Here is a 67,544-nt window from a genome sequence, read left to right on the forward strand (position 1 = left end):
TACGTAGGGGTGACACCTAAAGCACCTCCTAATCTGAACTGTATGATGACACCTTTAATTCAGTATGTATTTATCAAAGAACTTTTATAAGTTAGGTTTTGCAAGTTGCAGGAGATGATGATAGATGCAGTTTCAGTCTTTAGCATTCTCATAATAAAATACAGCTGTATCTATATAATTTCTGTGTTTTTTTCAACAAAATTGTCAAAAATCATTTTTATTCATTTATTTCCTTGCCCAGTTAACAAATAACTATCAAGTGTCTTTTAGGCAATAAGCATTTTTGTAACGTTACAGAATACAAACATGTAAGAAATACACTCAGAAGCTTTATATTTTATTGCCATTCTTATTATTTATTACTTTATTCAGTGCCTACTATGTGTCTGATGCCCTCTGTGAGCTCATAACTATCATTTCTTATGTACTTACCACGTTAAATATGTGCCAGACAGTTTGAGTCCATGGCAAGGAATTCATGCTTTAAAAAATTGGGCAACATGTCAGGTAATCATGCCAGGTAGAGTGGCAGCAGAATGAGGCTTGGCAGAAGGAACATCTAACAAGATTGCATGTTTGGCAGAAGGAACAGCAAGTGTAAAATCTGAGATGCATGAGTGAACTTTGCAGGGTGTGTGAGCAGTTCAGTTTTGCTTGTGCAAAAAGCATAAAATGGGAGTGGTTGGGAATGAGATGAACACTTAGCTGTGCCAAGATTGTGGAAGACTTTTTAATGTTATAGAAATGAATCTTATCCTTTAGGCCATGGGAAATTTCTCAGGTTCAATGCCTTTGGCTGCAAGTAATAGATAACCTAAGGAACAGTGGCTGAAACAATAGGAACCGAGTTGTTTTGGTGGTTCAGTGATGTCACAGGATCCCATTTGATGTCCCTTTTTCAAGGGTGCTCTTGGCACTGTTGTGCTTATGGCTCCTTTCCTGGTTGGCTAATTAGCACCAATTGCAAACATGATGTTCTCACAAGACAATATCCAAAGGTGGGAAGTGCTGTACTTCTTCATATGTTTCTTGTAACTAGGGAGAAAACTCAGAATGATGCAGTGGACTCCCAGTAACATTTTATCATCTGGGTTACACCACATGCTCATTTTTAAAGCAGTCACTGGGAAACAGATTTAATTACTGTGATTAGCTTAGAATAATTATTTCTCTTTGTGGACCCATGGAGGGGGATTAGGATGATAAATACCCAAATAGAATTGTGTTTCTTCAGCAAGAAAAGTTTGCTGTAAGGATTCATTAAAGAATATTGAGCAGGGGAGTCTGAAGATTGGATTTGAGTTTTAGGGCATTCTGTATATGGTCTAAATCAGGCACGGGCAAGCTTTGTCTGTAAAGGACCTAGTAGTGAATATTTAAGGCCGTGTTATCTCTTTCACATCTGCTCAACGCTGCCATTGTAGTGTGAGAGCAGTCATAGATAATATGTAAACAGATAGGCATGACTGTGCTCCAGTAACACTTTGTTTTACAAACCATATGGCTGACTTGATTTGACCTGTGGGCTATAGTTTGCTGACCCTTCATATAGGGGATAGATGGGAGTTAACCTGGGAGACAAAGGCAGCTTTTGCAATAATCCAAGCCATAGTTTCCTGGTTACCAGTCCTTGGATTAGTATCAATCTATGATGAGGTTTTCACCCATCCTTTGTGAGGTAGTTAGCAAGGTGGATTTATTCATTTTAAAATATTGTATTTTTATTGGTACTGGACCTTTTTCACTTCTTTTGCTTAAAATATATTTTTTTCCAGTAAGAAATAGTAATAATTGTTTGTGATTTTGTTTTTCTTTTCCCCGTGAATGCCATCAGTTAAAAGCATTGCTTAACCTGGATCTATAAACATGAAACAAACTTAAGTAAAATTTAAGAAAAACATTTACTGATGTTTCTCATGGCAGTGGAATATAAAGCAGAGGCAGAAGGGAGGTACAGTTAATATGATTTAGTGATTACTGAATGTAAAAATTAGGGGTGGAGAGAAATCTCAGATGATGCATAGGTTTCCAGTGTGGACACTAACATTTAAACTGGATATGAGGAAGGAGTGAGAATTGTCAGGTGAATAGAGAAGAGCAGCAGATCAACAAGGAAGATGAACATTTTTCTATAAATGTTGAGTTTAATGAATATTCGTATAGAGTATTTTCAGTTGGTAGTTGCATGATAGGTGTTTCTACCTGTAGGTGGAACACTGAGGTTGGCGATGCAGATTTGGAGTGATGTTGTTATAATTAATAATATTTATAGACAAAGTCCTAAATCTAAATGAACTTGTCCACAATGGGGAAGATGTACAATGAGAGGAAGGCCCATGACAAAACTTTGGGAATGGCCACATTTCCCAGAAGGAAAAGAGTTAGTGAAGAAGATTGAGAAGTGGCTACAGAAAAATAGGAGAGAAATCAGAGGAAATGACATTGAAAAAGAAAAAAAGAAAGAAAGAAATGTGAGAATTTCATGCAGGAAGTATCAATTCTTCCACATAGGATTACTAAAAAGTAAGTTTGGTTGAACTTTTAAAAATTCTTTGGTGGTACCCTTTTCAAAAGAACAATTTTGGAGTTGGAAGTTCTACTATTTATGTGATTTATACTTCTGTTGTCCCAATTTGGCAGAATATATCTACTGTGATCCTAGTTAATTTTTTTGTAACTGCAGCAGCTATCTACAGAGTTAGGGAAAATCATCTAGACTGCTGAGTATACATGCTACCATTTTTCTAGAATTATCAAATCTAAGGATCACATGTGAGGACAAACACTGTGTTTTTTATCTGATTCTTGTGGAAATGCTTGTACTCAAGTCCTTGATAAGCTGTTCTGGATGTATTCAGAAACAAACATCTGGCAGAAACACCTGGAAGCCACTGTCAGACATACATACCCTCCCTCTGTCATGGAATCATAAAACAGCCTTCTTTTTTTTTTTTTCTCTCTTTTACAGTCAGTGTCTTGCTCTGTTCCCCATGCTGGAGGATAGTGGCCCAAACATATTTATACTTTACTGCACCCTTGAATTCCAGGGCTAAAACAATCCTCTACCACAGCCTCTCGAGTAGTTGGGACTATAGGCATGTGCCATCATGGCTGGCTGATTTTTCTTACGTTTTATGGAGATATGGGGTCTCACTCTGTTGCCCAGTCTGGTTTTGAACTCCTGGTGTGATCCTCCCACTGTGTGATCCCAAAGTGCTGAGATTATAGGGGAGAGCCACCAGGCCTGGCCAAAGCCATGTTTTGCCAGAGTTTGAAGTTTTGATCAGAAATTGTTTACAGATAAGCAGTTTGGAGAATCTGACTTCTATTAAATACTTTATTGCAGAAAATAACATAACATCATAAAGAATAATATCAGGTCATATTCTGAATATACTGGTTTTCACTATTTTAGAAATTTTGGTGACATCAGTAGAAAAGTCAGTCCCTGAATCTTTTTGTTAGTGCAGTTCTCTTTCTATTTGCCTTCTGGTATCTTTGCTCTTACTGTTTCCTTCTGAATTTCATCCAGAAAGAAAATCCTATTAAGACACATTTCTAACATATATATGTCTGCCAAATGGATATTATTTCATTTTAAGAGAACTAGCTACCTTTCTAAAGTATACCTAGTATACTTTTAGTTTCTGACTAAACTTACTTTCTTGCTAAACTTCTTTGTGTCACAATGACAGTATTTCTGATGATGATTTGCCAAGATTTTAAGTGTCTTCTTGGATGTCAGATATGAATTGTTTTATCTGACATGGTTTTCCTGTGAAGTACTTTTCTGGTATTACATTTCTTTAGAAATTGGTGATCTGTGATTTAACTGCAATATATGATGAATTGGGTTAGCACGCTTTTAAGCATCTATTTATGAGATAACTCCCCTTTTCCTCCCAGTACTTAAAAGTCCTATTGATCCTTAATGATCAAAGCCACCCTTTGGGGAAGCAGTGGATAATTCATCCTATGCTTTGGACTCAAAGTTTTTGACCTTTGACTTGTTCTGCCAAGAATTGCCTTTAATGGATGAGCCATGTTTTTAGTTTTAGAAGAATTTAAGAAATATTTGAAATCAATAAAAGGAACTCTATGATCACTAGTATAGAATTATACTATATTCAATGGCCATGTGTTTTCCGCAATTATTCCAGTTACTTGAATGATAAAAAATGATTTTATGTATTCATTTATTTGTTGAGAGATGTGGTCTGCCTGTGTCACTCAGGCCACTGTCCAGTGGCTATGAACAGGTGCAGTCATGTTGCACTGCAGCCTGGAAGTCCTGGCTTCAAGGGATCCTTCCACCTCAGCCTCCTGAGCAGCCGGGGGTACAGTCATGTGCCACCACACCCAGCCTGATGTACAATTATTATAAAAATGAATTAATCCCTGCTGAATCAGAGAATATTGACTGTTATCTTCTTAATTTTTTTCTAGAAACTTTCATAGTATAGAATATATCATCAATCATTAAGATTCTCTATTTTTTATTCTGGTAAAAGTAGGATTGTTGCTTGTTTCTCATTATTTTCTAGCTTCATTATTTCATCTATCCCTCGTATTCACATGTTCATAGAAATGCAGGAATATCCAAGGCAAATATCAAAAAAGGCAGATTAGGGATAATTACTCCATGAAATAATACCAACTTAAATAATAACCATTTATACAATGCAGTTGTGTCAGTGTTTCCCAAGACCACACCCAGGTTTGGTAATCTGCCAGAAGGACTCACAGGACTAAGAAAATGGTCCTCCTTAGGGCTTTCATTTATTACAGTGAAAGGATGCAAAGCAAAATTAGCAAAAGGCAAAGGTACATGTGGTGAAGTCTGGAGGAAAGCAATCACAAGCTTCTATGACTCCTCTCCTGTAGAGTTACCAGGATGCGCTTCCTAGCCCCAAATTTTGACAACACTTGTGCAGTCTTATCTACCTGTACCAGAGTCTCATTAGAGGCTCAGTGTCCAAGTTTTCTATGGAGGGTAGTCATAATAGGCATTCTGTCCCTCACATGTACCAAAATTCCAGACTCCCAGAAGGAAAGTAGCTCTTCAGAGTGAGTCACATTGTTTATATGAAGAGTTTAGGCACAGTGTGCCACTCTTTTCACTTATGGAATGGTGGGAATGCTCTCAAATCCAAGGTCCCGGATGCCAGCCATAGGCCAGTCTCACAAGCATGCCTTTCCAATGATGGCAGTCTCATGCTTGCTATATGAAATATAGGACAGCAGTTATTGCCCAACTTAACTTTTGGTGGTTTTAAAATTTTATTTAATAGTGGATAATGTAATGATAGAACATAACATGATACTGGTTTCAGTTGCATGATCCATATTAAGTTGCAATGCTGTTTACTTTTATTGACTGTGAGTGAATATTTTACAGATATTTGTACATACATTACTATGCCTATACAGTCAATTACAATCTGTCCTCATCTGATCAAGTTTTCACTGAAATTTTAGGTAAAATAAGCGTATTGATTTCAGATTTAAAGTTAGAATAAGGATTGTCTTTTATATTAATTATATGAATAGTCCAGTTTCAATTCTTCTTGTATTAATTCACTATTTGTAATTATGAAATAAAAAATAATCATTTTATTATTTATTTCCTTGCCTAAGTTGCAATTAAACTTATTTGGTTTATATATTTTTGTGTATTTCAATTTGGGAAGTAATGCACATATTCTGTAACTTTGGTGGTTAAATATGCCTAATTTTCAAGGTGACTGCATTCTGCTATAATATTAATATATGGTAGTAGCAGGTTAACTGAATATCTATTTTTTAAAATAAATGAGTTTATTTTAAGAACACTTCTAGGTTCACAGCAAAACTGAGGACTGTACAGAGATTACCCATATACCCCATGTCTCTCATACATGAACAGCCTCCCCCATTATCAACATCCCTCCCAGAGTTGCACATTTGTTACAATTGATGAACCTCCATTGACACATCATTGTCATCCAAAGTCTATAGATTACCTTAGGGTTCACTCTTGGTGCTGTGCGTTCCATAGGATTAGATGACTGTATAATGACATGTATCTCCATTGTAGTATCATATGCAGAATAGTTTCACTGCTCTAAAAATCCTCTATACTGTGTCTTTTCATCCTGCCTCTTTCCCTGCCCATGAATCTCTGGCAACCGCCAATCATTTTGTTTTCTCCATAATTTTGCTCTTCCCAGAATAGTCACACATTTTGAATAATACAATAGATATCTTTTCAAACACTTAAAAAATTAAAATTCTAAGGTAATTAAAGGTATTCATTTAAGATAATTCTTTGTTCCTGATCCCCCCCCTTTTTTTTTTTGTTCATCAGTGTGGGTTCTGATGACATATGCTTTACATACTGAAGAAAAGCTTGCTTTCTGTAGATATTTGCCACATAATGGGGAGGGTTGAGAAGAATGACATCATGCAGTACTACACAGCACTAACTGGACCATCTTTCCGTATGAGTTGGGTCCAGATAGACTCTCGCAATGGAAGAGGGCAATCTCACAAGGTTGTATTTTATAAAACTTGGATGACAAATATTTCATACTTACCATGCAATTGGAAATGAGACCCAAGAGTGAATACTATAGGTGAATAAATATGTTCCATCCTCATTCTCTTCCTTTGAGGGATGAGTTTGACAAAGGTCTATGTAATTATAACAAGGCTCACAAACTAGATTACCAATCATGAGGAATGCCAAGAGAGTGACACTGTTTTGCTTTACGTGAAGTGAAAAAGCATTTCTTTTCCTCCCACTATGGAGTTGGACAACTGTTGGCCCATTTTTGGAGCTTGAGCAAGTTAATAGTTTTAGCTACAGACATATTTTTTCATGTCAGACAGCACTCCTTGGCAACTTACCATCACCTCCCCAGTATTCTGAAGCTTTCCTCTGAGTATGACATACAGTTCAGAGTGGATAAGCTATTGCCTGAGGGAGTGATCAATCCAGTGGTTCTTTCCATTAGAGATAAAAATGGCAGGTGAATGTGAGACTTGCTTGCAACATAATAGGGCAGAGAAATAGCTAGAAGTAAGTAAACTTACAAGCATCTGCCTCAGAAGATTAGTGAGAGTAAGTACATTGATCTCTCTTGAGCTCTTTTCCACTGCAGCCAACAAGTCTTTCAAGGACCCTTGTCCCTGGTCTGTTTACTGTTTTGCCTTGCTTCAAAGTATAATGCCCCCATCCCTAGTTTTCCTTCAGTGGGATGTTTTATCCTAAACTGAACAGGAGAGGCTGTGTTGTGCCATAGCAAAATATGTACTATAGTCCACCCTTATCTGTGGATATGTTCTAAGACTCCCAATGAATGCTTGGAACTCTGAACAGCACCAAACCCTATATATATAATGATTTCTCCTGTATATATACATATATATGATATATATACACATACAATATACATGTATCATAACGTTTAATTTCTAAATGAGGCACAGTAAAAGATTGACAATAATAACAATAAAATAGAACAATTATTTCTCTACACAGTCATAAAAGTTATGGAAATGTGGCCTCTCAAATGATCTCCTTGTACATAATCACCCTTTATCTTCTAATGATGATGTGAGATGGTACAGTGTCTACATAATGAGGTGAATTACATCGAATAGCATAGCAGTTTTAGGCTACAATTGACCTTCTGACTATATATGAGAAAGACAAATACCTGCTTTGGATGATCCCGATCAGGGAGCCACAATGATGTTGATAGCTGGATATCAGGAGCAGAGCATTCTAATGACTATTGGGTTGATAGCACGTCCAGTTTAGATATGCTGGACAAGCCAATGAGTCAGGTCCTAGACAGGGTGGAGTGGGGTGGTTGAAGATTTCATCATGCTACTTAGAATGGCATGATGAATGGCAGCTGCATTGCACATTTCTAAAATTTTCCACTTAACAATTTGGAACCATGATTGACTATGGGTAACTGATACCACAGAAATCAGAACAGGGAATGTGATATGGTGAAATATATATGTGGTCTTTTATATGGTTTCCTGGCATACAACTCCTAAAATATTTAGACTCTCCAAAGTGCTGTCTTTTTGTGTGTGAAGGATTGACTGATGGCTGGCATCTACCAGGTAGCTGCAGGATGGAGACTGGTCATCACAAAGACCAAGGCATGATTAGAGGATTGGGACTTGCACCCCACCTCCAACCTCCAGGGAGGAGAGTGGGGCTGAAGATAACTTGATCTTCAATGGCCCATGATTTAATTTGTCATATCTCTGTAATGAAGCTTTCATAAATACCCAAGGACTGAGTTTAGAGAGCTTCCAGATAGCTGAATATGTGGAAGTTCTTCTAGGGTGACAGCCCTGGGAGATCACGGAATCACCCTACCCCTTCCCCCATACCTTGTCCTATGCATCTCTTCACCCACAATTTTTGGAACATGTTTTCCTGAGTTCCGTTGAGCCATTCTAGGAAATTAGGGGAATGCAAAGAGGAGATTGCAGATAGCTTGGCTTGAATGTAATCAGTCAGAAGTTCTGGGGGTCCATATTTGTGACCAATATGTGAAAAAGCCAGCCTTGGGGACTGAGCCTCAACCCATGGGATCTGAAGCTATCTCCACAGAGATAGTGTTGGAATTGAATCAGAGGAATCTCAGCCGGTGACTCCTGCAGAATGAATTGCTTGATTATTTGTGGGGAACCCCCTGCACCACCACCACATTTGGTCACAGAAGTCTTTTGTGTTGATAATTGCTGTTGTGGTGTGAGAACATATAGCAACAAGGGTGACTGCTCTACACTCTGTTCTTATAGCTCCCAGTGTGTTAGTCCAGAAATCATGCTGTTTAAGTTTGACACTGTCTTCTTGTAATATTGATTCTATTAGTGAGACCATTTTCTGCCACTCTGGTAGGTTTCAGTTGGGATTATGATTATTGTACACAGCAGTTCACTTGTAGGTATCAAAATTTTGATAAATTCCAGTCTTCCTTACATTTGATAAAAATGAAAGGAGGGGAGGCAAGAGTTACTAATGCATTAATTGCCTACTAGTAGTACACATAATATTAATACTGGTATAGTTCCCAGGTATGACCCCAAAACAATACCTTGTAACAAAGCATCAGTCTTTTTCTTACTTTGGTACAAAGTCTAAAACATGTACAGAAGTGTGCATTATTTATTTATTTTTTGCGAAGGTGGAGTCTTGCTGTGTTGCTCAGGCTGGTCTTATTCCTGGGCTCCTCAAAGGATTCTCTTGCTCCAGCCTCCCGAGTAGCTGAGATTATAGGCACATAACACCATGCTCTACTATGTTTTTAATGTTCTTTATTTGTCTACTGTTGATTTAAAAATACTTTATTTGTTTTCTTTAATAGTGGATGGAATTTCTGAAGACCGTACAATCAGGTAGGATTTTGCAGATTTTTAAAAACTGTATGTTAACTAAGGGAATGCAGAGAAAATAACTTAATATTTGAGTGTTCTATTCTGGGCTACACACCACATTATGTGCTTAACATTTTATATCATCTATAGTCATCATAACTGCTTCACAAAGAATCCATGCTATTACTTTTTACTAATTAAGCAACTGTGGTTCCAAGAAGTTAATTAATTGCCCCATGATCCCATAGTTTGATTATCAGCCTGCCTGGCTCCCAAATCTGTTTTCTTGCCCCTTAGCATAGATCAGTAGAAACCTGTGCAGTATTGGGATCAAGGTACAGGTACAAATAAGATCAATTCAGAAAGTCAGATTTAGTTATATGTTAATTCTCTTCAAGAGTTTTTCTTAGAAGTCTGGTTATTCCAAGAGCTTGTCCTGACATATTTGACAATTACAGTGGTCCTTGTTTTTAACATCGAATGTTTTAGGGCAGATCTCACTTCACTGTGGCCATAGGACCATAGGTTTTACATAAGCAAGACCAGGCAAGTCCTAGAGAGGAATAATTTTACTGTTAGTGAAGGATATCTACATGTAGGGCATGTTATGTTAATTATACTTAGTGTCTATTTAGAAGTTGTTTCTAATTGATTTTTCTAATTGACTTCCCCCTTTGGTTTTCCCATTAGGCTGGTATCCCTGCCTAATCCAATGAACCTTTATTATTTTTTTTCTAGAGTCTTTTTTGTTCTTCCGTGATTTTCTATAATTTTGTCTTAATTTTTTTTTTTGCTTTCTACTTTGCATTTCTTGTTTTTTTATTGGTTTTTTTTTTCATTTCTGCCAGTTAAATATTCCCCATTTTTCCACACAGAGAATCCAAAGCACAGAGAAATTCAGGATTTTAAGGAATCTTAGAGATTAATAAAAATATCCTCTGGTACTTCTATCTGTGTTTAACATCCTGGTCAAGTAGTTGTTCAGATAGCACACCTGAAACTCTTTACTTTGGTAAATAACAAAAGATTGAAACCCAAACATATTTAAGTGATTTATTTGGATATAGTAAATGGTAGAAATGAGATTTGAACTCATCTTTCTTCATTCAAAGCCCAGTACTCTTCCTTCTTTATCATCCTGTGGGTGGGTGTTTTAATAATAGAAAGGGATGGAGGAGTGGGTCTAGTGAACCCAGTGGAAGAGAATAAGAAAGGAATTAGCTGCTGGACCCAGTGGCAGTGGATAAGGGTGGAATTAGCAGTGGAAGGCCAAGTTTGAAGAAAAACAATGCTGGGTTGGAGAGAAATACAGGTTTAAGAAAAGAGATCAGAATATTGGGGCTTCTGACAAGTTTGATAAAGACAAATCATATGAATGAATGAATAAGGATGTTGGGATTTATCTAGCAAGGCACATTAAAATAGAGGCTTCAAGGGAGTTCTGAACAGGTTGCTGCTTTTTTGTTTGTTTAATTGAAGGAACTGGCAAACTTGAAGTTTCTGTCAAAAGATGTTAAAAGAATATGAGCCACTGGGACGAGTCTCTATAGCAGATAGGAATGTGGTATCGTTTACTTCCACTCCAACCTACACAGGGGTGGCTTACAGCCCCTTGAGTACTAGGAGGGTAGAGGTTGCTGAATTACATAGATCTGTGGCCCATGGCATGTGTCCCCTCACCTCTGCCTTGTTCCCCCTTTCACTGATGTCCTTCCCATGTACATGTAGAGTACAGCAGGGGTAAGATTTGCTGGGAAATCAGTCATGGAGCTGGGGTAGCTGGTAACATGCCTATCCTGGGAGAGGATGACTGAGACTCCATTTAGTCTGCTTATCAGGAGGGGGGAAATAGAGGGTTCCTGCTCTTGGTCATTTGAGCCTATTTCTTCAGGAACCTGTGCTTTATTAGACTGAAGATCGAAAGGGTGGAGACTGCCATGGAGCCCTGCAGAAGAGGGATCTGGAATCGGGAGCCCATAGGAAGGAAGATACTTAGATAGTACTTTGGGAAATAGACGTATGACTACCAGGATTCTTTTTTTCCAGTAGTCTCTCTTCTTGAGTATCTGAGTGCCTATTAAGGTTTCTTAAGGGTTTGCTAGTTTATATAGAACTGCATAAGGCTGGACCTATATAGGCAAAATAATTGGAAATTACAATTTTTTATTTTGTACTCTTTCTTGAAAGAATATCCCCAATAACAACATATAAATTTTTCTTTGACTTTTGTACATTTATCTTTCAAACATTTTAAATGTTTCAGGGGAATCCCTGTATGGTTTATAGAGTAAAGGGAAGTAATAGGGCCTTCTTAGGTGCTTTCCTTCCTGTAGAAGCAAGACTGCCAATTTTCTGAGTGATACAGATTAGTCTTTGAAACAGAGATATGTAATGGAGAAGGGACAGCATATTTTTCTACCTTGTTTTCTACCTCTGTCTTCCAGTTCAGGTAAGAGAAGTTATGCCAGTCATTGGGTGAATAGACAATTTGTGAAGACATATTATACTCAGGCTTTGCCAATATATTGGCTGTCAATATTTGTTATGAAACTAACAGTAAGTCTTCATTGACTATTTCATAGATTGTGAGAGGTGAAGACAGAAGTAAAATAACTGGAATATTTCTTAAAACAGAGACTAAATTTTATTAATAATTATATCAAGAAACATCATTTAGTATATACATAACTGACCTTTCACCTTGTTTTATTGTTTCTGGGTGGGTGCATTGGGATATAACCCTGCAGATGTTTTTATTTTAAGGAGATGAACTCACTTTTTTTGTTGTACATTTTTGCTCTAAAGGATTTCCAGCAACATGGGTATTGATGATTTACGACCTACATCATATGGTGAAGACTTCAGTGTCAATACCAAGGTAAAGTGGTTTCATGTGAAATTAATTTTATTACTCTGAATCTAATTTTGTATAGTATTTTCTCTTAAAATTTAGCAGTGGCTTCCCTATCATCATTTTATGTTTCTAATAGAAAATTGGTCACAGAAAACCATTCTATACAAGTTTGATGAACCACCTGTGTTACCTCTGACTTGTTGTCTTCACCTCTTCCCAATGGAGTGTAGGGAGTTTGGTCCCCCAGCTTAAGCTCCAAGCTGGTGGACTGTACTTGTGCGTACGAATCCACTGCTCCCTAATGGCTTGAGATGGAAGGCACTGTGTTTAGCTATGGTGTTGTTTCTGCTGTCATTGATTTTAGTTTGTGTGGAGGAGCCAGTTACTGAGCTAATCTATTGTGCCCATGGTAGGCTCTGGTCCCCCAGGTAGGGTATACAAATGCCTTAAGCTTTGGGAGGGGTCATGTAGCTCCCAGGGTTGCTTGGACCCTGCTCCCCCCTGAGGTGGGGGCAGGAACAAAAGATGGATCACCTGGGCTTTGATTTCACCTGAAACTTTCTTTTCTTTTTGAGATGATCTGGCTTCTGATGTCTCTAGTCAGCCATCTAACCTATATCCACTCCATGTTTTTCCTAGTTATTTCAATAATAATTTTATAACTTCTATATTACTATGAGCTACTAGAAGTTAGGAAACGTATTTGTGTGTGTACTGGAGTATGTAGAATGCAATCTTGCATGTAAGAAGCATTTTAATATTTTTTGGATGTGAATAAATGAATAGATAAATGAATTTTAGTGAAATAAAATGTTAGAATATTAATATTACAAAGGAATCTTAGAAGAAATATAATATTCATAATATAATTAATAATTGAATCTACTAAATTTCTAAAATATATTTTAAATTTATGTTCCCTTTTAATAATTAGAATGTATAACTTCAGGACAGTTATTATGAGAAAATATGTCATAAAAAGGAATAAATTAGAAACATATAAATAGGAAAGGGACTTATTTTCTAGTATTCTCCAACTAGAAGTTTAGATTAGGATTTTAGATTAAAATTCCTTAAGTTTTTGTTATCTTCAACACAAGTTCTGTTAAAAATATCTTTTAAAACTATACATTAATCTTTAAAATTCAGATTACTAGTTTTTTCTCCAAGTACAAAATTGATGGAATATTTCTGTTTCTGATTTTTTATCTCTGTAGTAATAATGTCATAGCTTCCAGGTAGTGGAAGATGACCATGTTTCAATAATTTAATGTATTATTTTATGGTGATAAAATTAAATTCTTTTTTTTCCTCTCCAAGCCAAAGGTTTTATTAAATATTTGGGGTCACTTAAGGGCATCTCAAAGGAATACTTACTTCTTTCCATGCAAATACATCACACATCAAGTTGACATGCAAGGTTTGCTCCTAACTGCAACCTTACCAAGATAGTTAAAGCGGAAAAGTTAAAGTTTTATTTTTCTACTGCATTCTACCTGTCTGTGTGGTTTCTTAAAGAAATGGGGAGAGGCCGGGCGAGGTGGCTCATGCCTGTAATCCTAGCACTCTGGGAAGCTGAGGCGGGTGGATTGCTCGAGGTCAGGAGTTCGAGACCAGCCTGAGCGAGACCCCGTCTCTACTAAAAATAGAAAGAAATTATCTGGCCAACTGAAATATATATATAGAAAAAATTAGCTGGGCATGGTGGCGCATGCCTGTAGTCCCAGCTACATGGGAGGCTGAGGCAGAAAGATCGCTTAAGCCCAGGAGTTTGAGGTTGCTGTGAGCTAGGCTGACGCCACGGCACTCTAGTCCGGGCAACAGAGTGAGACTCTGTCTCAAAAGAAAAAAAAAAAAAAAACAAAGAAATGAGGAGAGATCTTCTAAAGCAAAAGCTACCTGCTCCCCAAATCATGGGTCCTGATTTTGAAAGGTTTGCAGAACGGAGATCTCAAATGCACATGAATGCTGCTCCTGACTGTGCCCGGTGCATCCGAGCCTTTAGTATTTTCTCCACTGCTTGGGGTGGGGGGGGAGGGGAGGAACTGTCATTTTAGGATGAGCTTCTTCTAGAACCAACATGTAGCCACATCAAGGTGGTAGAAAGCTCCCAAACTGCATTGGAGACAGAACATACCAGACTATTTTGATTTCCCCACTGGCTAGGTTTTGGCGACAGCTGCGCTGGTGTGAGGAGGGAGTCCAGCTCCCGGGTACCCAGGCAGTGGCTCTGGGCATCACCGCCTGGCCACCGCTATCCTCTCCTGCCCGCTTCGGGGTCAGGGCGCTGGGGCAGCCTGCGTTTCCAATAAGCGAGCAGAGGGGCTCCACTTTGGCCAAGGAAAGGCCATTGGGGAGGGGAAACCTTGGAGGAGAGGCCTCGGGAAAGCAGGGGCGGGCCGTGGGGCACAGGGAAGGGCTGCTGCCAAGGTACACAGCGCGGGCTGAGAGGACCTCAAGGCTGGGGCCCCGCAGGTGTCCCGGGAACACACAACTATGCGACCGCGGGCAGCTGGGAGCAGGAAAAGGGGTCCACCAACACCCTACCAGGGCAAAACCCCGCAGGAACCAGGGACTGAGGATGCTGCCCCAAGGCGGGGCGGGGCGGGGAGGGGGCTAGATGCCTGGAGGCGCGTCCCCACCCTCCTGGAGAGGCTGAGCGCATCCCGTCTGTTGCCCCGTGCGCCCGGAAAGGGTCCGCAGGGAAGCTTGGGGTTTGGGGGAGAAGGCAGGCGGGCTCCCGCGCTGGGCAAAAGGCAAACTTGGGCAGAGGACTCCTGGGTTCCCAGGGTCCCCCCAGATCTGTCCCAGTCCAGGAGACGCAAGATGCCATGGACTAGAGGAGGAGGCAGACGCCCGCTGGGAGCCAACTTTGTGCACGGCGGCCGGGGTCGGGGATGGGGTCAGGGGAGGCGTTACGTGGGCACCGGAGCGCGGTCAGCGCCAGCAGGAGCCCGAGCGGCGGCGCCCGGCCCGGGGGCGGCACGGTCCTCGGCGCGCGGTGGGCGCGGCGCGGGGCTGGTCCTCTCGCGCTCCCAGCCCGGCCCGCGGCTCCCGGCGCGCCGCTCCTCCCCAGACGCCGGCGCCGGCTCTGGCGGGGCTTCCTCGGCTGCGCCTCTGCGCGCTCTCCTGGGCTCGGCCGTGCGCGGGTGGGGAGCCGGGGCCGCCGGAGCCCCGCGCCCCGCGCCCTCGCCCGCCGCCCCGCGCTTGGCCCGAGTTGCGCGGCCCCCGCCACCGCCACCGCCGCCGCTGCGGCTCCTGCGCCCCAGAGCCGGTCCCATCCCAGTCGCGCCGCCGCCGCCTCAGCCAGCCCCGCTGCCGGCCGCCTCTCCAGCCAGCCAGAGAGTGAAAATTAAATTCTTTACTACAGAAATATATACAAAAATGAATTGTAAATACTAAGAAGTTTTATTATGGATATACTCTGAATTAAAATCTGTTATCTATTTGTATCTATCTATATATGTATATGTATTTCTCCATGTACCTTATCATACAGACTATTTTCTCTTTCTGCCATGGTTTCAGCACATACTTGATTGAGTGGTCATGTCTCTTTTTGTTTGTTTGTTTCTTCTTCCTCCTTCACCTTTTAAAAATGATTTACCCCAGCCTAAAGTTCTCCTTGCAGAATACTTTTCCTCAGTTGTCTATCCTTTCAGTGCCTGTCTGTCTTCATTGTCATCGTATTTAGTTAAAGCTTTTTATTGAGTAGCTCTTTGTGGCTTTCATTCAACAATCATTGCCTCACAGGGTTTATTTTTCCTTTTTCTCTCTTTCTTGGGAGAACCTGAATCTATACAATAATTTATCTTTAGCATTTTGACAAACATAATAGAAGCGATTTATACTATTTGCAAAGCCAACCCATTAAAACAAGTTATTACTAAAAACCAAACTCAAGAACATTTTCTCTGGCAAGAGATAATTCGTCCAAATGTGAATCATACAAACACATTTCACAATATAACTCAAAATTGATTAAGTATCTTAATGATAGTTATTTTAATAATCCTTTAAGCTGACTAGTACATTTTTGTCCTAGGCTGTTTTGGTTAAGAATATAATCTAATGGATGTTATAGTATTTGTAGAAGAATCAAGTATGGGTAAAGGGAGTAACATTTTGAGGACATTTGTATCATCTTTTCATAATCTTCACCCCATGAGAAGATGTAGATTAGTAAATGACAGAATTGAGGGTTGAATCTACATCCAAGTGACTCCAAATCCTTTTTTCTTTGTGTTAGATCATATAGTAATGGTCAATGTTATAATTATTTTACCAGTTTGATACTTTTTATTCTTAAAGCTATTGTTTTTTGTTCTAGGATGTTCCACAACGAAGCTTAACAAACTTAATTACTGCTTCTCAGAGATCCAGGAAAAACTGTAAGCTATTTGAAGATAATCTATTCTTGTGTTATTAACTGATTGTTCATTACAAATATTTTCATGTATTCTTTACTTCCTTTTTACTGTAGTAGAAGCAAAATATTGTACTGTGAGAACAGATGATGGAATCGTGTTTGAGGACAAGATCTGTGATCATCCAAATGAAGATGTGTTTGAATCCTTTCCTACAACATCAGCCAAAGTTCAGGGCTTTTCACATCCTTCCTTTCCATCACCTGATGCTCCTCTGAAACCTTCCTTTCCGTCATTGGAGAACTGTGGCCTTACAGAGGCAAGTTATGATTTTAGAAACTTTTCTCTTCTACATATTTTTTAATATACCTCCTCATCCTCAGAATGCAGACAAAAATACTATAAAGAAATGGACCTCCTCAAGGCCATAATAGAAAACAAATGTAATAACAAAAGGAAGGATGTACAGGATTGGGACTTGTAAAAGTTGAGGGGAGTAAATCATTCATAGGTTAGAAATTGTGGAAGGAAAGAATTATAAAGCAACCCAAAAGAACAGCTCAACAGATAGGGAAATGAGGAGGAGGAAGAAGGGGAAGAATTCACTGACAAAGGGCAAGATGAATACAAAGTTTGAATAAGAGAGTCAAGATGACAGAGTATTATGAAAAGACAACAGAAATGAGTTAAATGAGAGCAGCAACCCTCTATATGTTAGAAATTATTTTCATGCAAATTAAGAAAAGAAAGGCAATGAAAAAGAGGCTCAATTTCTTTTGAATGACTTATAGATGGTTTTATGAAAAAAGAAAAGAGAAGTTAAGGGTGAGTATAATTAAAATTAATATATTGTACATTTAAAAATAGCTGTAAGAGAATAGTTGAAATGATTCTGCCATAAAGAAAAGACAAATATTTAACATGTCACATATCCCAATTACACTAAGATTCTATGAATGTATCAAACCACATGTCCCTTCAAATATGTATTTTTATATATCAATTAAAAACAATTTAAAAGGAAAAAATTAATCATCATTTTAAAAAAAATTATTGAAGTAATCTTATATTTAATCAAGTAAAACCCGTGTTTCCAGATAATGCAAAGTGAAATATATTTTAGGCCTTATCTGATTTTTACTAATTATTAATTTTTGACTCTTTCATTTTTTTCTTTAAGGTTTCTAACTTGTCTTTTGTGTATCCATAACTTACTTAACTAATTTATCTTACTGTTTCATTCAATCTTTACAGCCATTTTAGATCTGTTTGAGAATAGAGTGAGAGAAAGGAATAAGCATTTTATTTGATCCTTTTATTAATCAAAATTAAAATTTCTGGTAATATGAAGGAGGTTCTTACTCTGTATCCATTAAATAAGAACTAACCCTCTTGAAGAAATAAAGGTAACAATTATTTATTTCTGGAGGTATTCTGATTTATCTTGTGCCAATAATTTCTCCATATAATGGACACACCTATGTATACATCACATAAATGCAATCATAATTGATCATTGTTCTCTACAATAACCTACTTATTATCATAGAATTATAAAGAAGGGGCACCTGCCAACAGAGTATACACAGTCATCCCTGGAAGATGATTTTTTACCTTGAAAAATATCTCCAGCATTGGGGACATTTTATATTATTCTCAGGAAGCTTTATCAAGTTCAGTATTGATAGTTGTTATACTTTGCACATAAATGTGTGTTCATCTGTAAAACTCAGAAATCCTGTAGACTTGCTTTTGTAGTCCTCTCTCCACTCCTCATGTGAATATTGGGGCCTGATTGACAATTGTAGATGTGTTTGAAGATTCTTAAATCTTCAATTTGGGTAATCATAGCTTTATTTTCTTTATAATAGATGATATCCCCAATTTTTAACTACCTTCTTATATAATGTAAATACGAAATTAGAGCTATGAGTATGTTGCTTACGTGGGAGTAAGAAAACCATGTGAAATTTAGTGGAGGATTTTATGTTTCTTTCTTACATGATGGTAGTACTTAGAAATACCTCATAATTCTGCATCACATAAGCATTTCTCCTCTACAGTTTAAAATTTTAAGATTAGTTTTAAAAATAATCTTGCAGCATCTTAAATTGGCATTTTAGAATTAAATTTTTTTATTCAATTTAACAGTGCATATTACCATAATATTCAAGAGATAAATACTTTCACATATTAATACTATTGTATCTCATATCATTCAAATATTAAAAGGTATAACTGAAAAATTGAATCATATTTTTTCCTCCTCTTGTTTTCACTTTCGAAATTTCAGAGTTCTGTGTAGGTTTTCATTATTAACTTCTACCCAGTTTCGTATATCTAAGTACATTTTACAAATAGTCATCCTTTTTCTCACACTGCCCTGTCTAAAAACCCTTTAGGTCCTTTTCCAACACTTTGTCTGTCTTTCATAATATGGCCATATACCTTGCAGCATTTCCTGTGCTTCCCAGGTAGAACTCACTGCTCTCTCCTTTGTACTCTTACTGTCAGCAGTGAATTATTCTTTTCTGTCTTTCTTTCATTTATCTGATTTCATATGTCTCATACATTTCATGCATCTCAACCTCCTCTTGAATCTTATCAGCGTCTCCCAGGATAGTGCCTATGATTTGACAGACGCAGTAAATGTTTATTGTCTTACTGACTGAGTGAGCGAGTGAGTGAGTGAATAATAAGTGCAATGTTTTCTGAAGTTGGGATTTTTTTTTAATAGGATGAAGCAACGAAGCCAGTATCCGGACAAAAGGAAAATGGTATTGGTATTATTGAAAATGCTCCAAGAGAGCAAAAAAATATTGTCAATTTCATATGTGTGCACACAAATAACAGAAGTGGTGAGTTAGTGAATACCCTTGACAATGTTTGATCCTTAAATGCCATCATGAAAAAAACATTGAAAGTATGTAGACCCAAGTATATTATTCATTTCTTTTAAATATTTTTCTTTTGCTGTCTTTCTTTATACCATCTAATTTTTCTTCCTAAAACTGGTTCAACCTTGAAATTGTTTTTGCTATTAATTTTATTTTATTGAAATAAAAATGAATGGTGATAGACTTGTATATGAATTTAAAATTTACATTAAAAATGTTCTCATGAATGTATCTGTGAATAACATGCTTTAGACAAGATGTCTGCATTGGGACCTGGACAAAATGAAGATGCAGGATCACCTCAGGATTTGGAGGTACCGCCTATTGTTATTATTTTAAAATATAAGTATCAAATGATGTTAAAACCTAAAAGGAGATGTTTTGACTTTACATTCTCACCTCTGCATATGCCCATAAGAAATTATTTTCTTATATTTTCAGCTCATAATTAAAAAGGTGATTATTATTACATAGTACAACTCTGCTCATTTGTGGGATTCATTTAAGAAACTACCATAGTATAGTGCAAAAAAATAAGGCTTAGAACAGGAATCAGTTTGGGTTCCGGTGTTATGTTTATCTACAATCTAAAGAATTATTCCAGGTCAACCTGTGGTCAAATGAATCATTAGATGTGTGAAAGTCCTAATGATATTCAGAGAGAAACCATCTGGAGTATTGCATTTTCCAACTTGGAACATAAAAAGATAATATCCATAACTTGAAGGTGTTAGTGTAATTGGGTTGTCAGGTATAGATCTGCAAGCAACATTTCAGGAGAAGGAGAAAGGTATGGGAACAGTAAATATGTAGGACTGTAGTAACAGTTTGGTTTAGTGCTGTTTTGGTAAGTAGAATTCCTTTTTAAAAATAGAACACATTGGATATTTTTGTGGCACCCATGTTTGTACTAGTGTAAGTATAAAATAATGACACTGTACATTAAGGTGACAACTGTGGAAAGAGATGGGAAGGGTCTGATGATAGAAGAGCTGCTGCACGGTGGCACCAGCACTGAGTGGAAGACATGTTAGTGTCCTGGTACTGTCACTTACTAGCCATGGAATCTTGAAAGTAATGATTTATTCTATTCAGATATCAGGGACCTTCTTCAAAAACATGGTACTGACATCTATTCCTTAAGAATGTGTAATGAACCAATATGGTAAGAAATGTGAAAACATTTTGTAAACTGGAGAGTGTTTATACCAATGGAGGACCAAATGATTACACTGATATTCACTGACTTAATAAAGCTTGCAAGTACTTTTTGCAAAACAGAAGGCAGTAGTGCTAAGAAAAGAATGGAAGTTATAACAGGCATATGGATTCCTAATTTGGGTTATGTTAAGTTTGAGCAGAGTATTACTAAAGATGTCCTATAGGAATATAGTGATTTGATGCTTGAGACCTTCCTGATGGGATTTTAAATGTTTCACCATTGATTAAATGTCGGTTATTGAGTGCCAACTACATACTGAGCAGTAAGACATTGAAAATACAAGATGAGGGACTATGCTATAGGAGTAGGACCAGAAAAATAAGTAAACAACAAAGACTTATAGATCACTATAAGTTCTGCATATAAATGAAACAAACGGTTTGTTTAGAAAATATTGAGGTAATTTGTAGTGAGGATGGGGATGGAAGTGGGAGTAGAATTCTGTAGTCAGAGAAGATCTTTCTGAGGGTGGTGACATTTTAGCTGCCCACTTTCACATGACTAGAGAAGGAGCCAGCCATGCAAAAGTCTAGGAGAACATTCTGGATGGAGAGCTCAGTGGATCACATCTCTTCATTTTACCCTTAACATCCCGGAATGACCAGGAAGTGGGATAACTACCATCCTACTCATTTTTCTTGTTATTAAGTATAGGAAAAAATGTGGAAATAAGTGTCTGGCACATTTCAGATGCTTCATGAATAAATATTCTTATTCTTCCCTATTTATTAAGGCTTGCTATTCTTTTTTTTTCTTTTTTTTTGAGACAGAGTCTCACTCTGTTGCCCAGGCTAGAGTGAGTGCCGTGGCGTCAACCTAGCTCACAGCAACCTCATACTCCTGGGCTTAAGGGATCCTACTGCCTCAGCCTCCCGAGTAGCTGGGACTACAGGCATACACCACCATGCCCGGCTAATTTTTTCTGTATATATTTTTAGTTGGCCTGATAATTTCTTTCTATTTTTAGTAGAGACCGGGTCTCACTCTTGCTGAGGCTGGTCTCGAGCTCCTGACCTCCTGCGATCCACCCGCCTCGGCCTCCCAGAGTGCTAGGATTACAGGCGTGAGCCACCGCGCCCAGCCTTACTATTCTTTTTTGAAGTTTATTTTTCATTGTGAAAGATTTAGTTTGGGTATCTCTAATGTTTGCTTACTTTACTTTTTACATCTCTAACATTTGCTTGGTTTTATTGAAATATGACATAAAGAAATGTTTTTCTTACTACTTCATCAGTTCATTCAAACATTCATACTATTAGTAAAAATTTTATTAAAATATATTAGGTATCTGCAAGCCCTTGTTTCCAAAATAGCACAGCTTGTTAAATGAGCTATTCATCCTGAACTTGACATATGCTAATGTTTCTTAGCATGCTAAGTATCTTATTTTAACACTAAAAATTTCTACAGTTAAAATTATGTTAAATATTTAATTACCTAATTATTACAGTAAGTGTATTAAATATATTTTTTAAATACTCTCTTATTTTTGGTGGGGATTGCAAAACACAGTTAGGTATTTTGAAGTTACTTCCTTGTTGAAATGTGCATACCCATTAATATTTTGTCTGTGAATATACTCCCTTTCTCATCCATTCTTGGTTTTCAGAGTCAATAGCCATAAATAGATAAAAGGTAAGCTTGATCTAGATTACATATGTGAGGTTCCCTATTGAAATGTTTTTTGATTTTCAATACATGCTTCTCTTATTTTTAAATCTAATTGCTTTTAAAATAGGAAATTCAGATATTTTTAAGAATGTGATTATGAAATCTTGATGGAACTCATTGTTATTTTTTTAATTAAAACTCATTATTGATATTACTTTTTACAGAGTATCTCCATGAATCTTCCACAGAATCATGGTGGTGATTTATGTGGGTCTGAAGTGAACAAACAAAAATATACAGCCAATGGACAAGTAGAAGGTAAGAACCATATTTTATTAAAAGAAAGTCATTTAAAAGACTGTTTATTTAAAAACATGTGCACTGATAATATTCTAAAATCCAAAAAATATCATCCAGCATCAAGAAGCAGGCATATGTAATCAAGGGTGGTCAACTAAAATAATTCTTCAGAAAAAGGAGCAGAGTGTTAGAAAGGTGGGACAAACAGAAAGTGAGCTTCCAATACCAGAGTGTGTCAGAGAAATATAGCAAACATTTCTCACTCTTCTTATCTCCCTCACTGTTGGGAAGGTATGAAGGATTGAGGCACGTGAACCTGTAGAACTACATTTCTGTCCTACAGAGGAATGGAAGCATATATAGTCAGCGATGCATGTGTATAATTCAGTGTGGTATGAAATGGTGTTACTTCATAGGATAGAATTATACAGTTCAAAATAAAAGCATTGGAAAGAAGAAGAGAGTAGGGTCAGTTATGGAGAGATCAGGGAAGATAGAGACTGATAAACAGCACATTTGAAACATTATGACTTGTAATGCAGTTTCAATTTGGGTGACATGATAGGGAGGAACTGGAGGCTAGATTCCAAAAGGGTCAGTTCAGGTAGAGGAAGGTGGAAGCACACTCAGTGTAGACCAGAGCGTCTCAAACTTTCATCAGTCAGCTGGGGACCTTGTTAAAAATGCACACTCTGAGTCAGCAGGTCTGGGATTCCGTATTTCTAATAAGTTCTGACCTGATGCTGGTGCTGGTGGTCCTTGGGTATAGACTTCCTTTTAGAGAAATCTGGAAGAGGAGCCATTGGATAACAGTTTAGACATTACAGGATCGGGGAAAACATTATTTATTTATTTATTTATTTATTTATGTCTGAGCATGTTTGTAGCCAGAGGGGAAGGAGCCAAGTGATGAGGAAGGAGAAATTAGAGATGTAAGATAGTACTGCTAAATAAAGAGGAAAGATGTGGTGGGAATAATACATGAAAAAATGTAGAAGGGGTAGAATAAGGACCACAGATCTCGAGATGACTGTTGTGAAGGAAGAAGGATTGTGAGGGGGAAGGAGGGAAGAAAGAAAGAAGTTAGGAAGGTGATTTTGGAGTTGATGAGGAAACTTGGGAGGATTTCAGATGACTTCAGTATGTTCACACTCAAACAGAAGCTTAGATTATTGCTGCTCTAAAGGTTACTGAAAACAGGAGGGAGTGAACAATAGTAACTTAGTTTTCCTCCCCGTAGCTGTCAGCCATCAAATATACATGTTGTATTAATATTAATCAAATGAGATTAATTTGAATACAGAAGCATCAGCTGCTTTTTTAACATAGTTGAATTTTTGGTAAGATAATTATTTCATAAAAGTCTTTTATTTTTCTTACAATTTTTTTTATAAATCTTTTTTTTTTTATTTCAGCTCTTCATGGGGGTACAAAAGCTCAGGTTATACACATTGTCCGTGTCCCGCCCATCCCCCTGAGTCAGAGTCTCAGGCGTGTCCATTCTCCAGACAGTGCGCCTGGCATTCACCATGTAGTCATACCTCCATCCCCTCCCCCCCATAAAAGTCTTTTAAAGACTACATGGTAACCAAACTAATTTTAGAAAGAAAGCAAATTATAAAGTTCATTCCTTAAATTCTAAAATTGTTATTTCAATATTGAAAACTTATTATGCATTTTTTCTCAGATGTGTTGTTGTGGCTTCTTGCATAAGTATGTCAAGAAAGTTTAAGATGACTAATCCAGAGGATACAAGAAATGTAGGCATACCAATAGCCCATATAACTAATATAAAAAATTAATATTTTCATTAACTAGCATTCTACCAATGAATCCAAGCTGATCAGAATACTTTTTCTGATGAGAGATGAATTATACTCTCAACTCAACTGCATTGCAACTGCGTACTTCCTAAATCTTAGGATAAATTGAAGGACATGATAAATAATTATAGTATAATGGTACAGCTAATTCTGATGGCTTGTGTTAAGATATGCTGTAGCATTCTACCTTCAGCTTTGATGGCTATCCTCTCAGGGTCATGATTTTCTCCACTGATTAATGATCCCTTTTCCTCTCATTGATCAGCATGTTCACACAGATCTATGCCCACTTTTCTATTTAGTTGATAAAAATAGCTAATAGTTAATAGAATTTGTGAATGAATCTTTGAGATGTTGTATGCCGGGGACCAGGTGACATCTGGTGTCTCCCGAAGTGGTTTGTTGAAGGTTTTTTGTTTTTAATTAGAAGTATTTCTTCAAGAAGTATTCTATCACAGATTTATCTTCCTTTAAACTCTCAATTTATACAATAAAAATGTATTTTCTATCTATTTCTATAAAGACTGCCTCTTACCTCACTCTTCGAATTAGTCCATTTTAACTCAATGTGTGGATTTGTTAGCAGAAGAAGACCTAGAAGTGATATCGGAGGATGAGCAAGAAAGGCAGGAAGAAAGTGAAAATAATCAGCCACAGGTATGTAAAGATTGAAATCTAAGTTTCTGACTTAACATCATTTTTTAAATTTCAGCTTATTATGGGGGTACAAAAGTTTAGGTTATGTATATTGCCCATGCCCCAACATCATTTTTTTAATAATGCAACTGGACTAAGCTTTTAGAATAAATAGTTCATGATTTACTATTTTATAATTTTAAAGCATTTAAAATAGTTATAAAACTTAAAATATTCTTAGAATATCTAGTAACTTATAGCTAATATTTACCTTGGAATTGAGGCAAATGTATTTGAGAATTTTGTTTGCTCTTCCATTTTTATAACCTCCTTACATGATAAAGAGGGTGACATCAAATATTGAATTATAAGCAATAGAAATTATGAGCAATTTAACAGTGATGGCCAATGAGTTGGATTCATGTCAAAGGAGTAACCATTGCTAGTGGCTCAAAATTTTCAGTTTTATATTGTCAATCATTAATGCCGTGGTTAAAGATTTATTTGTCTTATGGTCTCTGATTGACTTCATAGCCTATGTCCAGGGGGAGAATGGGGTCATAAAGTCATCTCTACTGTCTGTTAAGAGAATCATACCTCTAAGAAGGGGACCTCTGGTGTTAGGGCACAAAGAACTTTCTAATTTGTTTTAATGTGGGGAATCATGAAATATTATTACATTTTAAAAGTCACTGTCATTAGCGGATGTTAGACTGTTAGTGGCCTCAGGAAAAGAATTTCCGGATGGATCACATAATACAAGCAAGAAGCTTTTTCTTGAATGAAGCAACGGTGCACTCTCTCAAGAGTAAGAGTGGGGAGGCTTGAAAAGAGCATCCGCTTCAGGAGGAAGTGAATTTTGGTGTTTTCAAGTCTTACTAATTGAGGGGAGGAATATTCGTAACTAACAGACTGACTTGTACTAAGAATTTTGGTAGTAATTCCTAAAATTGGGTTCACTCACATTTTAATACTTTATATGGTTGTCTTTAAGCTGTCCTGGTGATTTTAGGGGTGGAGCAATTTTAAAACCACAATGTAGATGACATTACATTGGCCAAAGTTCATGTAAAATGACAGAGAGAATAATGACAAGCTAGCTGAAGCTGGTTCTTGCCTGTGGTGAACAGCCCCTCTAGTTAGCTCCTGCCTAAGGGTTATTTACTTTAACACCTGCACCCACTCTGCAAGCCCCCCCCCATCTGATCTCAGCCCTGTCTCTGAAACTTCTCCTCTAAGGAAGACTATATTAGAACTAGTCTTAAACAGATCGTCCATCTGGATTCATGACATTGTCATATTATGGCATACGATTTGAATTAAAATGTAAGAAATTGCTTTTCTTTCTAATGGGTGTGTTGATTTTGGCTCCTAGTAATTTAGTGTCACACTCCCCAGTTAGCAATCTTTAGAAAAAGCACTGAAGTGCTACTCTTTCTATTTTCTCTTCATCAATTACCTGATCCATTCTAATTTTCTAATTATAAAAAGCTCATATGTAAAATGGAGTTATCTAAAGATACAATTGTATGTAGAAATAGATTATGTCTGTTATCTAAATGATAGGAGTTCAGAGTAATGTTCTCATAATCACTATTCCTTAATGAACCTAGGTTTCTGTATCATCCCTCTTCCAAGTGGCATATGGACTGGGAAGCTCATTTACCCATATACCACATAATCTTCTGAACAAGAATAAATGTAAAATAAGTTAATAAAAGTATGTAATAAAGTCTAGGGTTTTTTCACCCTTTGGTGACTTAAAGAGGAGTTGCATTTATTTGAACAATAAAATGAAAATGGAATGGGAAGGAAGCAGTGACTGAAAAGACATTAATATGTGTCTAACCTTGAGAATTGCAACAAATACGCCCAGCCAAACGCATCTGTTTAAAGTGCTTTTATGTGTGCAAGGTTTATCTGTTTGACTTAAACTGTTGGAATTTATAATTCCGTCGTGACCACTTTAAATATTGTTGACCAGAAATACACATACTTCCACATAGTTTTTAAAATCAGCAGTCACAAATGTTTGTTGAATCAAACCTTTACATTATACTGCTAATAAGGTATAAGATTTAACATGTATGAATTCTATCATAGAAGTAGAAAAATCCTCAGCCAAAAATTTAGTATTTGACTCCAAAGTGGAAAGTGTGAGTTCTGTACATTGAGTTACTTATACTGTACATCCTCCAGCTATAAAATTTTATGGTTACTGAATGTGAAATTTTCAGAACTCCACGCTAGCAACTCAGCAGTTGCACTCTGCTACTTGTGTTGTGGCAAACTTGGTTCATATATATTAGTGAGTACCTTCATTTTTTGATGTCTCTGTATCCAAATGAAAAAAGAATGATAAAAGGCAGTGATCAAAAGATTAACTTGCTACAGAAAAGGGAAAGCTTCCTTTCTGTTGCTGAAGCCTTACAATGTTGCATCCTCTAAATCTGGCTATTGAATGTAAAATGCAGGTGGTAGGACAGAAGAAGACATGTTTTATGTCTTTGTCTTTTTCTTTCTGTTTCTGCCAGTCAAATGGGGGTGGAAATTCGTATTAGCCAGAGAAGAGTGGAGGTGAATAACAGAAAAATTAAAAAGGGCCCTTGTAGAAATTTTAGAAAATTCTGTTTTTTTCAGTCAAACAGAAATGAACTAGACTTTATAAAAATTTCAATAATACTATAACTATGTGTAATAATACAATTAAAGTAATCACAAAATATTTAATGATTAAAAATACGACAGTTAAGGTGAGTCAAGGGATAAAATCAATGAAAAGAGAAAAAATTATTTTTATTGATAAAGTAATAATTATTCTTACTATCAAACTTTCATTAAAGGTCAATGAAAGAGAGAAGCACAAAAGCAATACAATGGCAGTATCAGAAAACCTATATGATGGTGCTGCTGATGACAGTGACGATGATGCATTACTTCCAGAAAGAAAGAGTAAGAAAACTGAAAGTGGGCAGTTTCCTAGGATGGAGAAGGAAGTGTGTGATAGGTAAGCCTGTAGCAATATTTAACAGTAGATAATTTTATTGTACAATACAGTTAATTCTAATTAGACCAATATTCATCATTAACAAATTTTATGCTTTTCTTGGGTATATTCAGCCTTACTTGGTGATCAGAGAAATGCACATTAACAATGAGATAACATATTTTTCAATCATACTGGCATTTTGTTAGAAAAAGATAAGCAGTGTTGGCAAACATGAGGAGAATGCATTCTCATACACTGTTGGTAAATGAAATTGGTAACTTCTTTCTGAAATGCAATTTGGTAGCAAGTATCAACACTTCAGATATGTCACTCCTTTAACCTAACAGAAGCTTCAGATCTGGGACTAGATCCTACAGGAAAACATGACTTCTGTAAACACACATAAACACAAGTTAAGTATGTTTATTCTATGTTATACATAACATACACGAAACCAATATATACATAGATAGCATTTTCTTTTTTTTTTTTTTTGAGACAGAGTGTCGGTGTGTTGCCTGGGCTAGAGTGCTGTGGCATTAGCCTAGCTCACAGCAACCTCAAACTCCTGGGCTCAAGCAATCCTCCTGCCTCAGCCTCCCGAGTAGCTGGGACTACAGGCATGCGCCACCATGCATGGCTAACTTTTATATATATATTTTTAGCTGTCCATATAATTTTCTTTCTATTTTTAGTAGAGAGGGGGTCTCGCTCTTGCTCAGGCTGGTATCAAACTCCTGAGCTCAAACAATCCTCCTGCCTCGGCCTCCCAGAGTGCTAGGATTACAGGCATGAGCCACCATGCCTGGCAGATAGCATATGTTAAGGATACATAATATGTGTGTGTGTGTGTGTTAAGAATATTTATACAAGTGCGTTAAGTATATACATGTATATGTATGTTAAAGATAGTTACTGTAACATCATCATATCAAAAACTTAGAGAAAGTCTAAATACTGTTCAATAAGGAAATAGTTACATTGTCATATCCATATCATAATGTCATATGCAACCATTGAAACCATGAGGTTGGATCTATAGTGTACTGATTATTTCACAGTTGACAGTTATTTAAAACGTTTAGTTTCATGACATATCTTAAGCAAATTGTGTTAGAATTCTTGTAATATCTGCTGAGGTTCAAAAGGAAGCCACATGCTACACTGCAGCTCTACCTTGTTCCCAAGAAAACTGCTAGTTATTCAGTTGTTGGCTTTTTGTTCTCAATGTGTGAATGCTGACCTATTGGACTGTCACATTAATCCAGATATTGCCAAAGGATTGCATATCTATATTCCATATAAACATTTCCATATTTTGGGTAAAACTTACTAAAATACATCAAAGGATCTTTAATCTACTAACCAGGTATTGGCCAACTCTTTCTGTAGAAAGCCAGATAGTAAATGATTTAGGCTTTGTGAACCACAGGGTCTCTGTTGTTGTAGTCCACAAACTGTCATAGACAGTAAGTGAATTGACATTGTAGTGTCCCAGTTAAACTTTACTTACAGACAGTAGGCTTGACTTGGCCCCAAGGCCCCTAATTTGCCGACCCTTGTGCCAAAACCAAGGTGCTCCTAATGCAGTGAATTTTGTTTTTAAAGATACCCTAACTGCATGCCATTAACCTTTTTTTTCAGAAAGATAACATGTGTCAGTATGCATCCCACCATATTTTCAACAGTGACTTCACATTACATAACTTACAAAAATTCAGTTTAAAAATGAGATTATTTTCTGCATTTTCTCCTTTTATTCCTGTCATTGAATCAATATTTTAGTATGGATGATTGCTTTGTATATTTGATGAGTGTAAAATATCTTGTAGTTGGATCATTTTTCTAAAGGCAAAAATACTGCTCTTGAACATTTTGGTCTTTCTGTGGCCTTTTTTTATAAGTATGAGCAAAATGATAATCAGCTTATATAATTGAGTAATGTTCAAGGTGTCTTGTATTTCTATAATTATTGCGAATTCATTACTTAATACCTTGGTCTGGCATTTTTAAAATGCCATATGTATATAATTTTGAAACCTTTAAAGTGTGAAAATATACTATATAATTATTGTATACTGATTGAAATATATAGCTAAACAAGAAGAACGTTAGAGCATCCATGATCAGGCCACTTAGGTATGATGGCCTTGAAAAAACTGTCTCTGCTCATGGACTTGAATTTCTTTTCCATTCATTCTTGAACTCATTCCAGCAATTTTCACCCACACCACTACTGCAAAGTTGGTTTTCTCAAAGTTCCCACTGATTTTCACTTTAATAACTCTCGATATAATTTCTTAGACCTCATTTTACAGAACCTATCAGCAATCTTTTCCCCAGTGAAAAGCTCTCTCCTCCGTAATCATTTTTTCCCTTGACTTTCGGGATATCACTCCTGGTTTTTCCTCCTTCCTCTCTAGTTCATCCATCTTAGTCTGTTTTGTGTGCTTGTCCTCACACCCCACCTTCTGCACATTGAAGTGTCACAGGGCTCAGTCCTCAATCTTCTTTCTCATGACTTTTATTACCTTGTGTGTGCTAATGGTTTCCTTAATTCCAGACCTATATCCCAAACTGCCTACTTGACCCCTCTCTTTGGGTAGCTGTTAGGTATCACAAAATTACCAGGTTGAAAATTGAGCTTTGTGCAGTGGCAGTATCATAGCCAAGGAGGTTTATCTGAGGCGCGATTATTGCTAATTGAAAACTTTTCCCAAATTTGAGCTACTGATGTTCTTCCTCATACCTCCCCCTCATGGAGTCTTTCCTACTTGAGTTAATGGCAACGCTTCCAGTTACTCTGACAAAGACCTTGGGGTAATCCTTGACACCTCTCTCTCTCTCTCTCTCTCTCTCTCTCTCTCTCTCTTTCTCTCGTCTTTGACATCTAATATCTAATCTCTCAGCACATCTTGTCAGGTCTTCCTTCAAAATATGTGCAGAAGCCATTCAACACTTGCCTGTCTAAGCCACCACCATCTGCTGTCTAGATGAGTGTAACGCACTGCTAAATGGTCTTTTTTTCCTAATCCTCTTTCCATCAATGCTTAACCCATTGCTCCTATTTAAACAAGTCAGATGATGTCATTCCTCTGCTCAGAACGTCCCCATTGCCTCCCTTTTCAGCCAGAGTATATGTCACCATTCCTCCTAATACCTGAAATGCTGTGCACGATCTGACCTTTAGTACCTCTGACTTAATTTTTCATTTTTCTATCCCTTTAGCTCTGCTACTGCCTCACTGAACTTCTTGCTGTTCTTAAATTGTCCAGGCACACCTCTGTACTTGGCGGTTCTCTCTATTTTAAATGGTTTCTCTCAGATAGCTTCCTCGCCACTTTTTGTCTATTCCTTCAGTTCTCTCCTTAACAACCATTTTCTCAGCAAGGCCTTTTCTAGACATGCTAACATTTCCACCACCCGTCTTCTCCCACACATAAGCATTTCATTAACCTGCTTTACCTTTTCTCCTCTAATATGCGATGTAGTTTGCCCATCTGTTCTGTTTGTTGTCATTGTGTGTTTCCTTCACTCTCATGATAGGACATTTGTGTGTTCACTGCCATATCCCCTGTGCCTAGAAAACAGCCTAGCATGTAACGTAGTAAGGAGCTACTCCATAGAATTGTATTAACAGAGTAAGGAGTTTACCCTGTGGGTATTGTTTTAATCATCAGACTAATTCTCATTTAAAATCACAAGAATGGAAAGACATGCACCACATGTACTTGCCATCAAATTGGTACTAACTGTTCAACACTAAGGTGCTCACATGGTAGTAATACTCATTGGGTCCTGGTCATGTGGAGGGTAGGGGGGATGAACCCACAACTGATGGAAGCAGAGTGCCCTGTATGGGGGAAGGGCAGGCTTGTAGCCCTGGCTTGGGTGAGACAAATGCATTACATGTAACAAAAATGTTTATACCTCCATACTATCCTGAATTAAAAAAAAACAAAGCTAGAAATATTTTAGGGATCATTTAGTAGAGTAGGATTTTCATTTTTGTGAACATCACTAGATTCCGCTGTAAGATTTATAAAAGCCAAAATCCCTTCATTAAAAATATGAACATAAGCACATATACAAATATTTTGCATAAATGCTATTTTATTTCATTATGAACTTATTTTTTCAAGTAAGTAGAATATTAAAAAAATTGTGAATAAAAAAGTGTGACATGGGTTCATTGTGACAATTTTACTTGGCAATTATGCATTTTTGGATTCTTTTGGATATTTCTAATAAGCTATATTCTGTCTATTGATTTGTTTCCATTTAGGAAGAAAAGCCCAATAATGTGTTTACCCAGTATTTATTCTTTTACTGTAATTATGATCGTTTTAAGTATAGTAAGACAGATCAAAGGAATTGCAAACTGCATTTGTGTTTTATTTTTTATTTTATTATTGTTTTTTTGAGACAGAGTCTCACTCTGTTGCCTGGGCTAGAGTGAGTGCTGTGGCATCAGCTTAGCTCACAGCAACCTCAGACTCCTGGGCTTAAGCAATCCTTCTGTCTCAGCCTCCCAAGTAGCTGGGACTACAGGCATGTGCCACCATGCCTGGCTAATTTTTTCTATATATATTTTTAGTTGGCCAGATAATTTCTTTCTATTTTTAGTAGAGATGGGGTCTCGCTCTTGCTGAGGCTGGTCTCGAGCTCCTGACCTCGAGCAGTCCACCTGCCTCGGCCTCCCAGAGTGCTAGGATTACAGTCATGAGCCACTGTGCCCTGCCTCCATTTGTGTTTTATTAAGAAAAGTGAAATAGAAGAGAGGTAAATTTAATGTACTTAAAAAAATTCTTTCCAAAGGATGATGAGCCTTCAATATCTGAATGAAGAAGATAAAGTTGGAATTTAATGCTTTCTCTAGTAAGAGAGCTATGCTGGTGAGGCACAGTTTCTTCTGACAGAGCAGCTACTGATCTTATACGGGGTTTTGGGAGAAGTGGCATTTGAGGACTGGCAGCCTTTCAGAGGAATACATAGGCTGACATGATCTGTACTGGCATGGTTATTTGAGTGATGCAGTGGTTGAGTGCTGGGCACTCCCAGGCATGTTTATTGGAATGAGTTTGTGTCTGACGGCCTGTCTTTCAGAAGCAAGTGGCTGACATTGATTGGTGAATGAGGCCAGTGGTCACTGATGGATTGACTAGATTTAAAACTACTTGGGGGTACCTACTTGTTACCATGGCTACAGATCACTCATTTTCTAAGTATGAGGACCAGATATTTTCTGTTTAAAAGTTGCCTTCTATGAACTATTTTCGAAATGAAAACTATTTGTTATTCTGGAATTGTAGACTTATTTTTGCAGTTTGAGTCGAGGGCAATTGTTTAGTAATTGCTCTCAGGAAGATATTTTCCCCTGCCACTTTGTTTTTGCCTGCTTAGTCTTAACCAGAGAAGTTATCTACATGGTTTGTTTTATGACTGTTTTATCTTTGTTTTTGATATTTTTAGAGGCTCATGCTCAACTCCTAACATAATCTCTTGTGGGAAATTTCAGTTTCTTTGTAAATGTATATAGGTATATGATAGTGATTTTCTTACACATGTGTTTATTGCACAAGAAAGGTAAATACACTTTTCTGTTGGTGAATCCAACTATTTACATTACAATTAGCTAGGCTAAAAGTATACAAAAATCAATAAATTATTTTATTTTCAAACAAAATTATAGTTCATTACAATATTACCATTTTCAAACAATATAGAATGAAGTATAAGTATTCTAAAAGTAAAGATTTCCCCCAAAATATTTCCCGATTCCTTACATTCATGTTATATGTACTTCATGCTATTTTATAGCTTTTGAAATGAAACATTATCATATTTAAACAGAAAATGAAAAATATAGCACAAATCTAATTATGGCCCCTGTGCCTAAGAATCATTGCTTGTAGGCCGTAAGCTCCAGACTTTCAGTGTAGCATTCAAGGTCAGCGTAGCATTCGCCTCTCATCATTTTCTTCTATGTCTTTTATACTTTTCCTTTCAAGTTCCTAAGAAACACCTAGACACCCTGTCCCTAATCTCTGTGCTCACATTCTTTCTTAAGCAGGTTGGCTTTCTCCTACTTTTTGCCTGGTAAGCTCCTTTTACATTTTGTCTGTTCCGTGAAGCCTTCATTGTGCTCAGATAGAACTTTGCTGAAAGATCCACTCTTATGTATCACATTGTATCATAATTGCAATTCACTTGTTTTTTGAAGCAGGGAATATACATTTCCTTGCATGTTGTTGGTATTTCATAACTGTTTTTTGAATTAATAAATGAATTGGAATGGAGAAGACTCTTAATTTTCTAAAAATTGTCTCTATATTGTCAATATAACTATTAGAAAACATTATCTCTTTTATGTGTTTTTTTAAAGTATTGGTCCTGCATTGCAGTATAAGGGAAGTAAAGAAAAATGAAAATGAAAAATGGACCTCAAACGAATCTGTGATGAGCAATGTATGAGAAAGCCAGTTTACTAACTGGTGGTGTGAATGACAGAACTTGAAGTGAAATAGAATGAAGGAAGATAAAATCTATAAGTCCTTTATGTCCTTGTGAAAGAATGTCAGCAGTGATTACTTTCACTGGAAATAGAACAGTGTAGTCTGCCAAAGCTAGAGAATACTCAACTGTATAGATGCTGTGGAATGATTGATTAAGATGAAGACAAGTGAACTTGGACAAGGAGCAGTTTCAATAAATGTTCACCATGGAACCCTGACTGTAGTGGAGAGCATAGACAACTCTCGAGTGAAATGTTCCTGGGAAAGGCAATGGAGAAACGGGAGGTAACTGAAGAAGAATGTGGGATTCAAGGGAGTTTTCTTTCTTTATTTTAAACTGGAAGCTTTTAGAGAGTATATCTGTATGCTGTTGGGAATGATCCAGTAGAGAAGGACATGTATGTGAAATTTAATTTTGTTTACATGTCTAAGCACTACAAAGCTTGATACATTATGTTTTGAGCATTTGTAGTAAACGAATTGTCCTTAGAAGTTCTATTCATGTATGATTTTATAGTAGGATGTTATTTCTTCAGAATTGGTTCAGAAATGAAATAGTCTAATATAATTAAAGATGCCAATGATGACCTAAAAGTTAAACTACAATACATAGATTTTAAAAAGTGTAGTTATAAACCTACAAACACTTAAGCCATACTTGTTACAGTTTAAACATTCATTTTTAACTGTATATATTACAGTACCTTTGCCAGTAGCATAATGAATACCTATGATTTGGTAAGGTGCTCTAAATTATCAGGTATATGTGTCAACTTTATAATTATTTAAATTCTGGGGGGAAGGGGAGGTTTTTCTTCAAGTGCAATAAAATAACAAACTCTTACTATCTACTACAGGTTATTAGTTCTGGATTATAAAGTTCTAAAGTATAAAAAACAGTTTCCTTGTACCAACAGTGTCATTGATACGTATTATGTGCTGAATAAGTATTTGTTGAATGCATGAATGAACAGTGGAATAGATGAATGAATGCCTGTTGATGACTTTCTGTAGAAAAAATAAATTTTTAGTTTATTAAAAGTAGGTTTCCAAATTTGCCTGGGTATAAAACCTTTTGAGAAAACATTTACAAGATTCAGAAATCATTATATATGATTTTAGCCAGAAATGGAATGATAATATGGTTTTCTCTGCTATCCTCTAACCTTTTAAAAAATATTTATTTATTTAATTAATTTCAGGATATTATGGGGGTACAAACATTTTGCTTACAAGTGTTACTTTCACAGCATATGGTGAAACCCATGCTTTGGAGCCAGAAACCTTGGGTTTGAATGCTGGGTCTGCTATGGACAAGATTTTTGTGTGTGTGTGTGGAGACAGAGTCTCACTCTGTTGCCTGGGCTGGAGTGCCATGGTGTCATCCTAGCTCACAAAAACCTCAAACTCTTGGGCTCAAGCTATCCTCCTGCCTCAGTCTCCCAAGTAGCTGGGACTACAGGCATGTGCCACCACGCCTGGCTAATTTTCTCTATATATATTTTTAGTTGTCCAGATAATTTCTATTTTTTAGTAGAGATGGGGTCTCACTCCTGCTCAGGCTGGTCTTGAACTCCTGACCTCGAGCAATCCACCTGCCTCCACCTCCCAGAGTGCTAGGATTGCAGGCGTGGAGCCACCGCGCCCGGCCTATGGACAAGCTTTGTGAGCTTGAGCAAGTTCTGTGGCCTTTCTGTGCCTAGCTTCTTCCTTTATGAAATACCTAATGTGTTATCTACCTCACAGGATTATGGTGAGGACAAAAATGAGTTTCCAGCGTGCACAGTGCTTAAAATAATGCAAAGTATCTGTATAGTAAGTCCTGAATAAGCTAGCTAATAACATGGTTAAAAAGGTATTTCCCTCATATAAGGACATAAGTATTATTTCCCAAATAGGTTTGGGTGCCAGTAAAAGCTTGTTTTTAGTGAAAAGGAGAATAACAACAATAAATATACCCTGGTATGTTTCTTTCTATCAAATAATGCAGATAACGTGTTTTTCCTTTTGCTTTGAATGTCAGAAAGCTTGATCTAAATTTAATTCTTTGTTATGATATTATTAATATATTTTCTTTATCTTCTAAAATTACTTTGTATCATTTAAACTTCCTTGTAAAAATTATTATATCTTATATTACCCTTAATCTTTTCAATAGGAGAAATAAATTTACATATGAATTTTATTACATAAAAATTAGACATTTTATGTGTAAAAAATTTTAGCTATTCTTTATATTTTACATATTTATTATTTGTCTGAAAGAAATTGTTTTATTTTTCCAGGCCTGCAAAGCAAACGTCTAATGAGAAGAACAAGGTATTTAAAAATAAATTATCAAAAGCATTATGGTTAGAATATAGACTATACAACATAAAATAAGAAACTAGAGAATATTTTATTGTAAAGACATTTACTTTGAAAAAGTGATTAAGACGCAGTAGCCATTGATAAAGGTATCCTTTGAACAAAAATCAGTTCGTTTTAGAAGAACCTGTGATTTTACTTACATAAAAGTTGGAAAACCAGCACTTTTGTACATTTTGTTTATGCTATGAGTATTTTGGAGACATACTGAAGTAGTGTTATTTATTTTGCAGGTCAAAGAACAAATACATTCTATGGGTGACCATAATGACTTAACTTGGTCATCTGAAATGGCCCCAGAGGATTATGACTTGCCTTCCTCTTATTATCAGCATTTTATGTTGCCTGTTGAACAGCTTGGAATGTACTGTAAAGGTAGAACCATTGTATAAATCTAAGGCCTTCTTCCGTATCCTTTAGTAACGTATATACCCATTGCTTAGCACTGCACCATATAGCACTGATGTATTTTAGTCACGTTCATCCCAGAAATATACTTTATGTTAATGTAGAGTTAGAACTAAGGTATAATGTACACTCTGAGCCGAAGAGTTATTATAATTCTAGTGTGCTTTTCTCAGTATGAATGGCCCTCATAGTCTTTTTGTTGACTCTCTTTTCCACTATACCTATACTCAAGGGCAGGTTACCATTAACTTCCCCCTGGAATACTGGAATAAACTTTAAACTGTTTCCCCTTCTACCCTAGCTGCCCCAACTGTGGTCTACTCTTCAACCATAATTGTATATTTTGAAAAATAATATCTGATCATGGTCCTCTCTTGCTTAAAACACAGCTATCATTTCTCATTGCTATAACGTTAAAAATCTCAATTCTCCAACATTATCCTCCGTTATTTTCTACCCTTCTTTCTGTCTGTGTCCCAGCCACTGTCTTAGATGCTTGTCGCTACAATCAATAGCTTTCATGAGGTATAATTAATATACGATAAACACATATATAAAATATACAATTTGACAATTTTTGACATATATGGAGACAAGTGAAACCATCACCACTGTCAAGGTAGTTAACATTCATCACACGCAAACGTCTTCTCATACCACTTTATATTCTTTTATTAAGACACTACTCAATTGTTTCCCAAAGTATTTCCACAATTTTCCATTCCCATCAGCAGTATCTGATAGTTCCAGTTGCTCGGTATTGTCGCAAACATCATGTATTGCCATTTTTTAAAATTTTCAATTTTTAGGCATTCTGATGCGTGTGTACTGTGCATATCATAATGGTTTCAATATGCATTATCCTAATAACTAATAATGTTGAGCATCTTCTCATGTGCTTATTGGCCATCTGTATAACTTCTTTGTGAACTTTTTTTTCACTTCTATTGCCACTTAAAAAATTAGTTTTTGGATATTTTTACTTTATTAACAATGTCTTTATTTTGCAAGAACTTTGTCCCAGTTTGTGGCTTGACTTCTCATTCTGTTAATAGTATCTTTTAAACAGAAAAAGTTTATAGTTTTGATAAAGTCCAATTTATCTATTTGTTCAATTATAGATTTTCTTTTTATGTCATGTCTAAAACGTCTTTGCCCAGCAAAAGATCACAAAGACTTTCTCCTGTGCTTCATTCTAGAAGTATTATGCTTTTAGGACTTATATTAATATTTGGATCTATGTTCCATTTTGCGTTCATATTTGGTATCTTTCCATTTATGTAAGTTGTATTTAATTATTTCAGTGATATTTTATAGTTTTTAGTATACAGGTTTTCCTTATTTTACCAGTTGTATCTGTATTTCATTGTTTGATAAAGTTGTAAATATTTTTAAAATTTTAATTTGCTTATTTATTGCTAGTATGATTTTTTTTGCAGCCTGGCTCAGGGGAATGGCCACTCTTCCTGGCTCTGTGTGAACACCAGGCATGGTTTCCTCTATTTCTTTTAACTGTTTTTCCCCCCTTGGTCTTAGGTAGTTTCCTAGCACAAATGCACTGTTCATTACTCTGCTAAATACCCAATGGGGGATCTCTGCAGATCTCCCAGTTTCTTTCCCTGTGCTGCTCTCTCCTCTCCAGTGTTTTGTCCCGTGATCTCTGTCTGCCTTGGTTTTACCAGACTGTCAGTTTCATCAACTCAACTCAGGGAGTCTGGGAGACTGTACCTGAGGTTTTTCCTCCCTTACTCATGGCCTGGACCGTGGGTCAAGGCAGAGAGCTGGGGCATTCATAAGGCTTACTTCACTTGTTTCCTTTCTTTCAAGGATCCTGGTCTCCATTGCCTGAAGGTCCACTGTCTTGAAAATCCTTGTTTAATGTACCTTACCTGTTTGGTTTTGGTTCTTTCAGGTAATAAGGACAGCCAGCACTTGTTACTCTAAGTTGGCTGGAACGAGATTGCAGCGGAGCTTCACCACAGTCCATAGAATGTTTTCCTTCTCTCATTTTGATCGCTTCTTTTCTATCCTTCCTTTCTCAGCATAGCCACTTCTTCCTCAGAGAAAGCTTCCCTGGGCCCAGTGTAGATCAGTTTTTCTTATGTGATCATAGAACTCAGTTTTCTTACAGTATCTGTCTGAGTTTATAATTGTCACTTACTTTGTCTTTGTTCTTCACCACATTGGAAGCATTTAAATAAGAACAGATGTCTGTTTTATCTGCAGAGCTGAGCATAATGTCTTCCACTTTGTAGGCACTCAATATATGTTTGTTCAGTGTATGAATGGGTGAATGTTAAGCATACAGTGCTTCATATGCAAAAAGTACTCATATAGTTTATGTCTATCTTGTTTTCTCCCTAATACAGATACAGATTCTGCTAGCGTCTTGAGAATGCAAGATGTGGTTCTTTCACGTGCTAGAGAAATAGAACTTAAAAATGTTCTGTGTGAAAGACTTACAGGAAAAAGTAAAAAGATGGCAAACATGGTTAGAGTACTACAAGAGGAAAATGAAAACATGTTCCTTGGCCAGCAACTGGAAGGTGCTGAAAACAAAGCTAACGATAAGGACAAGGCAGTCATTAATGTGCAAGACCAATTGTATGATAAAGTGAAAAATCTTCAAGCTCAGAATGGAAACCAAAGTCTTCCGGTAGAAGAAAGATTAAATGTCTTAATCAATGAATTCAATCAAGTAAAAGAAAGACTGTATCGACATTCAAAATGGAAAGCAGAAGTAAGTATCAAGAAAGATACATACTTTTCAAACTTCTAGAAAGAAAATTTAAAGCAATATATTTGGTTATGGCCAAACCTTGAATCTAGTTGAATATAAAAATATCTAGGTGATAAATGTATTTGCAATACCAGCCTGGAAATGCACCTTGTTTCCAGCTAATAAAAGTTAGAGCTGAGACATGCTTTACTTTGAATAAAGACATTGTGTCACCTATGAGATTTTTATGGGTTAATTTACAATTTTTCAGTAGATATAAACTAATATTAATGATGGAGACTTATAGTGCTGAAAACACCATTTTAATATCTTTATGTTGCTACATTTTAAGACCATGAAGAAGGAGATAAATGGAAATGTTCCTATCTGAAATGAGGATTTTGAAGTTAAGATTCCATTATGTGGGCTATTGACAGTTGAGTCCAGGTTTTAGAGATGAACTGCTCCCCCTTGTCTCTGCACCTTCCCCTTCCTGGGAAAGCATTGTGTACTTTTTGTCTGCATAGATTTGCCTGTTCTGAACATTGCATTAAAATAGTCATACAATATATTACTTTAGTATGGGCTTACTTCACTTTGCATAATGTTTCAGGGATCATCTGTGCTGTAGCATGTGTCAACACTTCATGTCTTCTTATTGTTGATTAATATTCTACTGTATGGCTATACCACTTACCCATTCATTAGTTGGTGGGCCTTTAGGTTGCTTCCACTCTTTGGCTATTATGAATAATGTGAAAATTAATGAATATTAATTTCCAAGTTACTGTGTGGACGCATGTTGTTACTTGCCTGCCATTGGAGTTTATCCTCACAGTTAATTGGGCTGATTGCAACATCTCTCCGCCATACTCACGCTGTCCTTTTGGCTTTTCAATTTCTGTTCATCTGGCTTCATTTATTCAGACTTGGCACACAATTTTCCTCTTCTTCGTGAAGCTTTCTCCCTGACCTTACATTTCAGCACTGGTCTAGCCTATGCAGAACAATATAGCCCTAAATATTCCATTGTTTTTATTTCCTCTCACACTCTTCTGGCTGCTCCCTAAATTACACTTGGGCTTGGGGAGGTTCAAGGTGCTCTCCCATGGCCTGGATTATGTGATTCCCCACTGGGAACATGGACCACAGGAAGAAACACGGTCACCTTCTCCTGCATCCTGGATTCACTACCAGTTTTCAGCTGGCCCCAGGCCTATGGGCTGCTTATGTTCCCTGTGCTTCCCAGAATTTTTAATTTCCTTTCACTTTTCTGTTGAACTCCTGTGTTCCCTCTTGCATAATATATTCAAAGTGTGATTGTCTACACACGATTTTGGTTCTTCTATGAGGATAAGTGGTGTTAGAAATGCTTCTAGTCAGCCACCTGCAAAAACGTAACAGTGCTTATTGTCTTATTACTGAGTAATGCTTCGTTGCATGGATATTCCAAACATTTTATTGATCTTTTCATCAGTTGATGGACCTTTGCATTATTTCCACTTTTTGGCTATTATTAATAATGCTGCCATGAACTTTCATATACAGTTTTTATGTATGCATATCTTTCCATTTCACTTAGGTATGTACTTAGGAGTCAAATTGCTGGGTCATATGAAAACTCTATTTGTAACCTTTTGCAGAGCTGCCAATATATTTTCCAAAGTGGCTGTGCCATTTTACATTCCCGTAAACATTGTACGAGGGCTCTAACTTCCCTACGTCCTTGCCAATACTAATTTTCCATCTGTTTGATTGAAAAAAGATTCCATCCCAGTGATGTGAAATAATACCTCATTGTGGTTTTGATTAGTATTTCCCTAATGAGGAATGATGCTGAGCGTTTTTTGATGTGCTTATTAGCCAGCCATGTATCTTCTCTGGGGAAATGTCTATTCACATCCTTTGCCTACTTTTAAACTGGGTTTTCTTTTTTATTTATGAATTGTAAGAGATCTTTATATATCCTGTATCCTCCCTCTCAGTGGTTTGCCTTTCCACTTTCTTAATGATGGTATGTTTTCAAGCACAGAAGTTTTCAATTTTGATGAGGTTGAGTTAATCTGTTTTTTCTTTTGGTGTTACAGCTAAGAAGTCACTGTGAAATGTAGTCACACCGAATTATGCTTCTGTTTACTTCTAAAGGTTTTGTAGTTTTAGCTCTTACCTTTAGCTGTTATATTTGGAGATAAATTTTAGATTTGGTCTTTGGAGGGAGTCCAACTTTATTCTAAGGCATGTGAATATGCAGTTTTCCCAGCATCAGTTGTTGAAGAGTATACTTTTCCCATTTAATTGGTTTGTAACCCTTTTTGACGATCAATTGATTGTAAATGTGAGGGTTTATTTTTGGGTTAATAATTCAAATCATTGATCTATGTCTATCCTTATGCCAACACCAAATCAAATTTTACAAGAGCTCTTTTCTTAATCATGTTGCGTATTTCCAGTTGTCTTACAGTAAGAAGTCAATGTAGTGGAAAGTCTTTAACTTCATTTTTTGCTTTTTAAAGGAGCGTGTGGCCAGCTTATACCTTGCTGACTCCGTGACATGATGGGAAGTCAGGCTTACAAGGGCAGAGTCTGTTCTTTTTTTTGACTTTTCATTCAAACTTTAGTCTGTGGCCTAGAGACTCCCTCTTGACTCCCATTTCCATAAAATCTGGATCACAGGCTCCACTGACTGAGTCTGCTATTCACTGCATTATGTTTTATGAAGTCATTATAATTTATAGAATCATTTATACTTTTTTGCTGTCTATGTAAGAGAAGGTTAGATCTGAGCTTCAGCTTTCCTCGTTGCAAACTGAGATAATCCATCACCTTTCAGTTCACAGTAGATGTTCCTCTGACCTGGTACCTGGTTCTTCTCTATAGCACTAAGAACTGATTTTTAGGACACACACCACAGTGGCATAGGTATGTGTTAGTGGTGGCAGGGCGCTGATCTTTGGGCCTCCTTGTGGTGTACAGCAAACCAGTGATGGCAGTAGTGGGCTCCTGGGTGGCAATTGTATCACCAATTTTACGATAGCAGTGCTTGGCCAGTCCCTGGGCCCCTGGGTGGTACATTTGGGTGGACACTTATGGCAGTGTGGTGGGCAGCTGTCAGCAGTGTCCAGCTTGACAGAGTCGTCCCTAGGCTCCTGAATTGTGTGCTGGACAGTAGGATTGTCCTCGGGCTCCTGGACAGTGTCTGTGGGCACTGAAAGCAGCATGTAGGGTGGCCAATCCTCAGGCCCCAAGGCTGTGGGTGCCACAGCAGTGGTGACACATGGCATAGGCCCACCCTCAGGCCCAGAATGTGTGCTAGCCTAGGAGGGATGAACTGATCCTCAGGGCCCTGGAAGGTGTTTGTGGGTGCAGCTGGAGGAGCAGCAAAGGCAGTTTAGTTGCCCTTGTTTTCAGGCTTTCATATGGTACATGCAGGTGCCGGCCACAGCAGGTTAGGTAGGCTGGTTCTCAGGCTCCTTGATGGTGCATATGAACTAGCCAGTCCTTGGGTCCCCTGAAGGTGTGCACAAGTGCACCATGGCCCTGCCTCTGGAGGAGGAAGAGTCGCTTTCATAGTCAGTGGCCTCAGTCAAGTGGCCCCCTAGCTCTGGTGCACATGCACTCAGGCTCCCTTTGTCCTTGGGCAGCTTCCCTCCTGGGCCAGACCCCCTAATTCTCAGGGGGTTAGGGTGGTGTGTGATGTAAAGTTTGGAGCCCATCTGCACTGCTGGGTTCAGCAGGTACACGATGTTGTAACCCTCTACGGGAACATAGTGGGATGTCAGTGGGGTGCCAGGGAGGACATTTGGCGGCTGTTGAGCCCCAGGGCAGGATGTAGCCCAGTGAGGATTTGGCTCTTAACATGGCATTGTACTGCACCCTCTCAGAGGGTACGTGGGACTCGGCGTGAATTGCCTCTCAGGAGCTCCCTATGCTCAGTTCAGGGCCTGTGAGGGCTGAGGGGTCCCCTGTGGCTTGGATTGCAGGTGTCCTCGGGGGAATGTGGATCACTGGGGTTCATTCCCTTCCCTTTTCCCCACAATGGGAAGTCTGGCCTGGCTCTGAGCTGATCCCAGCTGGAGTGGCTTCTTCCCTTTCTTTTGCTTCCATGGTTCCATGGGTTCCTATTACTTCCCTGCTGAATTCCAGAGCTCTCTCTTAGAGGCTTTGTTCAAGGTGTGGTCATCTAATTGTTTTGGTTCTTCTCTGTGGACGATACAAGTTCTGGTTGCCTCCCTCAGCTCTGTCGATGATGTCTCTGTCTATGGCATGAATATGAAAGAATGAATGGAAAAATGTTTTAAAACCAGCACAAGCTACCCTCTGGTTACACTTTTTGTTTATATTCCTCCTACTTCAAAAATACATCAATTCCAGCTCAATAACCAGCCACAAGTGTCCTTTAATATGGCATCAGGCTCAGGCTTAGAGTGCAGGACCTACCACCATTCCAGATGGGTGTACTCAATGTATAACATTTTTGCACCATTTTAAAGTCACAAAATTGTGATCTGTACCATCGTAAGTCAGGGATCATCTATGTTTGCTAAATCAACATGTGGAGAGGCTGCAAATGGGAAACAGGTATTTGAATCCAGAAAGTCCTGGATCCTTGATATTTAATTTTCTTTGGCTTATCTCCTGCATTGATTTTACTTTCACCCGCTGTGGAGCAGCAGTGCAGTTTCCTCCAGGTTTTAGTATCATTTTCTCCACTGTCCATGTAAGCCTTCCTGTCAGTCTCTTCAAGGGCCATCACGCTTCCACTGACAGTCTCCCTGGAGGCCTTTTGGTTTTCATTCTTATTCATGTCTAGGTCCTTTCAGCTTCCACCTTCCTCCTGGTGTAAAGGTATCTGACATGTTTTAACAGTTGTTGTTGTTGTTGTTTTTTAATGGCAACACCCCATATTTAATATCAGTATCTGTATCAATTATCTATTGCTGTATAATAACCCACCTCAAAAGTCAGTGTCTCAAAACATTTATTTTGTTCACAATCTTCAGTTTTAGTGAAGGCTGAGTAGGGCCAGCTCATTTCTTCTTCATGTGACAACAGCGGGGGTGACTTGAAGCTGGGGACTAGACTCATTTAAAGGCATGTTCATTCATATGTCTGGCCGTTGAAGCTGACTCTTTTGCCTGGCACTCTAGCTGGGGCAGTCAGCTGAAATGTCTATACAAGGATTCACCATGTGGATTGTGCTTCCTCACAATATTGTGGCTGGATTCGAAGGACAAGCTTACCCAGAGGGGAAAAGTCAGGTGGAAGCAGAATTACATTTTCTAACCTAACCTTATAAGTCACACAGCAGTTCTGTCACATTATAGTCACTAGAAACTGGTTACTAAAGCCAACCCATACTCTGGAGAGGGAATTTCATGGGAGTTATATCAAAAAAAATTTTAGACATGCCTTAAAAGCACTACTTCACTCACCTGTTATAAATCAAATCAGCATTCCATCTAAAGGAAAGTAATTTGTTCCCACTCCATACCACCGAAATCCCAGCAAGTATTTTCGTTTGTTTTTGTTTGGTATGCTACCTTATTCTGTGTAAAGTAACAAAGGATTACAAGACAGTGCTGTAGAATTAAGGCATTTTTATTAAAAAGAGAGTATAGATCTTGTCATTAAACTTCTATAACGAGATATGATTGCTTTGTAACTCCAGGAATCATTGCTCCTTGGAAAGCAATTAAATTAGCGTAAAACCTTTGCAGTTCATAAAAATAGTTCAGTGTAATGTCCGTAAAATTTCTTTAGAAATTTTTTGGGAATAATGATGGAGGAATGGGTATAAGACTTCCTACTAAGCGAGTTTAAGGAAGAAAGAATTGAATTAATCATAGACAATGTCCTAAGATCAAGTGTAAATGTTGTGTGAAAGAGTAAAGTATGTATTTTGTGAATCCCAGTGGTTTAAACTTTGCTCTTGATTTTCTGAATCATTCAAATGTCCATCTTTGAAGAATCTACTACAGTATAGATAGCATTTTATTGCAGCTAAATGTATTTCAAAATGTGTTATTAGTTTTCTGATACCCTATTCTCAGCCTACTTCCTTCATTATTAAACTACATTATTTTATTCATGGAGGTTGATGACATTATGGAATCTCTGGAAAATGTATGTTCAAGATGTCGCTATCTGGATGCCAAGAATCAAGTTGATCAAGAGGAATTATTCTCTATGAAAGCAACACAAGAACAATGTGAGATGCTAGAGAAAGAGAACATGAGGTTGGAAAAAGAATTTTGGGACCTCAAAAACCATATGCAACAGATGGTAGATCTTGGTGAAATTAAAATGTATAAAGACGACATTGAAGAAAGAGCAACACAGGATGTTGTAGAAAAAATAAAAGAAGTCAATCTATTTTTGCAGGTTAGTTAAGTGTGAAACGCACTTTCATTCATTTCACTGCAGATAATACTGTGATGTGTTAACGCACTTTCATTCATTTCACTGCAGATGATACTGTGATGTGTTCATTGTGTGTGTTTCCTCTACTTCCGTTATAGCAATTGGTTTTGTAGATTTCTAGAAGGAAGGTGGCATCTGTTTCTCCCTTTAAATCTTTTAGTTTCTATCATCATTATAAATAAATTCATCTTTGAGAATATTGAAGCTCCTTAGACAATCAGTTGATTATTAAGGCCAGTTAGCATAAAACAATACTATTAGGAAAAGAAAAAATTGTGATTTAGAAATTATACTGTACTCTAGAGTTTCTTTTTAAGTTACATTGCTCAAATTTTAAATGTTAAATTGATTATATTATTCTTTGGATTATCAGAATTCATGAGTACTAATTTAGTAATGATTCAATTTTTTATAATTCCGATTAAATTATCAATTTAGTTGATAATTGATGTTCAATATATTAAACCTCAGCTTCTTTTGTCACATATTTAAAGTTGTTCTCGGAGAATGGGTGTCCTTCTAGCATTGTGGGTGGTCAGCCTGGGAGTATCACTTGAGACTACAAATTGGAGATAAGCCTGGGCATCGTAATAAGATACCATCTATATAAAAAGTAGTAAAATTAGCCAGGCATGGTGCTGCACATGTGTATTCCCAGCTACCGAGGAGGCAGAGGCAGGAGGATGATTTCAGCCCAGGAATTGGGAGGCTGCAGTGAACTATGATCTGGCCACTGCACTCCAGCTGCAGTGACAGAGACACTATCTCTAAAAGTAGAAATAAATAAATAAAAGACAGACACTGTCTCTAAAAATATAAATAAACAAACAAAATAAAATAGCTCTCTGATTCAAAAGTAAAGGAAACAAATATACAGGAATTGTTCAGGTTAAAGGATACTAAAAATGTATCCTTTTTATGTGTTTTAGTCACAAGCGGCATCTGAAGAATACATAGAACAGTTAAAAGAGGATCATGTGGCTTCAATAAGAAGTCAGACAGAAGTGACAATTAAAAATCTGGAATCTGAAATCTCCAACATGAAATTTTCTTAAGGAGAAGTGGAAAAGTATAACCCCCTGTATCAAGGAGAATTAAAAGCTAGGAAATATTTGTTGAAGAAAGCAAAAAAGTAAGTCAAAATATGGAATAGAAAATAAATTAAGATCATTAATTTGCCTTGAAAGCATGCCTTTTAGTGAGATAGGTTCATGAGATTAGTGGGAAGTGAAAGCTAACTAGATAACAGAATTTTGGAAAACAATGTCAATAAATGAACTATCTTTAAAAATGGTAGTCCAGGGCAGTTTATGACTCTCCCTCTTTTTTGGTTATATATGGCTTTTTTCCCCCTTAATATTCTCGTGTAGTTAACCTTACCTGATAGTCTTTCCTTGAAGTATTTTTCAAGCCTTATAACTTGGTATTATTGTTATACAATTGCTTGTCACCATTCTGCTCACAGAAATATTACGAGTTTAACTACTTTTTGGAAGATTACAACTTAAACTGAAAAAATAAAGGACTACGACTACTCTTGGCACATTTTGACATTCAGTAAATTAACTTCTTTACATTGGTTTACTAAATACAATTATTTCTACCTTTTTTAGGGATAATCCTTTTATGATATATATTTAAAGAGTACAACATGATGTTTGGATATATTTGTACATGGAGAAATGGCTATTATAGTCAAGCAAACTAACACATTCATAATGTTCATTATCCCTTACCCTTTAAATACAAGTATTTCTAATGGAATCCTCAAGAATCTTATAAATAAGGCCATTCCAGGAGGCAGCAAGTGTTACCTGTTAAGCCATACATCATTGATAGAGATTTCTCCCCCCTCCTTGCTTTATTTGAATTACTTATTTTGTAGAAATTCTCCTATTTATATATATATATAAGTATATATATAAACACACACATACTATATATATATACACACACACATACTTCTGTAGAACAATTGTAAAACTATAACTGCATACAGTAGGCATGCTGTGATACATTTTCACAGTTAAAACACTATTTAATGGGAAAATCCATTTACTCTTATGGTAATTTTTTTAAAAATGCCATCATTTAGGAAAAAATGAAATACTAAACATTTGTCTTTTGCAGTTTTTGCAGAACTCCTGAGTGACTAGCAGCGTCCAGTCGCAATCTTGTTGAGGAGACACAGGGGACTGGAACTTGCTTTCCCACTCGAGCTATGAAGACGGGCACAGAATCACCTTCTGTTGGAACTGTTCATAATGGCTTAGGTCTTCACAGAGAGTTTTCTTCAAGAGAAAACTCAATGTTCTTTTCCTCATTCCCATGGACTTCAGATGCCAACTTGGAGACCTACTTGACTGAGGTTAGTTATATTGTCTTCTTTCCTTTGGGTTTCAGATTTCTGATATAATTCTTGTTTCTCATTTGGTGAAATACTGTGTTGTTAAAATGACCTATGCATGATAAATAAAGATCATAATTATCTGTGTTAATAAAGAGAGGAAAGTGAAAATTTTCCATTTTCTTCAAGTCCCTGCAACTGTCATTTTCAAGAGATACCTGCATATTAACATTATTCAATATATGGAACTAAAATGACACGTTTGAAATTCCTTTAAAAGCAGCACTTAAGTTAGATTTTAGAGACTGAATCTTATTGCCTAATAACTAAAGGTATATTGTGAGGTGCTTTGGCTTACTTTCTAGTTGATTTTAGTTTGGCTATTGTTCATAACCCTTTTAAAGTTTTTTGTACCATCTTGAATTTTCCACCCTTAATCACAAGTCAATCATTGCCATCCAAGCACTTAACCACAAATAGATGTTTATTATTAAAAGCAATCCAAGATAAATAAGTTTGAGGAATTAAATAAACCTATAGTATTTAGATTAGATTTTAAATTAAAATATTTGTCATTTTCTACATAAAAGTATATCTTTAATTGCTATGTTACTTACAGCATTTTTATCTTAATTACTGTAAAATTAGGCTATTGATGAGCAATTTCACAGCACTTTTTAAATACTTAAATCAAGCAAATATTTGAATTTTTTAATTCAGGATATTATGGGGGTACAAACATTTTGGTTACATGTAATACATTTGCCTCACCCAAGTGAGGGCTACAAGCATGTCCTTCCCCTATAATGGTGTGTTCTGCTTCCGTTAGTTGTGGATTCCCCCCCAGCCCCAGTCCCCCACCTGATTGGCACCCAATGAGTATTACTTCCATGTGAACACCTTAGTGTTCCAATTCGATGGCGAGTACAGGTGGTGCACGTTTTTCCATCCTTGTGATACCTCATTTCGAAGGATAGGCTCAATCTCTATCCAGGATAGTATAAGAGGTGCCAGTTCACCATTGATTTTTGTAATTGAGTAGTATCCTATGGTATATATACACACCACATTTTATTAATCCACTCATGTGTTGATTGGCACTTGGGTTGTTTCCACTTCTTGGCAATTGTGAATTGTGCTACTATAAATATTTGAATGGAGATGTCTTTATTGTAGAATGTCTTTTGTTCCTTTGGATAGATGCTCAGTAGTGGGATTGCTGGGTCAAATGGTGTTTCTATTTTTGGCTCTTTGAGGTGTCTCCAAATTACTTTCAACAGGGTTGTACTACTTTGCAGTCCCACTAGCAGTGTGTGAATATTCTAATCTCTCCACATCCACGCCAGCATTTGTTATTTTGGGCCATTCTCACTAGAGTTAGGTGATATCTCATTGTGGTTTTGATTTGCATTTCCCTAATGATTAGAGTTGTTCAGCACTTTTTTTATATGTTTGCTGGCCATTAGTCTCCCTTCCTTTGAAAAGTTTCTGTTCATGTCCTTTCCTCATTTATTGATGGGGTTGTTTGATTTTTTCTTGTTGATTTTCTTAAGTTCTATATAGATTCTTCTTATCAGCCCTCTATTGGATGTGTAGAAAGCAAATATTTTCTCCCATTGTGTAGAATGTCTGTTCATTCTAATGATAGTTTCCTTGGCTGTGCAGAAGCATTTTAATCTGATCAGGTCCCATTTATTTATTTTTGTTGCTGCTACGATTGCTTTGGGGGTCTTCTTCATAAATTCTTTACCTAGGCTGGTGTCTAAAAGAGTCTTCCCAATATTTTCTTCAAGGATTCTTAAGGTTTCGTGTCTCAGGTTTAAGTCTGTTATCCGTCATGAGTTGATTTATGTGAGAGGTGGGGATCTAGTTTCAGTCTTCTGTATGTAGATATCCACTTTTGCCAGCACCACCTATTGAATAGAGATTCTTTTCCCCAACGTATATTTTGTCTGCTTTGTCGAAGACTAGATGACAATATGAGGATGGTTTTATATCTGGGATCTCCATCCTATTCCAAAGGTCTCTATCTCTGCTCCTGTGCCAGTACCATGCTGTTTTTGTTAGTATAGTCTTGTAATAAAGTCTGAAGTCTGACAGACTGATGCCTCCCAATTTATTTTTTTTGCTTAAGATTGCTTTGGCTATACGAGGTCTTCTCTGGTTCCAGAAGAAACATAGAATTATTTTTTTCTAAATCTGTAAAGAATGATGGCAGAATTTTGATAGGGATTGCATTAATTCTGTAGATCACTTTAGGTAGAATGGACATTTTAACAATATTGATTCTGCCAATCCAGAAGCGTGGTAGGCATTTCCATGTGTTTAGATCCTCTACAGTTTCTTTTCTCACTGTTTCGTAGTTCTCCCGATACACGTCTCTCATCTCCTTCCTTAAATATATTCTAAATATTTAACTTTCTTTGATGCTGTTGTGAAAGGTGTTGGGTCTTTGATTTGATTTTCAGCTTGACTGTTATTGGCATTTATGAATACCGCTGATTTGTGCGCAGTAATTTTGTATACTGAGACTGAATTCGTTTATCAATTCCAGGAGTCTCTTGGTTGAATCCTTGGGATTTTCTAGATATAATAGTATCTCATCAGCAAAGAGTCAGAGTTTGACGTTTTCTGCCCCCATTCAGACGCCTGTCATTCCCCTCTCCTGTCTGATAGGTCTGGCAAGGACTCCCAGCACTCTGTTGAGTAGAAGTGGAGACAGTGGGCAACTTCGTCTGGTTCCTGTTCTAGGCGGGAATGCTTCAGTGTTTCCCCATTGGGTATGATATTGGCTGTGGGTTTATCATATATACCCTTAATAATTTTCAGGAATGTCCCATCTATGCCTATTTTGTTAAGGATTTTTATCATAAAAGTGTGCTGGATTTTGTCAAATGCTTTTTCTCCATGTATTTGGAGAATTATTTGGTCTTTGAATACGGTTTCTATTCCCCCGTGTATATTATTGTCTGCTTTGTCAAAGATCAGATGGTTGTATGTGGATGGTATTATATCTCAGTTCTCTGTTCTGTTCCATTGGTCTGTATCTCTGTTTTTGTGCCAATACCATGCTGTCTTGGTTACCATAGCCTTATAGTTTGAAGTCTGATAATATGATGCCTCTGGATTTCTTCTTTTTGCTTAAGATTGCTTTGACTGCTTTGGCTCTTTTCTGGTCCCAAACAAAGTGTAGAATTATTTTTTCTAGATCTGTGAAATATGACATTGGTATTTTGATGGGGATTGCATTGAATCTGTAATCAACGTGAAATGTATGGACATTTTAACGATGATTCTACCGATTCTATGAACGTGTTATGCTTTTCCATTTTAAGTCATCTGCAATTTCTTCCCTCAGTGCTTCATAGTTCTCCTTGTAGAGATCTTTCACCTCCTTGTTTAAGTAAGTACATTTGTAGGTATTTTATTTTCTTTGTAGCTATTGCGAATGGTACTGAGTCTCTGATTTGACTCTCAGCTTGACTTGTTGCTGTATAGGAATTCTCCTGATTTGTATACATTGATTTTGTAACCTGTGACTTTGCTGAATTTAATTATCAATTCCAGGCATCTCTTGGTGGTGGAGTCTTTGGGGTTTTCTAGATACAAGATCATGCCATCACCACAGTGGAATAAAACTAGAAATCAACTCCAAGAGAAACACTCAATTCTACACAAAGTCATGGAAATTAAACAACCTGCTACTGAACGATCATTGGGTGAATAATAAAATTAAGACTCAAGTCAAAAGATTCCTCAAACTGAATGACAAAGGGGACCCCAGCTCTCAAAAACTATGGGATTCAGCAAAAGCATTCCTATGGGCAAAAGTCATAGTCTTAAATGCCTACATCAAAATGACAGGAAGATCACAAATTAACAATCTAACACCAAGCCTCAAGGAATCAGAAAATGAAAAGCAAACCAAATGCAAAGCCAGCAGAAGAAAAGAAATAACTACTGTCAGGGCAGAACTAAATAAAATGGAAAGTAAAGAAAAAACAAAGTATCAATGAAACAAAAAATTGGTTCTTTGAAAAGATAAGCAAAATTGATAGCTCTCTTTCTAGATTAACCAGGAATAGAAGAGAGTGGACCCAAATAAGCTCAGTCAGAAATGAAAAAGGAGGTATTACAACAGATACCACAGAAATTTAAGGCCAAAAATGTCATCTGGAAATACTATGAAAATTTGTATGCACATAAACTTGAAAACATAGAGGAAATGAACAAATTACTGGAAACACACAACCTCTCAAACTCAATCAGGAAGAAACAGATCTCCTGAACAGACAATTAACAAGCAACTAGATTAAAGCAGTAGTAAACAATCTCACAACAACAACAGAAAGCACTGGACCAGATGGAATCACAGCTGAATTTTACTAGACCTACCAAGAAGAACAATTAATTCTACTCCATAAATTATTCCATAATTTTGAGAAGGAGGGAATCCTCCCCAACTCATTCTACAAAGCCAGTATCACCTTCATACCAAAGCCAGGAAAGGACAGAACAAAAAAAGAAGACTACAAGCCAGTAGCCCTTACGAATACAGGTACAAAAATCCTCAAGAAAATACTAGAAAAAACTAAATTCACCAGCACTTCAAGAAAATAATCCTGCATGACTGAGTGGGCTTCATCCCAGGGATGCAAGGATGGTTCAACATACATAAATCAATAAATGTGATTCACCACGTAGAAGGAAAAACAAAGACTATATATGATCATCTCAAGAGATATAGAAATTTTATTTTAAGGAAAAATTCATTAAAATGAAAAACTGTTCACACTTTCATAAACAGCAGGGTTTTGCTAAGAATTACAAAATAACAGATTCATGCGAAAATATAACTTGAATTGCCTAACCCTTGTACTAATAAGAGAAAGTGTCACCCCTCTGAAATGATGTATACTCAATATACCAATTATTAATTTTACTTTTTATGAGATTAATCTAAGCAGCATTACACATATACTCTATTAACTAAATGTAAAATAAGTAGGGTTTTTTAATTTATGTGATTATTTTTCTATTTAAGCAATTGTGAAGTTAAGTCTAGTTTCCACAAATATTTAAAGCCACATTATATAAGTGATATATGATTCCCATGAAAATGTCTGTGGTTTACATAAACATTCTAAATAATATTTGACTTATTTCAGATGACACACAAGTTGGAACAAAATATAAGTATGGAACTACAAGAAGGTATGCTGTGAAAATGTATGAATTAAATTGGCATTAATGACTTGATTTCTGAAATCGACCATAAATTCGAAGTGGCAATCTTTTCTATTGTTTGGTTAATAGACACTACACTTCCTCTTACACACATGTAATGAAAGATGTGAAAACCTTAACATTCATACTGAACAGTATTCTTATGCCACATTAATTCCACATGGCTTTAAAAAATCTCATGAACTTTATGTATCTTTTATTTTTTCTGTCTCTACACTTTATTCACTGCTGCCATCACTATGATACTGTCAGTCAGCACATGAAACAATTCTCTGAAAACCAAGGCATCATCAACTTCCTGGGATTACGTTAGTGATTTAAGGCCAAAAGACCCCAGGCTCGTGTAGTAACATTTAGCCAAGTAGTGACAGTTCATAAGCAGTCACTTGACTGGTGACATTTTAAATCAATCATTTACTTTGTCATTAGTGTACTTTCTCCCTGAGGAAAAGTTCCATATTCCTTAACATGGGAAAAACACCCATATCAACTTCGTTCTTGTCAATTTATTCAACTTCATCTCTTGCCACATACCTTAGTCTGCCCCTTTGCTCTAGCATCTCACAAACTAGACTACTTAGAATTCCACAGTGCTCCTCCTTATTGCCCCTGCTTCCTCCTCCCTTTACCTGGTATGCTTTTTCCTTGCTCTTCAGCTATCAACTTGCATATCACCTCTACCAAAAAGTCTACAATATTGACACAAAACTCGGACAGATGGGCCTCCTGTGTGTTCCAGTAGTACCCTGTTTTATACTTGTTGTGGTCTCTATGACTCTGCATGAAAGTGGCCTGTTTGTCTGTTTTTTCATGTTATATTATTGTTGAGGACAATCATATATGGACTATATCAACCCCACCTCGTAATTCCAGTGCTTGTCATAGTACCTCAGCATATGGTTGTTGAATAGGGAATGAAGAATGAGAAAAAACCAGAATCTCTGATACTTACCCACAATGATAATTACTAATTCAGTGTGCAACTGTGGGCAAATTATATTTAACAGTAATTTTGTATTGTCATTGTACATACATATTTCTCATTCTTTTTGATAATGATAAAGTTTCCAACTGTTTTTTACTGACTTACACTTAGTTCCTATGAAATCTTTTAGCTAAAAATAGAATTCTTTTCCTTTTTCTTTTTCTTTTCAGGTCTTGCTGAATTAGAATCTGGATGCTCTTCTCTAGAAAAGCTTCTCCTCTAGGATCCATTGATGAGGCAGATATAAATCAAGATATACTTTGGACAGCATCATCACAATATGTACTATTTTTGAAAAATTCTATGATCTGAAAGACTTTTAAGTGGATCTTGCAAATAAAAAGCAGTTTTACCTCCTTAGACTATAGAAATATCAGGTATTTATTTTTTATTCTTATTTTTATTTTATTTATTTATTTATTTATTTACTTATTTATTTATTGAGACACAGACTCGCTCTGTTGCTGGGGCTAGACTGCTGTGGCATCAGCCTAGCTCACAGCAACCTCAAACTCCTTGGCTTCAGTCATCCTCCTGCCTCAGCCTCCCAAGTAGCTGGGACTATAGGCATTCACCACCATGCCTGGCCAATTTTTTCTATTTTCAGTTGTCTGGTTAATTTTTTATTTTTCTATTTTTAGTAGGATGGGGTCTCACTCTGCTCAGGCTGGTCTCAGACTCCTGAGCTCAAGCGATTCTTCTGCCTCGGCCCCCCAGAGTGCTAGGATTACAGACGTGAGCCACCATGCCTGGCCTGTCAGGTGTTTAAACAGCTAAACAACCAAATTTTCACCAATACTTGGTTGGAGTAAATTGATGGCCGATTTTTTAAATTTAATTCAGGATATTATGGGGGTACAAACATTTTGGTTACATGTTATGACTTGGCCACACCCAAACCATAATTTGAGGCATGCCTTTTCCCCTGTACAATGCCTACCATGTCCATTAGTTGTGAGTTTACCCACACCCAAGCTCCCAATCCCTGAAGAATATTACTACCATGTGAGCACCATAGTGTTGATCACTCAGTGCCAATTTGATAGCGAGTACATGTGGTGCCTATTTGTCCATTCTTCTGATGCCTCACTTCGGAAGATGGGCTCAAGTTGTATCCAGGAAAATATAAGAGGTGCTAGATCACCATCGTTTCTTATAATTGAGTAATATTCCATTGTATACATATACCAAATTTTAATAATCGACTCATGAATTGACAGGCACTTGGGTTGTTTCCACATCCTTCCAATAGTGAATTGAGCTGCCATAAACATTCGAGTGCAGATGTCTTTATTATAGAATGTCTTTTGTTCTTTTGGGTAGATGCCTAATAGTGCTATTGCTGGAGCAAAGGGTTTTTCTATTTTTAGCTCTTTGAGGTATCTCCAAATTCTTTACCACAGAGGTTGCACTAATTTGCAGTCCCACCAGCAGTGTTGTATGAGTGTTCCTATCTCTCCACATCCTGGCCAGCATATGTTGCTTTGGGATTTTTTGATAACAGCGATGGCCAACTTTTATTTTACAATTTTTATCACTATGCAGACAGATATTTCACTATACTAGACAGATACAATGATACCTGTCTAAAGCTAGTGATTGACAGATTTAGCTTTAAGGCCAGGCATGGTGGCTCACGCCTATAATCCTAGCACTCTGGGAGGCCACGGTGGTAGAATTGCTTAAGCTCGGGAGTTGAAGGCCAGCCTGAGTGAGAGACCCCACCTCTACTAAAAATAGAAAAACTTAGATGGGTGTGGTGGCACACACTGGTAGTCCCAGCTACTTGGGAGACTGAAGCAGGAGGATCACTTGAGCTCAGGAGTTTGAGGTCGCTGTGAGCTAGGCTGACACCATGGCACTCTAGCCTGGGCAACAGAGCGAGACTGTCTCAAAAAAAAAATTTAGCTTTAGACAGATATCATTTTGTATGCTGGTACTGTGGTCATTGTCAATGTTTGGAGGTATTACAATTGTTATAGTGCCATTAAACTTATATAATTTTAATTTTAAGCACTGATTTATATGGCTATTTTTTCCTGGAGAAATAAAGTTTACCTAATAAGTCTTTTCACTTTTTCTGTTCATTTGTCCATTCATTTGTATATTTTTAATTAACTTCTTGAAACAGTCTTAAAATTAGAGAAAAGTGCAAGTTTTAGTACAAAGAACATTTTCTCCTGCATCATTTCAGAGCAAATTGCTGATGTTATGCAATCACCCCAATAATCTTAGTGAGTATTCTTAAAAGTCAAGACATTCTGCATAACTGCAATACAACCTTCATGATCAGAAAGTTAACATGAATACATGCTATCATGTAATCCTCAGATTCTTTTCCAGTTTTATTACTTGTCTGCAATGTCCTTTATAGCAAACAGATCCCATTTGGATGCATGGATGCATTTAGTTGTACTGTCTCTGAAAACCCTTTCAGTCTGGAAGAGTTCCTCAGTCTTTCCTTGACCTTCATGACTTGGAATCCTTTGAAAGTAAAGTCCAGTAGTGCAGAATGTCCCTACATTGGTTTTTTGTGATGTTTCATTATCAATTAGATTTAGATGATGTGTTTTTTTAAGAGAGCATCACAGAAGTGATCCTGTGGTCTTCTCTTTGTATCCTAGCATATGACGTACAATCTAATTTGTCGTGTTACTGGTGATGTTAGGGTTGATCACTAACAGTGGCTGGTTTTGAGTTTTGAATTGCTGAATCAGCCAAGCATGATATCTTAAATAAATCTCACTTGGTCTTGTGTGTAATTCTTTTAATATACTTGGTGTATTCAATTTGCTGACATTTGGGGGTGCAGATTTTATTTCTAAGTCCATGAGCGATATTGGTCTGTTGATTTGTTTGTTTGTTTGTTTGTTTGTTTTTTACTATCTTTATCTGGTTTTGATGTTAGAATGATACTGGCTTCATAAAACTATTTGGGAAGTGACCTTATTCTTCTATTTTCTAGAAGAGTCCATGTAATGTTGATGTTAATTCCTTGAGTGTTTGGTAAAAATTTCCAGTGAAACCATCTAGGCCTAGAGATTTTGGGGGAGAGGGAAGTGTTTCATTACAAATTCTATTTATTTCTTTTATAGTTACAGAGCTACTGCGGCTCTCTATTTCATATTAGCTCAGTTTGGGTAATTTGTGGTTCTTCAGAAATTGTTCCATTTGTTTTTTATTTATTTTATTTTTTTTATTTCAGCTTATTATGGGGGTACAAAAGCTCAGGTTATATATATTGTCCATGTCCCACCCATCTCCCTGAGTCAGAGCCTCAAGCGTGTCCATTCCCCAGACAGTGCGCCTGGCACTCACCATGTAGTCATACCTCCGTCCCCTCCCCCCACTCCCCACCTCCCCGAGTCAGCACCTTCATATATGGCCATTCCCCAGACAGTGCGCAACGCACTCATCATGTAGGTAGACACCCATCCCCTCCCCTCTCCCCCCCCAGTCTGATATCCAGTTGGTATCATTCCCCAATGTGCATTTAGGTGATGATCAGGGAAACCAATTTTCAGGTGAGTACATGTGATGCTTGTTTTTCCATTCTTGGGATACTTCACTTAATGGGTTCCGACTCTCTCCAGGAGAACCAAAGAGATGTCGTATCGCCGTTATTTCTTATAGTTGAGTAATACTCCATGGTATACATATACCACAATTTACTAATCCATTCGTGAATTGATGCCATTTGATCCAGCAATCCCATTATTGGGCATCTACCCAGAAGAACAGAAGTCATTCTATAGAAAAGATACCTGCACCCAAATGTTTATAGCAGCACAATTCACAATTGCAAAGATGTGGAAACAACCCATTTGTTATACCTAGTTGAGTTGATGAGCATCTCATTTTTTAGTAGTATTCACAAATTATTAAAAGGGTCTGCTGTGATATTTAGTGTTTATCTCTGATATTAGTGATCCCTTTTTTCTCTCTTTTAATCTTTCTCATTCTTGCTAGAAGTTTGCTGATTTGATTTGTTTATAATTTTTGAAGAACTAACTTCCAGTTTTACTAATTTTCCTTATTCCTTTCCTGTTTTTTCATGTCATTGTTAACTATTCTTACATTTACTGTTTCATCCTCATTTTCAGTTTATGTTGCTCTTCTTTTTTACATTTCTGAAGATAGGAGCTAAGACTACTGATTTGAGCTTTTCCTTTTTTTATAATGTAAAGTACTTAGTGCTACAAATATCCTACTGAGCACTAGTTAAGTGGCATTCACATAATTTCATATGTTATATTTTCATTTGCATTGAGTTTCACGTATTCTGTTTCCCTTTGAGCCTTCCTCTTCAGCCCATGGCTTGCTTGGATGAGGATTGCTTAATTCTCAAGTGCTCAAAGAGTTCCCCTTGTCTTTCTCATTAATTGCTGTGTGCATTCCATTATTTTTAGTGACTGTACTTGTATGCTTTCCATTATTTTAAATATATTAGTGTGTATTTTATGACTATGGTCTATTGTGGTAAATTCATCATCCATTATTGAAAAAAAAGTTTATTCTGCTGGTATTGAGTGGACTGTTCTATAACTATCAAGTAGTGTGGGTTGATTGCATTATTCACTTCTACTCCTGTGTTGATCTGCTGTCTAGGAGATTACTAGAGTGGGGTGGTGAAGTCCTCAGCTAAAATTGTGTTTTTATCTATTTCTCTTTTCAGTTCTATCAGTTTCTCCTTCTTGTATTTAAAGTCCATGTTTGGTGTATCCATTTAAAAACATAATGTAATGTTTTCCTTATTTGTGGTCCTTTTCATTTTTATGTAATGTCCCTGTTTATCTCTGGTAATTGTGTCTTGCTCTGAAGTCTACTTGATCTAATATTAACATACAGTTTGTTCCTTTTTATTGCGGGTAGTATTCCATGTTATCGATAGAACTGTTTGTTTATCCATCCCTGTGTTGAATGAAATCTTTATTGGTTGATTTCAGGTATTAGTAATTATGGATAAATCTGCTGAAATGGTTGCCTACAGCATTTTATGTGAACTTTTTTCTTTATGTTTTGGTAAATACGTAGGAGTGTAATGGTTGAACCTTAACATAGAAATATGTTTTACTTTGTAAAATGCTGCCAAATTGCCTTGTAAGTGGCCATATCACCTTGCATTCCCACCAGCAATGAATGAGAATCTTTGTTGCTCTACATCCTCCAAGCATTCAATATTTACAGGGTTTTTACTGTAATATAGGGTATAATGGTATCCCACTGTGGCTATAATTTGCATTTCCTTATTAATAAATAATACTGAAAGGGTTTTCATGTGTTTTTTCCCATTTATCTATTTTATTTTGAGGTATATATGCTTGCAAATTTGCTGATTTTAAGGTGGATTGCTTGTTATATATTGTTGAGTTTTAAGGACTTTTAAAAATATATTTTGGACAAAAACCTTTATAACACATGTGACTTTCTCATATTTTCCCAGTTTGTCTTAGCTTTTTGTTTTCGTAACAGTATCTATTCTAGTGTGAACATTTTAAAATTTGATAACATCTGCTTTTTCAATGTATTTTTTATGGCTCATGCTTTTGGTGTTTTAGCTAAAAAAGTCACCAACAAACTTAAAGTCATGTCTATTTTCCCCTATAATATATTACATGATTTTATAATTTTATATTGTACACTTAGGTCTGTGGTCTGAGTCCATTTTTGTAAAAGGTGTGAAATGTGTATCAAGGTTCACTTTCCTGTATAGGGAGATCAGATTAATGTAGTGCCACTTATTGAAGACTTGGTTGTTCTTTCTCCTTGAATTGTCTTTTCACCTTTATCAAGTCAGTTGAATGTATTTCTTTGAGTTTGTTTAGGGAATCTCTATTAATTCCGTTGGTCTGTGTGTCTAGACTTTTCCCAAAACCACACTATGTTGAATACTGTAGCTTAATAGCAAGCCTTGTAATCAGGTAGTTTGTGTCTTCTAACTTTGTTCTATGTCAGAAGTGTCTTGGCTCTTGTAGTTCTTTTGCCTTTATATAGTTTAGAGTTAGCTTGATGATAGAAATCTGCTAGGATTTTCATCTGTGGTGCAGTGAATCTGCAAATAGAAATGGGAGTGCTGGCTTCCTAGCAATTTTGAGACTCTGAATCCATGGGTATTTTATGCCCCTCTTTTTACTTAACTCTTCTCTTATTTCTTTCCTCCACATTTTGCAGTTTATAGCATACAGATCCTGTACTTCTTTTGTTAGAGTTATTCCTAAGTACTTCATTTTTTGATTTAATTTCAAATAGTAATTTAAACATTTTTAACTGTTCATTTATGATACATTATTTTATAATTGCATATTGCATATGTTGTAATTGTATATTGGCCTTTGATACTAAAACATTGTTAATTTTAATCATTAGTCATAGAGGCTTTTTGAAATATGGCAGGTTTTTGATAAAACCTTTATGCTAATCACAAATAGAGTCAGTTGCATTTCTTCCTTTCTAATATGTATGCCTTTTATTTCTTATTCCTATCTTATTGCACTGTGCATGTCTTCTAATACAATACTGAATAGGAGTGACTTGATTCTAGTCTGAGGAAAAAAATGCTCAATCCTTGCTATTGAAGATGTAGATTGTAAAATGTCCTTTATCGGGTTAAGAAAATTCTCTTTTATTCCTAATTTGCTGACAGTTTTTAGCAGAACTGGATGTTGAATTTTATTGAATTCTCTTTCTGCATCTATTGAGATTTGTGAAACAGAGTAGATTACTTTGAATTTTGAATAGTGAATGAGCCTTGTTTTTCTTGTTCATAATGTGTCATCCCAGATAGAGAGATGTACAGGTAGCTCAATTCCATGTGGTAATTTTTAAAAATGTTTTCTCATCTTTGTACATAACTGATATTAATCTATAGTTTTCTTATAATACCATTTTTTAGTTTTCATATTAGTATAATTCTGGCCTCATAAAATGAGTTGGGAAGTGTTTCCTTTTATTTTTCTAAAAAATATTGTGTACAACTGGAATTATCTTCAAATACTGTAGAAGTCAGCAAAACTTTTGCTGACTAGATCTTTTTTGGAAGATTTTGTTTGCAAATTCAGTTTCTTAATTGATATAGATCTATTCAAGTTATCTATCTCTTCTTCAGTGAGGTTTGGTAGTATGTCTTGAGTCTCTCAAGGAATTTATTTTTTATCTCCGCTATCAATTTTGTGTGTGTAGAATTGTTTACAGTATTAAATTATTATCCTTGTGATAATGGTAGAGTGTGTATGAATAACTTCTTTTTTACTTCTGCTATTGGTAATCTACACCCTCTTTCTTTGTTATTATTCATTCTCATCTGATCTTTTCATAAAATAGGTTTTTGATTTCATTGATTTTCTCTCTTTCTCTCATTTTTAATTTTGCTACCTTCTGCCCTAATTGTTTTTAGCTCTTTTCATCAGTTTCCTTTGGATTCAAATTGTTCTTCTGCCTCCAGATTCTGTAGGAAATATTTGAGGCCACTGCTGTGAGATCATTATTCTTTTCTAATATCTACATGCAATGCTATGAATGTCCCTCTAGGCAAATTTTTTGGTGCATCCCACAAATTTTGATATGTATTATTTTAACATTCATTATGTTTAAAATAATTTTTAATTTAACTTGAGACTTTCTCTCTGACCCATTGGTTATTTACAAGTGTGTCAGTGCCTTTCCACAATTTGAGAATTTTCCAGATATGTTGGTTATGATTAATAGTTTAATTCCATCAGGCTCCATGAATGCACTTTGCATTGGCTTTTATTCCTTTCAATTAGTTACTGTTTGTTTCATGCCTCAAAATACCATCTACCTTAATGATAATTACTCTATGTTAACTTGACTATAATGGGTTCTGCTTGTTGTGTAGAGTGTACTAGACATGTTATTTAGGTCAAAATTTTTGACCTTGTTATTCAAATAAACTGTTTCTTTACTGATCTTCTGCCCGCTTGCTCTGTAATGTATTAAATGAGGAGTATTTAAGTCTCTTAGAACTATGAATGCATTGATCATCTTTTACGGCATGCATTTTAAAGTTCATCTGTTAGGTGCAGAAAAATAACATTTGTTCCAGCACAACTAGGCTACCTCAACTCTAGATGAAAACTGACACAGTATTACCAAAACAAAACTAAGCACAATTGTGTGTCCAGACCTGACACTGGCTCATTTACACACAGCCCTGGGGTGCTCTGAGTCCAGCAAAATACTGCTTCAGAGTCTCTTCCCCAGTCCTATGATGACCCTCTTTCCCTCTGTGAGTTGCTCCCGGTCCCATGGTGTGAGCATTCCCTTACTGCAACAAGCCAGGGAACCGGAGTCTGTTGACAACAGATTTCATTGAGGTAGCCTGATTGTGCTGGAACAAATGTTATTTTTCTGGATTTTGTGACGCTTGTAGCATTTATCAGCATTTTAAAATGTGTAATGGGCTGTGATTTATTTACTCTTCCTAAGTAAACATTAACTTATGTGCCTAGTTTTGTGTTGGTAATACTGTGCTAGTTTTCATCCAGAGAATCCCCTAAATCATGTAAGCCTCAGGCCCCACAGCACCTGGGTCCCCCTTGGGTCATTGTGTGAGTGTCACCTGCCCTGGAAAGACCACGCTGGCTGACTTCTCAGTCCTGCCATGGACTCATCCCTCCTCTGCCAGTGATTCGTCTGTGTTGCAGTGAGGGGGTTTCTAACCTCTGCAGGTTCAATCTTTTGCCACTGACTTGTGACATTATTTTTGCTAAAGGAACTCTTAAAGGGGTATAATATTTCCCAAACTTGATCTGCTCAGGATCCTCTTTTACATGACGCGACAGACCCCATAGCTTCAGGACACAGTCAGTGTCCTTGGCTTAGTCCCGGAGTTGAACCTGCTCACCCTCGTCCTCTTCCCCCCGTTACCCACCTAGGGAGCAGACACTCAGTGAGAAGATGGGGGGAGCCATGTGCACAGCCCCTGCTTCCCGAAGGGAGGGAGAATTGTATCAGAAAAAGGCCAGGTTTAGAGGAAACCACTGTGTCTGCACGGTAGTTGCCTGTGTCAAACTGAGGCAAAGCTTGAGCAGCTCCCTGACCCCCTGCCCTGGGCTTCTGAGCACCTGCTGCTCTGCCTGGGGCCCCTGGTCCCCACTAAGTCCATGAGGCCCGGTCCACCCCAACACCCACCCAGGGTCACGCCCAGACTCAGACCTCCCCTGCTCAGGCCTCTGGGCGGTGCTTCTCTTCCCTCACCCCACAGACTTTTGTTAATAAAGGCAGGGCTGAGAGCCTTTGCCTGCAAGGTGGACATGGAGGGGAAGCGCATGTTACCCCCCTTCCTGCCCAGCCTTCCCGGCGCTGCCTTTGCTGATGCAGCACGTGAGGGGCCAGGCTGGGGGCTGTTTGCTGGACTCCCCTTTCTCATTTCACCTTCAGTGTTCGCAGCAGTGGCCACAAGAGACCTTGTCCCTGCAGCTGTGAGCATGGAAGGTATTTGCGAACCTGCCCCAGTGGGACCATCCCTGAGGGCTGCACCCCTCTGCCCTGAAACAGCCAATGGATGGACACTGTGGGGTGAGCCCTGTGTGCATCGTAGGACTGTCACCTCCTGTTCAGGGCTGGGAAACAGCCACTGTTCCAGGGAATTATGCTGACTCCCAGTTGGTGGTCTTTGTGAGCTGAAATGTACTTCTTGGAAAAAGAACCTACAGCATGTCAGTCCCATTTGTGTCTTAACTTCTCCATCCCTAATGTGAAGCTTGATGTAAGGACTTGCTTTAAATCCAAGTCCAGAGAAAGCGCTGGTGGGTGTAACTGTAAAACTTCCTAGGGCACGACCTCCCCGTGCAGGGCACGACCTCCCCGTGTAGGGCACGACCTCCCAGTGCAGGGCACGACCTCCCCGTGTAGGGCACGACCTCCCCGTGTAGGGCACGACCTCCCTGTGTAGGGCATGACCTCCCGATGTAGGGCACATACTCTCAGTGCGGGGCACAACTTCCAGTGTAGGGCATGACCTCCGCGTGTAGGGCATGACCTCCCCATGTAGGGCATGACCTCCCCATGCAGGGCATGACCTCCCCGTGAAGGGCACGACCTCCCCATGCAGGGCATGACCTCCCCGTGTAGGGCATGACCTCCCCATGCAGGGCATGACCTCCCAGTGTAGGGCATGACCTCCCTGTGTAAGGCATGACCTCCCCGTGTAGGGCATGACCTCCCCGTGCAGGGTGTGACCTCCCCGTGTAGGGCACGATCTCCCCGTGCAGGGTGTGACCTTCCAGCATAGGGCATGGCGTCCCAGTGTAGGGCACAACTCCCGCATTGGACCAGAGCAGGCACTGCCTTCATTCTAGGATTTTCTCCACCTTTTATTCTGGTTGGTGTTTCCCACAACCAGTTACACATACACACAGAACTTTTTAGCCTTTCTTCTCATGTAGGGACCTAAATATTTCTGGGCAAAGAAGTGGACATAAATCACTATTTATTAGTCTCTAGGGAATTTGATGGGAGAAAGTCAGTCCCTGGAGTCTGACCAACTCTGCAGACATGGCTGGGATCTACTGCCTGGCCGGCTCCACTGAGGGCCTCCTCCCCGTCTGACGTCCCTTAACGGAGCACCGAAGGAACAGGGCCAGCAGCCTGGGCACCCTGCTCCACGGACCCCTTCACCAGGGGCCGTGGTAACCGAGCACCTGGGCTGTAGCCCTCGCTGCTCTTGTCCCTGCTCTGAGACTCAGATACCCCTGAAGTGGCTGCTCAGTCACCTGATGGGCTGATCAGCTCCCAGGTGCTGGTTATCTGTCTAGAACCAGCAGGACAAGGAGCCTTTCCCAAAGGGGCTGCTGAAACCCTCCTTCTTTTTTTTTTTCTTCCTTTTCTTTTGAAGGATCTTGCTGTGTCACCCTGGCTGGATGGCGAGCAGTGACAGGATCACAGCTCACTGTACCCTCAATCTCTTGGGCTCAAGCGATCCTCCCACCTCAGCCTCCCAAAGCACAGAGGTTACAGCGTGAGCCACCACATGGCCCAAAACCCTCCTCATGTGCAAATCCCCAAGATAGGAAAAAACTCAAGAAGAAGCCAATGCTATTTTTTTTTTTTAATTTCAGGATTGTTAGGAGCAGAGCGTGTGCACCACGACCAGCAAATTTGAGAAGCGGTAGGGAGACAGGAACAGGTAGAGCCACGTGGCTGTTCAACAAAGGCCCCCGAAGCCTTCTCCATTTGCCTCCCTCCCGGCGCTGGTGCACAGGGGAGACCTGCGCCAGGTCAGGGCCTCCATCCCGGGCTAGGGAGCACTACAGGGAGCTGTGAGTGTGGGGAAGAGGGGCTGGGTGCAGCCCAGCCTGGCACAGACCCCTAGACCTTCTCACAGCTGGACCTCGCCAAGGTCACTGAATCCTCCCAGCGAACACTGTAGATCTCAAAAGAGCAGAGCTTTTCCTATGAAAGGGAAGAGAGAGGGGTAATCCGTGCAGGTTACAGTTAAAAAGGAAGATGCCCAGCCATGGGATGTCAGGGTGGCTGTGGGCAAGCTTGGGGGTGAGACACTCGGCCCCCACCCACCCCCGCCGAGTCCCAGGACAAGCAGCCTGACTGTGCAGTGACTGCTCCTTGGTCCTCCAGGGCTCCAAGAGCACCAGCTGGCGTCGTGTCCCCCACCTGGCGCACAGGACCCCCCAGTGTCCTGCCCAGCACAGCCCTGGAAGGAGCAGCCTGTGCAAGGCCACAGGAGCCCAGAGGATGGGGGGGAGGCAGCTTGCTGCCCCCAGGCCCCCTCCACCTCCAGCCTCTGGGCCAGCACTGAGAGGGCCAAGGGGGAAGACCCCAGAAGAAGGGAACTTCCCTGAAAGAGCTGGGGCATGGGAAGTGGGTGACACGGGGAGTGTGGCTGTCCCCAGGGCAGAGACCTCACAAGAACCAGCCAGGTCCTCGCATCCGCTAATGCTGGGTGAGTGGGGTCAGCCTCGGAGGGCTTGGGCCACGTACAGGCCTCTGATTCCCTCTAATCTGCTCAGCGTGGCCATGGCTGTGGGCAGGTGGCCATGGCTGTGGGCAGGTGGCCGAGGCTGGCACTGAACAAAGCCCTTCTCCCTCCCCTGCACCCACCTCGGAGGCTGATTCCTCCAGCACAGCAGGGAGCACCCCAGAACAGGCAGGGCTGTGCTCTCAGCAGCCCCATTCCCAAGCTAATGCCCTCGGAGCAATTCAAACTAGCCATGTGCACACACACCTCCCACTCCTCCCCATCCGCACACAGCTGTGCATCTATGTAAACTCACACGCACCCCTCACCCACAGGCATCTGTGCATGAACCCCCACACTCCCCCCACACACTCCCCCCCACACTCCCATGCACCTCGTCCCACACACCCCAACATGTGCACGCGTGCATTTCCCCACACTCCCTGTGCTGGCAAACACTCATGCACACACGCACCTCCGTGTGTACACGTACACCCTCCTGAACAGGTGCGGGA

General features: G+C 38.0%; 2 long non-coding RNA genes and 1 pseudogene across 2 annotated transcripts; all 3 read left to right on the forward strand.

Annotated features, from left to right (window-relative positions):
* Positions 1-30,728: 30,728 nt before the first annotated feature.
* Positions 30,729-30,812, forward strand: LOC123622014 (annotated as a pseudogene).
* A 15,383-nt stretch (positions 30,813-46,195) lies between these two features.
* LOC123621834 lies at positions 46,196-47,477 on the forward strand. Its single transcript, XR_006729280.1, has 2 exons — positions 46,196-46,476; positions 47,445-47,477. It is a non-coding gene; the product is annotated as an uncharacterized LOC123621834 (long non-coding RNA).
* A 1,205-nt stretch (positions 47,478-48,682) lies between these two features.
* On the forward strand, positions 48,683-55,374 carry LOC123621831. The gene is made up of 3 exons (XR_006729276.1): positions 48,683-48,883; positions 54,031-54,076; positions 55,265-55,374. It is a non-coding gene; the product is annotated as an uncharacterized LOC123621831 (long non-coding RNA).
* The last annotated feature ends 12,170 nt before the right edge of the window (positions 55,375-67,544 follow it).

This window comes from Lemur catta, chromosome 16, assembly GCF_020740605.2.
Source record: "Lemur catta isolate mLemCat1 chromosome 16, mLemCat1.pri, whole genome shotgun sequence".
Lineage (NCBI taxonomy): Eukaryota > Metazoa > Chordata > Mammalia > Primates > Lemuridae > Lemur > Lemur catta.